This window comes from Chelonia mydas, chromosome 3 (genome assembly GCF_015237465.2).
Source record: "Chelonia mydas isolate rCheMyd1 chromosome 3, rCheMyd1.pri.v2, whole genome shotgun sequence".
Lineage (NCBI taxonomy): Eukaryota > Metazoa > Chordata > Testudines > Cheloniidae > Chelonia > Chelonia mydas.
In genome coordinates this window covers 51,405,965-51,478,053 of record NC_057851.1, presented here as the reverse complement: position 1 = coordinate 51,478,053, position 72,089 = coordinate 51,405,965, and the positions used below count along the sequence as shown (strand labels likewise).

The window sequence follows — 72,089 nt, the reverse complement described above, 5'->3', positions numbered from 1 at the left end:
CAGCCTACATGTGTAAAGCTAGGTCTACACTAGTGACTATACATGCTGACACGTGCATTATTGTGCCATCAGCCTTCTATTGTCCACATCTGAACCCCTGAAGCTTCAGTGTGGAGGACAGTGTGTGACAAAAAAGCTAGCATGCATCAGGGGTGTAGGTATGTACACGCCTCTACTGTGGTATGGTCCTGTGTCCTTGCTGCAGTGCAGCGTGGATAGTGGCAAAGGGCATATACCAGGTCCAGATAGTCTAAAGGCCTATTATCACAATGCACTTAATCATTTCCTGCCTGAGTCTTACCCAATGTATAAAATTTCTCACCTTCCCCGCCCCATTGTCAGTGTCAGTAACGAGTTGCACCGACTACTTCAGAACAGTTTTCTGCTACACTCTGATCAGTACAGTTAACAGGGATCATGTTCCCAGAGCTGCTGCCTGGTCCACCAAACACACCCAAGTGCTCATCAGTGTGTGATTGGAGTACACTGTCCTCCAAAACTTTGTCCAATGCATCAGGAATATTCCCATGTACCAGAAGATTTCACAGAGGCTGGAAGAGATAGGCATTTATTGAACTCTATACAAGTTCCAGGAAGTCATGAAGAACCTGAGGCTCCTGTACCTGAAGATGAAGGACTCCAGGAGGGATCTTCTTATACACCCATGATACAATGAGCTGAACCAGGTACTCTCTAGGACTCCCAATACAGAGCTTGAAGTGGCATATGACCTTCTCCGCAACCCCACCAGCCAGAAAGGACCTCAGAGGAAGTCCCAGGAAATCTGGAAGAAGAGGAGTATGTGATTCTACATCTCTACCTTGTGGAGCTGATTGAGCAGCCCTTCCCCTCCTTCCAGGAGCCCAAGGAGACCCCTGAGCCACTGCAGGAACTAGAATCTGAGGCTGGTAAGTTTTACAATAGAGCCCCACTCTCCCTGCCAATATCACTTCTTGCTCTGATGCTGTATTCATGAAGTGCAGCCGCCCCCTCTTCATTCACAAAATGATTCCTGAGCAAGACTCTGCTATAAATCAATTATTTTGTAGAAATCCCATGAACCACTCTTGTGCATTTAGTGGAAACTATAACAGATATTATTGATGAACAGTCATTTTTCCCCTGTGTCTGTGCATTTCTTGGCCTGAATGCAGGTAGCAATGGTCCTGGGGCTGTGTGGGCCAAGGAAAAGGGAGGGAGGAGGTCAGTTTGGAAAAGCTCTGGTTGTAGGACAGTTGTAGAAAACTTGTGGTTGTTGAAAAATTGACTCTCCCCTCACCTCTGTCTTCCTGTCCCTTATGAGCAGGAGCTGCATGGAAGTTGTGGGGTAGGGGCTGAGTGGGTTAGGTGTGAGCTCACTTAGGTCAGGGAAGGGAAAGGGAACCCTTTGGTTGTCCGATGAACATCACAGCAGTCTTTTCTTCCTGTGAACATTAGAAATGTGTGTGTTTTATGGTTCCCAGTGCCTGATGTCTGGCTGCTCCCTTCTCTGAGTCAGACTGTAGAAACACAATGCTGTTTCCCTTTGCAGTGAAGAGACAAATGGCTTCCAGTGTTCATTGGAAAATTCAGGGAACACAATACAATTGTGGTGGGACTTTTTCCTGTCCCTTTTACCATTGTTCTCTGGACAGAGGGGCTGGATTTTCTGGTGATGTGGGGGGGAGGTTAGGCAGTGGGTTGGGGGATGTTCTTAATGGTTTGCTTTTCCTTGTCCGTGGGAACTCTGTTTACTAGTTCAGAAAACCGTTATCTTATTCTAATTGCCTCCCAGTCCTGTAACCGTATCTCAGCTAATTTTTGATGGAACAGAAATTCAACTGGTTCTTCAGGTTAAATGGCAGTTCAAATGTGCTTGGTCCAACTTCATAGGTGACCATACCGCTCCATTCAGCTTTATGTAGAGGTTGTGACCATTAGCAGAAACATCTCTCTGACATAGATTTCCAAATCTCCCCCCGCAGGGCTGGAAAGCACCTCTTTTCCATTCTGGTACCATGAAAACTGCTATGTTTTCCAAATGATGGCAAGCTTTAAAGAAGAAATCATAACTGGTAATGTAACTTTTAGAAATAATTGAACCCCACTCCAGCCACAGTCTTGATACAGTGCAAGCAATATATATATATATATATATATATTACTATAGTATCTTACCATTATTACTCTCTGCTCCTTCCTTGCAGGCTGCAAAAGTTGTTTGAGAATGAAGGAGAGTGTAACAGTTGCATTCCTGAAATACTAAAAAAAGTATTAATATTGTGGGCTTTGGCAGGATAGCTATGGAACTGTGTCAAAACTAGCCACAGCCCAAACCCATAACCAAAGCTGATACTCTAGTGGAGGCACCCTCACACAATTGTCTGCAGTGAATATATGTAAACATCAGTTGCGGAGGCTCAAAATACAAAGGTATGTGGGCACACAATATGCCAGTGTAATCTTCCACTTTCCCCACTGCAGCATAGGGTGACATGTCCCTCAGCACACTCATAGAAGTTGCCTTCTTGTTCCTTGCTGAGCATATAGCTTCCCATATTTCCCTTGCCTGCTGGGAAGCAGGATCATTGTGCATGTGGGTGGAATCTTGTTCTTTGTACAAGCTCTGCAAACCCATTTGGTCATGTGCCCACTCTATTCAGAAGTATTCCCCTTTTCCTTCACATATATTAAGATGGGCACAGCACACCACAATTATGCAAACCACATTGGCCACATTGGTGCTCAGGCATCACCAACAAGCTTTCAGCCACCCAAAAGCACACTCAACAACCATTCTGCAGGTATGCTGTAGCTGAATTCCATTTTGGCTGGTCATTGATGCCAGGGTATGGCTCCATAAGCCAAATTAGGAGCAGGTATTCAGGGTACCCCAAAATAACTAGCACACTGTACATAACCATGCTTTTTTTTTCCCTGGGGATTAAACTACAACTACAATACTGATCTCCTGAGCACCCTGGTGTCATATGGAATTTTTGTGGGTGTCCAACATTGATGTTCCTGCACTGACACCTGTGGTCCACAAAGCCTTGCAGAATGAGTGAATAGTAACTTTTTTGGTTCACATATTTACTTTTTTTATTTAGGTGGGCAAAGTATGGGGCTATTCATGCCATCCATAGCTCCTACACACTTTGGAAACCCCATTCACTGCAACAGAGCTATAATTTCTGGTACTTGTGTTATAGCAATCACCTGTAGGCTGATGAGTACTGATAGCTTGGCAAACTTGTACAACCATCATGCTGATAGTGAGTTTCCTGACCCCAAACTGCTTTGCGACTGACATATTTCCCAAATGATGTGATCACATCACACCAGTTCTCCTGAACCGGAAGCAATGATCCACCTATGGGCACACCATGGCAATTTTGGCAGTGACAACATTGGCTCCATGGGACCACAGTGTATTATCACTCACCCTTCTGGTCAGCCATTTGAGGCATGTCAAAGTTCTGACATGATTCCATCACGTATCTAGTGTATAAAGTACAAGACCTCACGAACATTTTCCCTATGACAAATAGCAGAAGCAGAATCACATCATCCAGTACTGGATCCACATCTTCTGCCAGAAGAGAAAGGTGAGTGGGAGTTGTCAACACCAAATGTGTGAAGGCAGCAGATAATTCAGTGACATGCAGCAAGGTGGTTCCTAGAGTGTCTCCTGTGATACACAGAAGTCTGGGATATTGCCCCTGAAATGGTAACACTAACATCACTTACCAACTATCAGCAGTGTGAACATGGGTATATGCATGTATGTAGTTTGCACACATGCCCAGCACAGCATATGCGGTCACTTGGCACAGCTTCGGGTTAAGTGCACTATCAGTATATGGACGACTACCCATATATGCTCAAAAGTGTAAATGTCATCCAAATGTTTACAAAATCAAGCCCTATATTATGAGTTGTGGTAGCTTGTTTAGCCTTAAGAAAAGAATTTAGCAAATGGAAGAAAAGAAGGGATAAACAGATGAGGGGAAAATGACTGTTTTGTGTTGGAAAGAGAACACTGAGTTTATCCAAGGTCAATTTGGAAGGGAAATCTTTGCTGTAATTCAGTGAATATGCAAGCATGAATTTTGGTGGTATTTCCACCCTCTGTTCAAATTCTGTAAGCAAGAATGATATATTTGTAAATAAAAGTAGATTAGGATAATAAAATTTCATGTGCACTCATTATATTTTCTAATTGAAACAACCCAGTTTTCAAGTCCTAACATACAAACTGTTTGATGCTCTGACTTAAAGTTAAATTTGAGACCTTACAGACAGGCAGCCTGATCTACTAGATAAAGCACGGCAGGACCAGACCCTCTGCTTCTGTAAAGTGACATCACTTTATTGAACTCAACCAGCTGAAAATGAGGCCATAGAAGTTCCAATCCCACCACTACTACTGACTTGCTTGCTGTCTTTCGGTTAAGTCACTTTAAAATTTCTGGACTAAATTTAGCCTTGGTGTAAATTGGCATATTTCCAGCAAATTCACCTGCTTACTCACAGGCATGAGTAAACATGTTCTTCCGCATTCTGTCTTTTCCCCAGCCTGTAAAATGGGGCCATTAATTTCCAATTTGCAAGGCTATTGAGAAGATTGATTAATCATTGTTAGATGAGTGCTATGAAGATGCAAAGTGCTAGATAAAGGATAACTATTACACAACTATTCTTACTGAAAGTGAAAGCTATGTTTTGTTGGATGGACATAGAATTTTTTAACTTGATTCAGTTTGGTGTGTTTGTTTTTTTCCTTTTCCTGGCCATATAAAATCTTCACACAACTCATTTTTTCATCAGCTGGAACATAAATGCTCCCATGTAAGTACAAAGAGATGCTCAGATATATTTTATTTTTAAAGGCATATTGAATACATTATGGGAATCTGTTTTTCACAATGGATATATTCTATATTAGGTAAGGTAAATCATTTTCTCACTGTTGTCCACTATTAGGCCAAAATAGTTTGAGCCCCCCGGTGAGACTCATCTGTATGCAGAAACTGAATTCTTGATGCTTTATGGAGCACATTTCCAAACAAGCATCATTCTTACTAGATAAATGAGATTTTATGAAATTGCAAAATGTGCCTTAAAAAGCGTAATGGTTTTAAAACATTTTAATTAGCTATTTAGTCTACAGCTGTTGATTTGCCATCATCAAGCATGCATAATTTCTCTACTAACAATAGTGTCTGGACATTTTAAGAGCTCATAACAGTGCCTTGTACTAGTGTGTTAATACACCATTGATTGTAATTGTAACGCAATTTGTAACAGTTCTAAACAGTAAACTTTCAAACAGTGAAGTTCAAAGTAAAAAAACCCCTATGCTTTCCCCTTAATCTACGCCACTGAGCCCTACAGTGAGATTCAATATTAACAATTATCCCTCAGAAACATCATAAGAATTATACCATTAGGATCAAATTTGTTTGTACTGTTGAATTTAGATTTGCATAAACTATTCATATATCTGAATAACATTACTACCATTGACAGGTTTCAGAGTAGCAGCCATGTCAGTCTGTATCCGCAAAAAGAAAAGGGATACTTGTGGCACCTTAGAGACTAACAAATTTATTTGAGCATAAGCATCCGATGAAGTGAGCTATAGTTCACGGCAGCTTATGCTCAAATAAATTTTAGTCTATAAGGTGCCGCAAGTACTCCTTTTCTTTTTACTACCATTTTTTCATTAGAACAGAAAACACAGCAGGAATGCCACAAATTCTCAAAACCAGAGAATTTACAGTTGAGGGTACCTGGCCCAGTGCTTCCCGAACTTCCCAAGCATTGGGAACTTTTACCTTTTCACAGTTTCCCACTTTTATTATTGGCCAGCAAAATTATGTAGCACCCCCCTCCTTTTCCAGTCTTATTGGTGCAGATGTAAGGCCTCAGCTACAGCAGTGCTTTAAAAAAAAAAAAAAAAAAGAGAAGGGGTCGTTTTGGGCATCTGCAAAGTGGCCTGGTCTTTTGAACAATTTATGAGAGTTCAGAGAATTTTGGGCATCTGCTATTTGGTCCAATGTGGTTCATTCCAAAGGCAGCACAAAAATAAGTAAACAAATAAATAAATAAATAAATACATAATATTTTAAACTACTATTTAGAAATGGCTAGCTACTGTGCAGGAAGGGATTAGTAGGATCTGGAAAATATGAAATCTTCCCTTTTCTTTCTCAAACAAAAGGACCAGAGAGGATGTGCAGGAAAACTCCTGGGAAGTTCTTACAGCTCCTTGGGAGCTGTGGACCCTGGTTTGAGACTACTGGCTTAGCTGAACAGCTCTCCAGCTCTTGACTGTGAATCTCAGGTGATCTACAGAGAGCTGACTGATCCTGTGGTGCTGGCTCTCCTCTTTATTTCCAGCAGATAAATTACATTAAAGGAAACCAAAACTATGTCCATCACTTTTTCATGCAATCAATTGCTGTAGTTTCCACAGGAAAGTGATATGATCATAAATGGGAAGAGCCAGGGCCACAGGACTGTGAACATAAGGTGCCACTTATCAGGCAATCTCTCTGTAGAAATACATATCACAGTTCCCAAGCTAACTGCACTCTGACCTCTTCATTCTCTCCTTGAGAGTTCCCTTCCTCAGATCTCAGGCCTCTACCCAGGGGTGGCTCTACCAATTTTGCTGCCCCAAGCAGTCGCCGCAGAATTGCCGCTGCTGCAACAGCGCCGGGGCTGCTGCCGAATTGCCGCGGCAGGACACGGACTGCCGCCCCATTCTGAATGCCACCCCAAGAACCTGCTTGGAAAGCTGGTGCCTGGAGCTGACCCTGCCTCTACCCATCACACCTCTGGGGTCAGGAACTCACATCCCTCTTCCTCTGGGCTGGAGATTTAGATTGCAATTCTTCCTGTGATAAATTTGGTAAATCTAAAGTTACTTCAGGACTTGTGGTCCCCTTATTTGTCAGGAACAATAACAAGGTTTACCAGTTAACAGCCAGCTTTCACAAAGCACAATGCATTTATTTAGGACAAAAGTGTTTACAAGGTAAAAGTATCATAAAGCAGTAAATAGTCTACACACTTGCTAAGCTTACCAGGCGTTACCCATCATCAGCATGAGATCCTGATAAGTCTGTACACAAACTAGTCAGTTCTTTGTTCCACAACGAGTCTCCCCTGAGTCAGCTCTGGCAGACCCTATGTAGAGTTTGGGGCCTTAGTCTCCTGAAACAGGTAAAACAAGTTAAGACCCCATTTCCCAAAGGGATGAACCTTCAAAGGTCTGGTTATCTGCATGTCTTGCACTGAGAATTCACATTAAATACTGCCCCATTCTGGCTTCCACAGAAAACCCATTCAGTGAACTAGGAACACAAAGATATATGTATTTATTGATACAATAGTCATGAATATGCAATGTGCCAATGGCATCTGGCACCTCTAGGTACAATAGTCTCTGAAGTTTTTATGCTTCTAAGGTCTCAAAACTGTCACAATGTGAATCACACTGTGAAAACTTTGAGAATCCCTGGTCCAATGAATATCCTTGTCAGTTCATGGTCATTTCTGCCATATGTAAAAGAGGGATCCTCTCTGATCTTTTCTTATTGAGTAGGGTGCCAGTGTAGAATTCACTGGAGTGCTGGCACCTCCCCAGTTTTATATTCAGACATCGTTTGTCTTTTATACTTCATCCTCGCTTCCCCATAACTAGCCATTACACATGTGGCTACATTTCTTCCAGAAAAGAGCTGTATGCATGATTGGTATAGAGATTTTTTTTTAAAGGATGAATCAGATTTACTTTTGTGTAGAAAATGATTATATCTACACACATTCAACTAAATGATATGGGATAGAACTTCCAGCATGGTGTGGCTGATTTACACTGAATCCACCCACCGAATCTGCCTCTTTAGCTAACTTAATTGATCCAAAGAACCTGAATGTAAGGAGAACCTTCAGGGATATAGAGCCAGCACAAGGGTTACTGTAGTATTTGCCTTCCTTGCTGTTGGAGAGCAGGTAAAAATAGATGGAGGCAATAGATATGGCAGGGATGCCCCTGAACCATGTTGATCCTCTACTGTTGTTTCAGCCAGTTGGGATGATTAAGACACCAGACAGCTCTAACATGGCATAGGGAGACTGTTCCTGTACAGAGGCTGCACCAGAATCAGAAGGCAAAAGTGGGATTCCCCTACCAACCCCAACCCTTGATTTGCAGTCCACTGATCTTCAGTCACAGTCCCAGATTGGTCTGTGATCTACAGATTGTAAGTGAGTGGAAGAGGATGGCTTGTTGGTAGAGATGTGAAGAGGAAACGCTTTTTAAAAACTAAAAATACCTCTGCTCGATATAATAATTTTAAAAGCACTGAGCTACCTTTCAGAACATTGTACATCTTTTTTTAAAAAAACAAACAAAGTCTTGAAGGAATGAGGGTTTACCCATCTTCTATGGGTAAAATATGGTTATACATATTTGAAATTCTATTGAGCAGGGGGTTGGACTAGATGACCTCCTGAGGTCTCTTCCAACTCTAATCTTCTATGATTCTATATTTGGTGACCTGTTCACTGTGGGTCTGCTTTGGGGGTCAAAGCTTTAAGTGTGTACATGCAAAACATTCAATGACTACATGGAAATCAGTGATTTAAGCATACCTTCACACATTCACAAGCTCACCTTATTGGTGTATGCATTTAATAATGTGATTAGGAACCTCTGCACAGAAACTTTTTGAAAAAGTACACCTGATTGTATTAAATGGGAGCAAGATTTGGCCCTTTAAAAAAAGAGATGCTCTACAATGGTCAAAACAATGAAAAGCCTGAGTAATGAATCCTATTATATAGTACATCTTAAGCCATTATGAATGCATTTAATTATTTATTGAACATAGATAGGGATATGTGCACTTGGCTAGCATTCTGTGTAGGTCTTTTGTATCTATATGTTACATTTTCAAAAGTTCATCTTTTATGAATTCCGATTTCTATATCTTGTTAATAAAATATTTAAGCACACATTCTTTTAGTCACTGCATCACCACGGGAATGAGATCACATGTTTCCGACTTACCCTGCAGTAAAACAGAGTATAATAAAAATTAAAAATATATGATTTGCTCAAAAGTATCTTCTGCTGTCATGTGGTTAAGGACATGATGTATTTTTTTCTGGAAGTTTTAAAATTTCTATTGTAAAAAAAAAGGCAGACAAAGAAAAGGTTTCCAATAATCTACATTCTAACTGCTTCATTCTTTGTGAAGTTACACTGAGGGAAAGAGCTTTAGACCTGACACTACTCACAGCACATAAAGTTAGTCTCCACTAAGAGCTCCATAGGAGCTCTGCCAATGGAGGCTAGAGCAGAGGTGTCCTAGAGGCACATCTACCATACCTCCTCTCCTCCTTCAGTGGCTGTGCTTGAGAGGAGGTGGAGACTACTTTCTGGCTGCTCCATCTTCACCCAGATTCATAGATTATAAAGCCAGAAGGGACCAGTATGATCATCTAGTCTGACTTCCTGTATAACAAAAGTCATAGGGATTCTCTGCTGGAGCATTAGCATACCATAAACCTGGCATGAGTTTATTCTTCTGAGTATGGAATTTTGGGAAGGGTTTTGCTCTTTAAAGATGATTGCTAAGTGCACTCTTTGAATTTATAAGATGGTCCTTAAAACATATTAAATTATGGAAGTGGTAGATGAACCAACTTGGAGCCATCTTTTTGTCCATTTTTTTTCCACAGAAAGGGTCTGTGAACAAAAAAGAAATTAACTTACCACCAAACTTGGGGGAAACATTTTTTTTGAAAATTTGAAATTCTATTAGGGAAAATGAAGCTGAAGAAAATCTGAAGAAATTATGTGCTAGGCACTATTTCAATGGAGCAAGCTGATTTGTGGATTAGCAGTAATGAAACAAAACTGTGTAATCCAGGCTGGGGTTATTTGGTACTGGAACAGTCCAGGAAGAGAGGTAGATAAAGAAAAAAGGACACTATTAAAGGATGCATCACTGACCACTTACACTAATGGGGATTGGGACTATCTGGTAATTAGTATGCAATCCCTGCAGGTAGATAGACTGAACAACCACAATGCATTTTGTAAAGAATACATTGCTCCAACCCAGTCTGTGGACCTGAGCTAGAGCTGAGAATCCCATTTTGCTCAATGGTCTTTGGATCAGGCCCTATGTACAGTAGGACTTGTGGCAAAGAGGCTCTCTTGATCTTTGCATGTACATTGTTGTGTTTTTTTTCCAAATGGAATGTACATTCTAATCAAATTCATGCAATGAGGTGAGGGTTGATTGTGTTTCTATACGCATTTACATTACTGTTAAATTGGAAAATTATCTTTGGCCCACTGATCATTTGTTTATTAGTTTAAAGTAATTTATTGTTATTCTTAACTTGCTCCTGCAGAAGACAGTCTGGCAACCAAGAAGGATGTTCTGTCCCCTTTGAATCTTAAAGCCAGAAAGGGTGTGTAACATGGATAGTGGACAGTAAGTGGGGTTACAAGTTCAATAATCATACTTCACATTTAAAGAGTTCTTTTAATATTGAATTAAAATACATAATTTCTATTCATATAATCATTTTTGGTGGGAGTGAGGGATTCATCTGGAGCTGGATCTGTGTGGGGTGACTCCAGTGCCCACACAAAGCACTGCTGAATTAAATGGGCATCTGCAATGCCACAAGCATTTGCCCACATGGATCCAATTGCAGTATCAAGGCCTCAGTATTTTCCTCTGGTTTCTTACATCTTGATTTAAAAAAATAAAAGAAAAGTCTTTAAAAAATTCAAATAAGAAGAGACAAAGGATGAAATTAGTTTTAAATTAATTTCATCCATATTGCAAACATAAGTACGGCATCTTTTCTTTTTTGAACATATTTACATCCCATCCAGGGTAATACACAGTTACATTTTCACTTGTAGCTTTCAATTTAGCTTGATTCTAACATTCATTGCATTATGTTTAAGGGACATTTGCTATATGATATCATTAATTGACAGGTTAGATTGTGTGAACATTTTTAATTTTACAGGTTACAAACAATAAATAACTTTGTCAGTCTTTTTCCTTTCTGATCTATAGTTGTGTCTCCTATTCTTCTTCTACTATGTCATGGTTAAGAGAGCCACTCTAGTTTAGTTATCCTGCTAACTCATACTCCCAGGGCTTGCTCTATCTAAAAATAGGTGAAGGAACTGAAACTCCACAGGCTACTCTGTGCCTTGTTTCAAGGCTTGATCTTGCACTCACTGTAATCAATGGTACAGCTCCCACTGATTTCAACAAGGCAGGATCAGCCAGCTAAGAAAGAAGCCCCCTTCCCTAGGCACAGCCCCAGTGAGCCTCTTGACAGAAAAAGGCACTTTTTTCTTAGCTGATTGAGAGCAAAATTTTAAAGAAGCTGGCAGCCTTTTTTCCTTGAGGGAGGCCAGCAAGAGGAAAAAAGTGGTTTGAGGATTAATTTCCTCCTAAAAACCTCAGCGATGAGGGAGACCAGTGATGTGGTCCTTTTCAGCCACAAGAGTTGAGAGGTGATGAGTGTAGCAAAATGTTTTACTCTTCATATTTCAATAATAATACTAGTCACTTAGAAAATGGATTCCCTCTGTCTGGGGTAATAATACTCTTATGTGCTGTGATGGATTGCTCTGAGAATTTGAAGGTACAGGATGAAATCCTGGATACATTGATAACAACAGGAATTTTGCCATTGATTTCAATGGGCAAAGTACTTCTCCCAGGAAGTGTGAGATGGAGACTTGTTGACCCTTCATGTCTTTCTCCCGTTCTCATCACTTTCTTCTACTCTAAACCAGCTAAGGATTGCTTCACCTGTGACAAGCAAATATTCAATTAGTGCATGAAGGCAGCTTTAAGCAGCAGCTCAAATGGAACCCAACAGGAGTTAGGGATCTGGACAAGGATTTCCACCCATTCACACCGATTCAAGGAAAAGAGATCTGGGACTGCTCTTCCCTCCAGGAACCAGGTAAAAATCAAACTAACAAAATTATCTCCCAAAAAGAGAGGAAAATAAAGTTGTAGAGAAAGGAGAGAGAGAAGTAATACTTGTACTGGATAAAGTCACAGACCCACACTAATCCTGGTGTGGTGTCCTCTGACGATTTACATGAAGTTGCATCAATACGTGAGGAGTCTGAGTCAAGGCAAAGAAGAAACTTAGCATAAAGACATTGCACAGTGTAATAATACCAATTTGTTGAAACAGTGTGAAAACATTACACTGAGATTATATTGTAAGTCTGTGTACCTCCATTTGACAGTGAAATGGCTTTTCAGCTGTTCAGTGCTGAGTGCATCTGATGTAAAGAATGTATGTGCAGAGATAGACATATAGATAATCAATAAAGCTGCAATATTTTCAACTGAGTTTGTCTAGAAGCTGTCACTTCAACACATTCAGCCTATTATCCTTGAGTCTTTCACAGTCCCTGAGTTTGGATGGGGTAGAATGATGAATCCTGTTGTGATTTAATAGTAACAAACATAAGTAATGGTAATGCCAATATTTATTATGCTATATTTTGGAAAAAATAATTTAATAACTTCAGCAATTTACTAACTCCAATGCTAGTACATTTTTAATTTCCCAGACTATTGAAAATAAATGGCTTGGCTGTCAATCGTCATACTCATAATAAACAAGTCTTATCTTGCTTCTTGGTTCTCCTCCTGTTACACTGTAGTCTTGGTATCTATATGCAATTGAATAACCTTCAAAACTCAAACTCTAAATCTTTTTTAAACTCTCAGACATTATTGGACTTGTATAGATGCCTGTGAATGAATTTATTTAAAACATAAGGCAATCACAAGCCTTATTTTATTAACCTAGCTTTTGCAGACTCTTCCGAGCTTTTTCTTTTCATTCACAGGAATGTGATTAATTTGGGACTTTTTTCTATTCAGACTGCATGAAAACTACTTATTATTTAACTGTAACTTTTTTTAAAAAATGTTCCTCCCATGAGCTTTCCACATTATCCTGAATAAATATATCATCAAATCTATATTTTTCACTATATACTTTTTAATTGAAAATTGATTTTATTGGTCATCACTGTCATAAATGCAGTCACAGGCCCTGATTCAGCAAAGCACTAAAACATGTGATTTGACCCTCATGCTTAAAGTTAAGCATTTGCTTAAGTGGTTTGCTGCATCAGAGCCACAATTATTTGTTATAAAATAAGATACATTCCTCTAACATCTTTATTACAGGAGATAAATGTTTAAGCAGTCCATTTTAGTATTTCTTTGCATGTATATTTGCATAAATATGCATACTTTTCATAGGCAAACAATTATGTTTACTTTCATTTTTTATGTTACTGGTGACAATCCATGGAAAAATATTGGTAAAAAAATCAAATCCCATTCACTTTATTTACAGAAGTTGTTCCATTTGGATCAAACATTTTAAAATGTTGGCTATTGTGACAGGCACACCTATTAAACTGACAATATTATTAAGTAGTTCAATCCAGGTTAGGGCCAAATCCAACCCCCACTGAAGTCAGTAGAATCTTTCCATTGACTTCAATGGACATTAGATCAGGTCCTTAGTAATGGTACGTTGCATGTCCAGCTTATTGCTGCCCATGCTACCATGGTTAAAGTATTATTCTAGCACACTAGCTAAATGAGAACTAGCATGAGTGTGTGTGTGTGTGTGTGTGTATATATAATATGAATATGATCTGGAAATCATACACCCCAGGTCCAACTATAGACATAGCCTTTGTACAATTTTTGCCCCACATGCTTAGTTATTATCCTTTGAATGAAACAATACCAAAAAAAGCAAGAGTATTCTATATCCTGTGAATAAAATACCATAGACAAAAACAATCCTTGTTTATTCAAATAGACATTACTTATGATAAATACTATCAAAAAAGAAAAGGAGTACTTGTGGCACCTTAGAGACTAACCAATTTATTTGAGCATAAGCTTTCGTGAGCTACAGCTCACTTCATCGGATGCATACTGTGGAAAGTGTAGAAGATCTTTTTATATACACACAAAGCATGAAAAAATACCTCCTCCCACCCCACTCTCCTGCTGGTAATAGCTTATCTAAAGTGATCACTCTCCTTACAATGTGTATGATAATCAAGTTGGGCCATTTCCAGCACAAATCCAGGTTTGGGTGGGGGGTGAGAAAACCTGGATTTGTGCTGGAAATGGCCCAACTTGATTATCATACACATTGTAAGGAGAGTGATCACTTTAGATAAGTTATTACCAGCAGGAGAGTGGGGTGGGAGGAGGTATTTTTTCATGCTTTGTGTGTGTATAAAAAGATCTTCTACACTTTCCACAGTATGCATCCGATGAAGTGAGCTGTAGCTCACAAAAGCTTATGCTCAAATAAATTGGTTAGTCTCTAAGGTGCCACAAGTACTCCTTTTCTTTTTGCGAATACAGACTAACACGGCTGTTACTCTGAAACCGATAAATACTATGGTGTTTGCAAGATCTGCATAATAATGGTATCAGATTGTCGAGAGGGATTGCATGGAGTCTACATCAACAGAGAATTTAGTTTATGTTCCTAAACAATGGAAAAAAAATCCAGTTCCCTTAATATGAAAGTGTTTAAGTGTAGAATCCTTTCATTGCTGTAAAATATTTAAGAAAGGCACAACCATAGTCTCTGCATATCTGGAGTAGAGAACAGCCTCTTAAAGGATGAAAAGTTCTTTAAAGACTCGCTTACATGAAGAGGCAAGAATTTCCTGCCTGCCGGCATGAGCCTTTTATGTTATGTCAAAAAAGTTATTTTTAAGGAAAGAGCTTCATTTAATTAGAACTCATCTAATGCAAAGAACAAGGGTTTGACAATACTGTCCAGATACCTCTGATTTTCTTGTTGCAAATCTTGATGATAACCTGAGAATCTATTTGGTAAAATGGATAGTTATATAGTGTTTGAAGTACTTTGGCTATTATAAGCTCGGTTAGTAAAAAAAGAAAAATCCTTATCCCTGTGGAATATTTCCTTCCTGACCCTTGAGAAATATTACCCTCTTTTATAACGTCGATACAATTTTTGAATGGAAACAGTAGTTAATGAGTATTAGAATCACATACAGTGGTTAATACAGCCATTCAAAAAACTGACATTTTTCACTGCTTTTTTTTCATTTTGGTCACAATTTTCTAGTTTTCAGAAACTGAAAACTGAAATACTTTCTGTAAATATTTTTAGCTTTAAGTTTTCTGATAATTTTTTAAAAAAACTATTTTTCCCCCTGAAAATGGTTTTCAAAACTGATTATTTGTTTGTTTGTTTGTTTTTCAGTCTTGTTTTTCCATTGACTATCTGAAACAAATTTCCCAGGAATTTTTTTTTGGGGGGGATATGAATTTTTAAAAATCCTGTGGAAGAACTGGCATTTTACAACAAGCTCTGGTAACAGCCCTTAAGAGGATGTCATAATATATGATATTTTGCTTCTCTAAGAGAAAGAGGTGGATGTCTCTGTAGTTAATTCCTTTTGATTCATATTGAACTACTAAAACCAGCCATCCCAAGGCTTTCTGTCTCCAAGTCATGGGTATAGATGGGCTATATAATGTGCCATCAAGCATGCATGTTACAAATCATGGTTGTGTATGGGTTATGTGGTTTTTTGGGGAAAAAAAGAGGATTCCATAGGAATGAATTGAGGGTAGGGTAGCAGAACCCTTCACACAATGTCCTGTACAGAACTTGCGTTTTTTCTCCCTGGGGCTTGGTCCTTAAATAGGCTCCAGGATAATATCAGTTACTTTATTACCTTTTCTGGGGTTGATACTGCCATAGAAGACACCTTGTCTCATTTTTAGATAACAGGTTTTGGGATCCGGCACCAGCAGCCAGCCAAGAACCTGATTGGATTCTACTAGCTACATGGAACCTTGGGATAGGATGGTTATTAGTGTAGTATGGAGGGAGAGCCACTGCCTCCATTCACATGGCATAGCTATGGGACAAGTTTGAATGAATTTATGCAATTACAGGAGTGGGAAAGCCAGTCACCAAATGGCCCATTACAGAGGAGCAAGTGCTGCGGTACATGGTGTCACTGGCAACCTGTCAACTGGTATCCTCAATAATCTTGGAATCACCTCCCAGCAGTTACAGTTGTCAGTGGGCTAAATGGTTATCCGTGTCCACAGGGCAGTTTTAACTCAAAGGTTTCTGGTGGGATGGTTATATTTCAGTGGCCCCATGGAGCAGTTATAGAATTGTAGAATCATATCAGGGTTGGAAGGGACCTCAGGCACATCGCAGTTCACATTCTCAGGAATCTAGGGGTGTTGCTGGGTGGGGTGCGGGCTTGGAACTGTGTGATGTACACTAGCAGGGGCAAGCATGGATATTAAACTTGCGATGGTCAACGACTGATCAAGGAGGCTGGGGAGAATCTGTTATCCTCCGGGAAGGCAGTGAGCTTGGTTCTGCCCCATGGAATTTGGTTCCCAGTCATTCAGACTTAGGACCACAATAGCAGCAGTACAGCTGGGTATGGGAGCAGTGACAATTCTGACAATTGGGCGTTGGCATTTGGAAGCATACAATATGTGTGTGCATCCTTGGGTGGTGAATCAACACTAATTTGTTGTGATTTCATTCCAGATGTTGGAAGACCAGCCATGAAGATGGTGATGTGAATCTGAGGGCACAAGATTGTTTTTTATACACAAAGGGGTGCATCCTAGTGGCCGTGAGGAGTGGCAACCAAGGTCCAGTGACAGGGCGAGCTTTAGTTGGCATGAAAGAAGGAGCATGTTATTGGACCAGCTGGTGACACTTCTGTGGCCATAGGGGCCTGTCAGCAGTCTCCAACATAATGTGGCACACCTTGGAAAACACTGTTTGGGATGTGTAAAGGGGTTGAATTACTTCCCAGAACAAAGAGGGAATTAAGGCAGATCCTTCAATTTTCCAGGAGAAAATAAAAATGGTATGGTCAGATATGCATTGATGCGGGGTCTGGCAGCGTCTGGCACCCAGGGGGCACCACCTGGGTGGACAAGGCCAGGCAGATGTGAACGGGGTATGGCTGAATTCTTTGGGGTCACAAGAGGCTGGACAATTTGGGCATCCTGGAACATCAAAATTATTCAGGAAGAATGAGGTTTCCCTGTCAGGATTTCGTGCCAATCTGTTGGCTGATGTAAAAGGGGACAGTAAGACATGTCTGGGAACCTGACTGGGTTTGGGGAAGAGGCAGCCACACTAATTGTTGGTGCCTCTTTGTGGCAGATGTCCAGTGCAGGTACTCCATAGGGAAGGTATACAGTGACCAGATAAATGGATTGGAAAAGGACTTAAAAAGGAGGTGTTCATTAAAGGAACGGAAGGAGATGGGGGAATTGGGGACTCCTATAATTGGTACGGAAGGGAGCCAACCCCCTTTCTTATAGTCCACCTTAACCCTTTTACAGGGGGGGGCGGTGGATGATAAGGTCCCAGCAATGATTTGGCTGGGGGGGACCTGGATGGAAAAACAAGGGGAGCTGGCGGAAGCCCCCCGGGTAATTATGGAATAAACATGGAGTTAGCTGCACTGTACACTTTTATCTGCTGGGTAGTGCCAGGCATCTAATAGTAAAGTTGTGACCTGATTAAACACATATCAAATGTTTCCTGTCCTTCTTTCAGTATAGCTGGACAAAGAGAAGTAGGTATCTATTTATTTAATTCCTTTTGATCCATATTGAACTACTAAAATCAGCCATCCCAAAGCTCTCTGTGTCCCTGACAATTTGTAAATAGACAATTATCCTATTAAGTTAACAGACTTCCTTGTTAAGTTTCAGTTAGCAACTGATTAGCATTTGTATTTGTAATAGATGTAATGCTTTGGACATAAGTAGTATTCAAAGACTATTGTAGCAACTTCATAAATGTTATATGTATCTTTATGAACTGGCTAGTGATTGTATTTCTGGCTCAATGAGTGAGCTAAAGCAGTGGTTCTCATCCTGTGGTATGTTGGGGGGAAAAAAGATATCATCTTTATAAACTGAAGCCAAAAAACTTTGGTGTCTTTAATTTGGTGTTAGATTAGAGGCTTGCGATTTAAGCGGGATGCCCTCGAGTTCTTGAAAGAGTCAGGGGTACAGTTATCAGAGTGACACCATTATACATGGATTAAGCCTTTCCCCCTTCCACCAGAGTCTCCTTTAAATCTTTCAAATCTTCCTCTCCGTAAAGCCTGAAGAAATGCCCTCTATTTGCCTCAATTGGTGGGGAAATTGAGGGGGCCAGAAGTGAAGAGGGACAGTCCCAGCATGGAGGAATGGGACACTCATTAAGGAACACCAGCTAGCTTCTCCCTCCATGGGTCTCAAGCATCCATTTGCTGGCTGGGGGGTGAGGAGGAGATGAGTGCTGACTGGACAACATTCCTCAGTCCTAGGATTTAGCTTGGAGAGGGAGCCATGTGGAGCCTCTTTTGGCTCTGTTCCAGCAGTCCCACCCAAACTAGGAGTGGGAACCCAGTGTGACTGATGATGCAGGTCTAGACAATCACCTGTTTGGGGGTCAGAAAGGATGTTTTTCTCCCCTAGGCCTATTGGAAGATGACCAGGGAATTTTTTCACCTTCCTTGCAGCACCTTCAAGCCACAGTGGGTTAAGTAGAAATTTGCTTAGTACCTGAGACTTGGGTTGAATTATTAATTTGTCACAACTTGCAGCCAGTTTCCAGTGCAATTCAAAGGATAAAATGAACAGTCCGCAGGTGTGAAAGACCTGGCATTTGGTGATGGGCCTGAGTAGCACTGTATGTAAGGGAGCAGTATGACTGCTCAGAGCTCCGGTACGAAACTGTGGAAAAACCTGAGTGTCTCTGGATTAAGTTTAGAAGTGTGTGCAACAAGAGTGATGTAGTGGTGGGAGTCTGCTATAGACCACCGGACCAGGGGGATGAGGTGGATGAGGCTTTCTTCCGGCAACTCACGGAAGCTACTAGATCGCATGCCCTGATTCTCATGGGTGACTTTAATTTTCCTGATATCTGCTGGTAGAGCAATACAGCGGTGCATAGACAATCCAGGAAGTTTTTGGAAAGCGTAGGGGACAATTTCCTGGCGCAAGTGCTAGGGGAGCCAACTAGGGGGGGCGCTTTTCTTGACCTGCTGCTCACAAACCGGGTAGAATTAGTGGGGGAAGCAAAAGTGGATGGGAATCTGGGAGGCAGTGACCATGAGTTGGTTGAGTTCAGGATCCTGACGCAGGGAAGAAAGGTAAGCAGCAGGATACGGACCCTGGACTTCAGGAAAGCAGATTTCGACTCCCTCAGGGAACAGATGGCCAGGATCCCCTGGGGGACTAACATGAAGGGGAAGGGAGTCCAGGAGAGCTGGCTGTATTTCAAGGAATCCCTGTTGAGGTTACAGGGACAAACCATCCCGATGAGTCGAAAGAATAGTAAATATGGCAGGCGACCAGCTTGGCTTAATGGTGAAATCCTAGCGGATCTTAAACATAAAAAAGAAGCTTACAAGAAGTGGAAGGTTGGACATATGACCAGGGAAGAGTATAAAAATATTGCTCGGGCATGTAGGAAAGATATCAGGAGGGCCAAATCGCACCTGGAGCTGCAGCTAGCAAGAGATGTCAAGAGTAACAAGAAGGGTTTCTTCAGGTATGTTGGCAACAAGAAGAAAGCCAAGGAAAGTGTGGGCCCCTTACTGAATGAGGGAGGCAACCTAGTGACAGAGGATGTGGAAAAAGCTAATGTACTCAATGCTTTTTTTGCCTCTGTTTTCACTAACAAGGTCAGCTCCCAGACTGCTGTGCTGGGCATCACAAAATGGGGAAGAGATGGCCAGCCCTCTGTGGAGATAGAGGTGGTTAGGGACTATTTAGAAAAGCTGGACGTGCACAAGTCCATGGGGCCGGACGAGTTGCATCCGAGAGTGCTGAAGGAATTGGTGGCTGTGATTGCAGAGCCCTTGGCCATTATCTTTGAAAACTCATGGCGAACGGGGGAAGTCCCGGATGACTGGAAAAAGGCTAATGTAGTGCCAATCTTTAAAAAAGGGAAGAAGGAGGATCCTGGGAACTACAGGCCAGTCAGCCTCACCTCAGTCCCTGGAAAAATCATGGAGCAGGTCCTCAAAGAATCAATCCTGAAGCACTTGCATGAGAGGAAAGTGATCAGGAACAGTCAGCATGGATTCACCAAGGGAAGGTCATGCCTGACTAATCTAATCGCCTTTTATGATGAGATTACTGGTTCTGTGGATGAAGGGAAAGCAGTGGATGTATTGTTTCTTGACTTTAGCAAAGCTTTTGACACGGTCTCCCACAGTATTCTTGTCAGCAAGTTAAGGAAGTATGGGCTGGATGAATGCACTATAAGGTGGGTAGAAAGCTGGCTAGATTGTCGGGCTCAACGGGTAGTGATCAATGGCTCCATGTCTAGTTGGCAGCCGGTGTCAAGTGGAGTGCCCCAGGGGTCGGTCCTGGGGCCGGTTTTGTTCAATATCTTCATAAATGATCTGGAGGATGGTGTGGATTGCACTCTCAGCAAATTTGCGGATGATACTAAACTGGGAGGAGTGGTAGATACGCTGGAGGGGAGGGATAGGATACAGAAGGACCTAGACAAATTGGAGGATTGGGCCAAAAGAAATCTGATGAGGTTCAATAAGGATAAGTGCAGGGTCCTGCACTTAGGATGGAAGAATCCAATGCACCGCTACAGACTAGGGACCGAATGGCTAGGCAGCAGTTCTGCGGAAAAGGATCTAGGGGTGACAGTGGACGAGAAGCTGGATATGAGTCAGCAGTGTGCCCTTGTTGCCAAGAAGGCCAATGGCATTTTGGGATGTATAAGTAGGGGCATAGCGAGCAGATAGAGGGACGTGATCGTTCCCCTCTATTCGACACTGGTGAGGCCTCATCTGGAGTACTGTGTCCAGTTTTGGGCCCCACACTACAAGAAGGATGTGGATAAATTGGAGAGAGTCCAGCGAAGGGCAACAAAAATGATTAGGGGTCTAGAGCACATGACTTATGAGGAGAGGCTGAGGGAGCTGGGATTGTTTAGTCTGCAGAAGAGAAGAATGAGGGGGGATTTGATAGCTGCTTTCAACTACCTGAAAGGGGGTTCCAAAGAGGATGGCTCTAGACTGTTCTCAATGGTAGCAGATGACAGAACGAGGAGTAATGGTCTCAAGTTGCAATGGGGGAGGTTTAGATTGGATATTAGGAAAAACTTTTTCACTAAGAGGGTGGTGAAACACTGGAATGCGTTACCTAGGGAGGTGGTAGAATCTCCTTCCTTAGAGGTTTTTAAGGTCAGGCTTGACAAAGCCCTGGCTGGGATGATTTAACTGGGAATTGGTCCTGCTTCGAGCAGGGGGTTGGACTAGATGACCTTCTGGGGTCCCTTCCAACCCTGATATTCTATGATTCTATGATTCTATGATTCATAGGATAGGGTAAGACCTTGTGGTCTTCCTGGGCCAAGGTCAGACCTTGTGGCCCTTATGGGCTGAGTTCCCCACCTTTTTGCACCCTCTGTCCCCCTTATGGGGGGAGGCTGCTAGTGTAACCCACACACCTTCTGGGTGTAGTGTTCTGTCCCCTATAGTGGCACCAGGACCACTTAAAGAGAGAGATAAAATGAGTCTGCTCTACAGCCTTAGCTAACAGCCAGCCAGCTTTTAGCTCATGCTGTAGAGGCTCATGCACTGAGGTCCCCAGTTTGATCCTGCCCACTGATGACCGGGGTCTGTCAGCATTACAGTAGGACTTAGAGAAAGCCTAGTCCTGTGGGGCCAGTGCTGAGGAGAGCCTACCCTGAGCTATGGGTGATACGGTAAGGAGTCCTGTAACCTCCAAACTGGAACAGATTAAATGCCCGCTATAGAGGAATATGGCTGATGTGTGGGTAGCAACCTCCTCCTCTGTGCTAAAGATTAATAAAACCTGTGGCCTCCTGGTTAATTCCATGCCTGTGTCTATTCTCATTTTTCCACCATGTCCATATCAAAAGATAGGCTTCATATCATACACTGAAGGTCAGCAAACTTCCGTTATACTGCGCTGAGCAGTTGGTTAAGATGAGTGAATCCATCAAATATTCATTTTTATCTTTACTTTTACTATCTTATGCACTTTTTTATAATACGTCTAGGTTAACTCAGTAGATGACAGAAGTTTTAAAATTGAAGTTTTCTACACAGACTCTATTTTTAGATCTGTGAACCCAGTCATGACTTATCACCATCATGTTCTGCCATTTCTTCACCTGTAACAACTGCAAAATGTGTAGTGTTTTCACTTAGTTATGACAGTCACCAGTTTTGAAGGCCACCTCTACCTTCTGGGTGTCTAATTTCTCAATCAGATAGAGAATGTCTGAGCTGGCTAACAAAACTAGTACTTAACACAAGGGAAGCAAGCATAGAAAATGATGAAAAAGTGGTAATCTTTCAAAACAAGCTTGGAACTTTCCCCCCATGCTATGAAATTATATGAAGGTCCATTTCCCCTTCAGGAATGTACACATAATTCCAAGGGAGACCCCTGTAGACAAGAGAAGTGTATCTACTTCTAAAGGGACACAAATTGGTAGGTATGATTTTTACTATGGTGCTGGCATTAAGATGAGATGGTGTATTTGAACCAAACTGCATGCAGTGCAATAAATACATTGTAAAGACCAGAAGGATGGTTTGGGTTACTGACTGTTTCCCATATCACTGGTGGTGCTGGAGACAGTCAGAGAGGACTAGATGTTCTAAAGAAGGCTGACAGAGTTCTGAGAAAATTCAGAACAAAATAAGAGTACTAACAAGTTCAGCACATTGTTTTCTATGACAAACAGTTGTGGACTCAAGCTTTTATTTCAGGGAGAGCACAGACAATAAAAGACAATTTAAGATCAGTCATTTCTATTACATCTAAAGCCAATTGATCACATTACAATAAAAAAAAATCACTGTTCTCCTTCTAGCGCCTCTCTGGTTTTCATCTTCATGAACCTTCATGCTAGCCTGTCAGTTGTGCTGATTTAGATGAACAAATACTTCAGGCAACCATTCTACAGTAAGAGAGAGTAATATATTGGGGTACTGAGCACCTGCCATTTTTTCTTCCATCTGCTTCCTGCATTCTTTAGTCTGGTTTGTATTGGGAGATCATAAATGCTACATTGGAATATGATAACGTCTTGAAAATTAAGTGACTTAAATTGATAATTAGAAATGCAGTTTAGGACTCCTTTTATAGCAAATAAAGTACATTCATAAGTGAAATAAAGAATCGGGGGAAATAATATTTCAGGATGATGAGATACAGTCACTTCTTTCATAATATAGATAATGATCCAGATTCTGAACACAGTTATGCTCGTGTAAATTCAGAATAATTCCACTATAGTCAATGGAACAATTCAGTATTTGCACTAGCTAAAAGTAGAATTGGTCCAATGTTTTTTTCTTCCCCTTTGAAATTGCAGGCAGTGGTATTCAAACAGTGAACAAATACAAGCACACTGTCCACAAATGACACGTCAATGATGATGTCACTGCACTTAAACAAGAAGTGATTCATTTCTTAATGGAAAAAAGGTATCATCTTTATAAACTGAAGTCAAAAAACTTTGGTGTCTAAAGTTAGGTGCCAAAATCCACATTTTGGTGTCTAAATATAGATCTAGGTTCCTAATGCTAGGAAACCAAATCTGAAAATTTTGGCCTGACCATTTAAGGGAATCTAGGGTCACAGTTTTCCATATCTAGTTTAAGCACTAGTTTACATTTCCATGGGCTAAACACATTTCATATGTGTTAAAAGTTAGAAAAATGCTGAAACTTTAAAAAAATGTATGCAAGTTAAAGGATGACCAGGAATGGGAGTCAGGCACAAAGTAAATCATTTAAGACCAGATTTTTCAACTTTTCTGAATTTTGATAAATATTTTACTCTGTGGGTAGCCCCATTGGTTGTAGTGGAGTTATAGTGTTTGTACAGTGCCTAGAATAATAGGGCCTTACTTAGTTGTGGCCTTTAGCCACTACCACAAAATACATGTTAAATATTAATATAATAACAATAGTAAGATACTACAAACAAATAAGAGTGGTAGAATAAGTCCCTTACTGAATGTTACCTTTTCTGACATGTAAGAACTAAATTATAACTTGGACTACATAATTGTATAGAGGAATAAGGGGAGTTAAAACTTGATTGGATATCTGGATCTTGAATCAAGTGAGTGTGTATTTAGGGATTGGAAATGAGCACAGCCTAGTCCAGGGGCTAATATATACACCAGATGATTAATGGTATAGATTAACAGGAAACTTACTACCCTCCTCAGACCAAGAGGAAAACAGGGAAGGAATTATTCCTCATGTTTGAGGAATGTTTGAGGAACAGTGCTTCCCAGAGATACTTCTGGGGTTGAGTCTAACCGTCGCTTTGGTTAGACCTGTGTCTAAAAGCATAATCTAGCGTGCAGGTAATATTATCCCACTGATGTGGTAGTTACAAATAGAATTAATTTGAGTGCAAAATATGTTTTCATATTTGGAACTGCATTCAAATAATACCTTCTCTAATGTTTAATAAAGCCTAAATTACAATGTTTGAGAGTTTCAAAAGTTTCTCATTAGATTTGGTTTTAAGCACTGTAGATAATTTTCCGCCAGGTTAGAAATTTTCCCAAGACACACCATGTGATGATCAAGTCAACCATGTCCCTACCGGATTGGTTGTAGCCCGAGTTAATAATGACCACACCAACTGTCTCCCACCAGGGCAGGTGCAACTTGTATGCTCGTGGTGTAACCTCAACAAAGAGGATCCATGGAAGAGATAAGAATAGCACTAAGGGAGCTGATAAATACAGAGAGATTGGCAGAAAGATCAAAAAAGGAATGAAGGTAGCCAAGGAGATATGGATTGAAAAACAATGCTCTAAAAATTGAAGAGTTTATCAATAATAAAAATAGCAAATGAGCCTTCCAGATTGTAAAAGATCTGACAAAGGAAAGATGGACCAAAGCTAATGCAATTCAAGACAAAGAAGGGAACAGTCTTATAGAAAATAAGGACATCATCAATAAGTGGACAAATTACTGCTCTGATTTATACAATCATCAGAAAAATGGAGATCCTAGTGTCCTAGACTGTCCGGATTCAATAGAGGAGGATGACTTTCCAGTACTGCATGAAGAAGTGGAGACAGCTGTGAAATCACTCAAGAATGGAAAGGCTACAGGTATAGACAACATCCCAGCCAAACTGATGAAATTCAGAGGAGAAATAGTAATAGATGTACTCACCAAGCTCTGCAACAAGATCTGGCAGACCAGTGAGTGGCCCTCCACGTGGACACAGTCACTAATCATCACTCTGCCAAAGAAAGGCAACCTGCAACTGTGTCAAAATTTCTGGACCATAAGCTTAATTAGCCATCCCAGCAAAGTGATGTTGAAAGTCATTTGGAACAGATTGAAGCCACAAACAGAGAATATCATCACTGAAGAACAGACTGGCTTTAATGCTGGAAAAAATATCACAGAACAGATTTTCAATCTTTGTGTTCTATGTGAGAAGTACTTACAACACCAGCAGAACATCTACTATGTCTTTGTTGACTTCAAGGAGGCATTTGACAGAGCAGGGCACGAAGCTCTCTGGGCAACCATAAAGAAGTAAAGTGTTGTAAAGTAAGTAAAGTGAAGTAAAGTAAGCTTATTCTTACCATTCAACAACTGTATGCCAAGGCCAGCAGTGCAGTTCTCGTCAATGGCACAATAGGAGAGTTCCTTCTTTCGCCCACACAGTTCAACATCTACTTGGAGCACATAATGACTGATGCCCTGCAAAATCACATATACACAGTCAGCATTGGGGGGCAAACAATCTCAAATCTTCGGTTTGTTGATGACAATGATGGCCTGGCAGGTAGCAAAGATGAACTTGCCAACCTTGTGAAACAATTGGATGAAACCTCCACAAATATGGTATGGAAATCAGTGCAGAGAAAACCAAGGTGATGACAAACAAATGTGATGGGATCAGCTCACATATCACTGTCAGTGGACAAGAGCTGGAGATAGTGAAACAGTTCAAGTATTTGGGGCAATCATCACTGATGAAGGGTCAAAGGCAGAAATTCTGGGAAGAACTGCACAAAAACCAGCAACAGTGGCAAAGCTAAAGCCAATTTAGAGGAACAAGAAAAGCTCCCTGGAATCTAAACAGAAACTGCTGCACGCATTGGTCATTTCCATTTTTCTGTATGTGTGTGAGACATGGACCCTTATGGCAGAACTTGAACGAAAAATACAGGTAGTAGAGATGAGACACTTCTGTAAAATCCTGGGCATCTCCTACTTTGACCACGTCACTAATGAAGAGGTCTGCAACATCATCACCCTACGTGCTGGGTCATATGAAGGCCTCCTGACGACCATGAAGAAGCACAAGCTTAAGGGGTACGGCCATGTAACAAGATCAGCTAGCTTATCCAAGATCATCCTCCAAGGGACAGTACAGGGGAAGAAAAGAAGAGGTAGAAAGAAGAAGAGATGAATTGACAACATAAAAAAATGGACAGGAATGGACTTCATGGATACTCAAGCACTGACACATAATCGTCAGGGGTGGAGACAATTGTTTGATTTCTTATCAATGATGGTGCACCAACAGCCAATGCAGTTGTTGGAGTGATGATGATGAGGGGGAGGATGACTGTAGATAATCATAGTACAACTCCTGCTCTAATTTATCTAGTAACTTCTAGAATAAATCTAAATAGGAATATAGAGCTCTTAGGAATATTTGCACTGATGTAAAATGGTCTTTGAGAGGAAGCAATAATTCTACTAACACAGTATTCTCCTTTCTAAAAGAAGCCCAATTTCTGATGATGGAAAGTACTTTATCTCATCAGACTGCCAGGATGATAGCTACTTAGTTGATTGTTAATTGCTTTTTTTTATTATCCTTACACTAATTTTATCAGATCTTTGTAATTAAATGTAGGTTTAGAATATATTTTATATTACACTGCAGAGTTCTTTCAATATGTAATCAGAAAGCATGAAGGAAATCTTCACGTTTTTTCTCCCACAAGTCACTCTCTGAAATATCCATCTTATTTGAAATTAGGTCTTTCTTTCAATTCCTTTCAGTCTGATCCTGCAAAGTTGTACAATTTGTCTCATTTAATGCTATGTGAAGGAGTTCTGTGAATAAGGATTGGGCCCTTGCTGTCTGAGAGCCTCCATAGATTCCTGTGAAACTCCCAGATGCCACTTCAGCTTTCTAAAGAAAGTTAGGTTCACTTCTTGCCATAAGAACATAAGAACCACCATACTGGGTCAAACCAAAGGTCCATATAGCTCTGTCTTCTGACAGTGGCCAATGCCAGATGCCCCAGAGGGCATGAACAGAACAGAGAATCACAAAGTGATCCATCCTATGTCACCCATTCTCAGGTTCGGCAAACTGAGGCTAGGGACACCATCCCTGCCCACCCTGGATAATAGCCATTGATGGACCTATCCTCCATGAATTTATCTAGTTCTTTTTTGAGCCCTGTTATAGTGTTGGCCTTCACAAAATTCTCTAGCAACGAGTTTCACGGGTTGGCTGTGCATTGTGTGAAGAAATAAGTAATTTTACCAATACATTATCACAACATAGTGGCTATATACAGGGGTCATATTTAAAAATTTGCTAATATTTCCTTTAAAAAAATAGTTACCTCAGAGTTTGGAGGTATTGCCTTGTTGCTATCTATAGTTACTACAGGGAATACTACAATATTCAGGTAACATTTAATACAGTAATCAAATTCAGAGGCAATTGGGAACCTTTTAATTGTGGCAACTGTACAAATGTCTACGTTGATATAGAGTGGTTGACATTAAAGTCAACCACACATATTTGTATTTGAGGTACCAAGGCTTTTCCTGATTTAGGGTTCAATCCTGCAAGGTGCTGAGCGTTCTGGTTCTGATCTAGTGAACCAGATGTTTGACTTTAATCACTTGAGCAGTGGAGATGATTCCTGGGTTCAATCTTAAACCCATTTAACTCAATCGAAGTTTTGTTATTGATTTCAATGGAGACAGGCTCAGACCTCATGTCCTTAAAATTAAGCATGTGCTTTAGTGATTTTCTGGATTGGGGCCAGAATGTGGAGTAGCTTTTAAAGGTGTATTGAATTCTGCTCCATTGAAGTCAATGTTAGTTTTAATGTATTGAGTTAAATGAAAGCAGGATCAGGCCCATAAGGATAGGAAATAATTGTTGAATATCAGCACTGCAGAGTCACTTTAGAACCCTGTTTGTGATGGGGCATCTTCCCTACACTAGCCCATAAAAGGATTAATAGGACCCTAGGGAGGCTGCACAATGGGCAGCCAATTGGAGAAGACCCTTGGGAGGCTGTGAAGGAGACAGCCAATTGGAGAGGGCTATGAGAAGCAGCCAATCAGGGCTGGGCAGGCCCTTATAAGAAGAGCGGCAGGACAGAGCAGGTCAGTCACTCCCTGGAGCTTGGGAAGGAGGAGGACTGGCTGCCTTGCAGGCAGAGGGCAGCTAGCACCTTGGATAGAGCAGTGCTGGGCAGGATGAGGGGAGCAAGGGTGAGACAACGGCGGAGAAGGTGCTGGGGCTATGGGGAAGTGGTCCAAGGAAGTAGACTGGGGTTGGAGGGGATGCAGAACATGGCTGCCATCTACAGGGTCCCTGGGCCAGGACACAGAGTAGTGGGCGAGCCCAGATCCCCTCCCCTAGTCCCCACTTACCACCGACAAAGTGGCTGGACAGTGGACTACGGTTCCCCTGGAAGGGGGGAGAACAGACTGTTACACAACCGGAGGGCTCTGTCCTGAAGAGGACACTGTGTTCTTTGCAGACAATATGCTTCCTGGAGCAGATGTGATGGCAGCGAGATGTCACAAGATGAGGGTGCACTGGAGAACTAAGCTAATTCCCAGGATAGCCAGCAGGAAGCACCAAAGTGGTGAATCGTGCCTTGTCACAATGTTATATATACTTTTATATCTACAGCTATCTATACCACATGTGAAAGTGATGCTCATGTGTTACATTTTGTATCTATGATATAAATTGTGTTTACAATGAACTTGTAATTTCCATGCTACCACTCTGCGCACTAATCTCTCTCTCACTGGACTAACATTCCAAATAAGAGAGCCTTCAAATAGTTATGATTAAAATAGAATAGTAGTAATAATTAATTAATTTTAAAAAAACCACACAAAACAGCAACCAAAGTATTTTTTTTTCTCTCAGCTGTGGCATTTCCTTCCATAATTTAACTGATCTTACATGGAAGATGGGCAATATTGAGTTCTGGATAATTATGAAGTCCAAAATCTTATGATCCATTAAGGATAGAAATTGGAAGCTGTACAAGAATACTTGAAAATTGTAACATTCTCATTGCAGGTTGCAGATACAATAGCTTTCTTATTGTGGCCTTGCAATTCTGGTTTGTTTAGACCCAAACAAAAAACCTTCGTTTTTAAAGGAAAGATGTCATTTGACCCCTTGCTCAGAAAAAATAAATTACAGTTTCTTGTTAAATACTTAGAATTGTACCGAGCAGATAATAAATGATCCATGAATTAAAATTCATGAGTAATTCACACTATCCACACTATTCACCTGCCAAAACATTTGGATCAAATGTTGGTAATCTATTGTCATAGAAGGTATTCAAAATATGTTTTATGTAAAGCGCCTGAAACACATTATTATACCATGTAATATTCTCTTAGTTAAGCAGAGGTTATAATATGCCATGATGTGAAAAATCGGTTTTCAAATCAGATACCTCCCATCAGCTGGACAGTGACTTTCCATCCTTAAATACGAGTAGTAGGCTCAAGTGAAGGGTAAAAACAAGTGTCTACTATGCTTATGAGCTTTAATTGTATGGCTGCCTTTCCTTCTGTTGTTAATTAATACAAACTTACTGTGCAAATTAGAATTCAGTAAATTACCCTATATTGGCTTATGCTGTCAATGACATGGTGGAGCCAGATAACCAAGGAGTGACATTTAACAGATTATCAAATTTGGAACTCCATCAGCTCTGTTGAAAAATGAATACAAAGCCCAACTGAAGGTTCTTGTCATCTTCAAAAAATAAGTTGGCAGAAACAGTGGTCAGAGGAGACACTCTGATGTCTCTGTGTTAGTTGGGGGTAGGTTTGTCTGGCTGGTTTAACAGATTGTAATCAAGTTGTTACATAAAAGTCACAGTTACCTTGAATGCAATATCACTTCTGGCACTGTAGCATCAATGAATGTAGCATTACTGTTTCCTGTGTGTGTTTTGTAGTACAGTACATTATTAAGATGTTCTAACTCTAATACATTGTACTGATATTACCATTATTGAAAGGCATACAATGTATTTGTAAAAGTGGCAAAGAGTCCTGTGGCACCTTATAGACTAACAGACGTACTGGAGCATGAACTTTCGTGGGTGAATACCCACTTTGTCGGATGTATGTAGTGGAAATTTCCAGAGGCAGGTATAAATATGCAAGCAAGAATCAGGCTAGGGATAACGAGGTTAGTTCAGCCAGGGAGGATGAGGCCCTCTTCTAGCAGTTGAGTTGTGAACACCAAGGGAGGGGAAACTGCTTTTGTAGTTGGCTAGCCATTCACAGTCTTTGTTTAATCCTGAGCCGATGGTGTCAAATTTGCAAATGAACTGAAGCTCAGCAGTTTCTCTTTGATGTCTGGTCCTCAAGTTTTTTTGCTGCAGGATGGCTACCTTTAAATCTGCTATTGTGTATCTAGCGAGATTGAAGTGTTCTCCTACAGGTTTTTGTATATTGCCATTCCTAATATCAGATTTGTGTCCATTTATCCTTTTATGTAGGGTCTGTCCCATTTGGCCGACGTTCATAGAGAGGGGCATTGCTGGCACATGATGGCGTATATTACATTGGCGGACGTGCAGGTGAATGAACCGGTGATGGTGTGGCTGATCTGGTTAGGTCCTGTGATGGTGTCGCTGGTGTAGATATGTGGGCAGAGTTGGCATCGAGGTTTGTTGCATGGATTGGTTCCTGAGTTAGAGTTACTATGGTGCAGTGTGTAGTTGCTGGTGAGAATATGCTTCAGGCTGGCAGGTTGTCTGTGAGCGAGGACTGGCCTGCCTCCCAAGGCCTGTGAAAGTGAGGGATTTTTGTCCAGGATGGGTTGTTGATCAGTGATGTGTTGGAGTGGTTTTAGCTGAGGACTGTATGTGATGGCCAGTGGAGTTCTGTTGGTTTCTTTCTTGGGCTTGTCTTGCAGCAGGAGGCTTCTGGGTACACGTCTGTCTCTGTTGATCTGTTTCCTTATTTCCTCATGTGGGTATCGTAGTTTTGAGAATGCTTGGTGAAGATCTTGTAGGTGTTGGTCTCTGTCTGAGGGGTTGGAGAAGTTGCGGTTGTACCTCAGCACTTGGCTGTAGACAATGGATCGTGTGGTGTCTCCAGGGTGGAAGCTGGAGGCATGAAGGTAGGCATAGCAGTTGGTGGGTTTTCGGTATACGGTGGAGTTAACGTGACCATCACTTATTTGCACCGTGGTGTCTAGGAAGTGGACCTCCCATGTAGATTAGTCCAGGCTGGGGTTGATGGTGGGGTGGAAGCTGTTGAAATCATGGTGGAATTCTTCCAGGGTTTCCTTCCCATGAGTCCAGATGATGAAGATGTCATCAATGTAATGTAGCTAGAGAAGGGGTGTGAGTGGACGAGAGCTGAGGAAGCATTGTTCCAGGTCAGCCATAAAAATGTTGGCATATTGTGGGGCCATGTGGGTGCCCATAGCAGTGCCACTGGTCTGGAGGTATATATTGTCACCAAATTTGAAATAAATTGTGCGTGAGGATAAAGTTACAGAGCTTAGCAACCAGTTGTGCTGTAGCATCATCAGGGATACTGTTCCTGATAGCTTGTATTCCATCTGTGTGTGGGATGTTTGTGTAGAGAGTCTCTACATCCATGGTGGTTAGGATGGTGTTTTCTGGAAGATCACCAATGCATTGTAGTTTTCTCAGGAAATCAGTGGTGTCACAGAGATAGCTGGGAGTGCTGGTGGCGTAGGGTCTGAGTAGAGAGTCCAAATATCCAGACAGTCCTTCAGTGAGAGTACCAATGCCCGAGATGATGGGGCATCCAGGGTTTCCGGGTTTGTGGATCTTGGGTAGTAGATAGAATAACCCCAGTCAGGGCTCTAAGGGTATGTTGATTTGTTCCTGTGTTAGTGTAGGGAGTGTCCTGAGTAGATGGTGCAGTTTCTTAGTGTATTCCTCAGTGGGATCTGAGGAAAGTGGCCTGTAGAATTTGGTATTGGAGAGTTGTCTGGCAGCCTCCTTTTGGTAGTCAGGCCTGTTCATTATGACAACAGCACCTTCTTTATCAGCCTCTTTGATTATAATGTCAGGGTTGTTTCTGAGGCTGTGGATGGCATTGCGTTCTGCACAACTTAAGTTATGAGGCAAACGATGTTTTTCCACAATTTCTGCCTGTGCACATTGGCGGAAGCATTCTATGTATAGGTCCAGACTGTCATTTCGACCCTCAGGAGGAGTCCATGTGGAGTTTGTAAATCATATTCATTTATTTATAGAAGAATTAAAGCAGGTTCTTCAATTCACCTCTTAATATGGTTATCCGCCGTCCTACTTTCCTAATACAGTGGATTGGCATTTATGATTATAAATGCTATGTGAAGTCCATAACTTGAAGGAATCACAATCTAATCAATGCCCAAAACTTTAAAAAATGAGTGCTGAAAGTTAGGCTCCTAAGCCAATGATTAAGTACTCTGATAATTCACAAGTATTGAGTACCCTGCAGCTCCCATTGGCTTTTGGCACCTACTTTGAAAATCTCAGCCAAAATATTTACTGTACTTCACTTTTGTACCTACTGACACTATGACACATTTACTGAAGTGTTTATTAGACAAACCCAACCCAGCTCACTACCAAAGAAGAAAATAAACTACAACTATGGTAGAGATTTCTCATTTTTAGTGAAGATATATTTTGCGCCTAAAAACTGCAATTGCCCCCCAAAATACATTATCTTTGAGTTTTTATAAAACATTCATTCATTCATTCATTCATTCATTCATTCATTCATTCCTTCGTTCATTCATTCATTCTCCTGCTTGTGGAACATTTCAGATCACCCATTTCCAGGTAGCCCCATCTCCAACCAATGTTGAGACTTGGTTCATTAAAGCTGAGGTGGGCAAGGTTGGAAACTGCAACATCCCTCCAGCGAATGTGAGGCTATCTTCAGGGTCTTCTCCATCTAGCTTTCGTTGGATTGAACATATAAAACTTGCAGGCTGGTATAGATTCTGGCATATGGAACAGATAGCCAAATGCTCTGAGCTGATATTGAGTCAACTGGGAAGACATTGGAAGCTCGTTAGTCCAAAGCCCAATATCTTCATTTGTAATGTGATGAGACTACTATAATGCCTTTAATACATCATTTCTGTTTCATGGTGAAAGTGTACTTCTGGAGTATTTACATCTCTGTGATGGCCCAGGTTTCAGAGCCATACAAAAGGACAGAATCCACTGCTGCTTGAGAGATAGACATCTTAGTTCAGATTGATATGTGGCTTTGATGCCATAGAGACTTCCAAAGAACATGCATGACACCTGTAGCCTTGCTGATTCGATGTTTCAGGTCAGCAAGGCAACCTCCTTCCTTGGGGATAAATTCAAGTTGTTGTCCGTTGACTATGATGGGAAAATGTAGAGGTCCATCAGCCACTTTCATCAGTTTGGTGTTCTTTCAATTGACTTGAAGAGCAAGTTTATTTATTCAGGGCATTGATGAGATTAGTTTGTAAGGATGTGAATATAACCTTGTCATCTGCATATTCCACTTCTGTTATGCAGAATTCATGCAGCACCACCTTCAGTATGTGGCTACTGATGGATTCCCATCATTTGGTCAATAACAGTGTTGAACAAATCAGGTCATCCATGAACCTTTAATGAACACTGCTGTTGTACTCAAACCAATTGGACATCCTAAGCAGACATGGCTCTCATTTGGGCAACAGTTCTATCAGAAGGTTGAGGAGCTTGCTAGGCAAACCAGCACTTGCAGGCTGAGCCAGAGGAGCAACAATCGACAGAGTGAAAGACAGCTTTTAATCAATAAGATTACATACATCTCATTGTTGCTTCACTGAAATTCTTGGGCTTTTTCAGTAATTTAATGGTAAAAATTTGCTGTGTGTTGATCAGGCAAGCATAAACCCAGGTTGCCGTAGACAGTGTAGATTCCTTGTGGCAGGGTTAATGTGCTCAAGAAGAACCAGCATGGAATGGAAAGCCAAATGATAACACAGTGACTGGAATATGCCATCTTTCCAAAACGGGAGAATAATCCCATGACTCCAGTCACTGGGTATTTTCTCATGAATCCATACTTTGTTGCTGATGTGGGTCAGCAACTCCAAGATGAAATCCCTGCTGTGCTTGATCAGCTCAACAGCTCATCAGCTAGATCACAAATATTGGCAGCATGGCGATTCTTGAACTTTGAAACTCCTTGACATGACATTCTCTACATTACACTGAACTCTTCACATCCTTCTAGAGCTGCAGATCTGCAGGTCTGATGGATAGTTACAAAGCTTCTGAAAGTGTTCCTTCCATCTACTCAGACATTCTGCCTTGGTGGTCAGTATGTTACTGCATCCATCTACACTATCACTTATGGCGGCAAAGCGTATGTCACTCAGGGGTGTGAAAAAACACACCCCCGAGCAACATACATTTCACTAGCATAAGTGGTAGTGTGCACAATGCTATGTCAATGGGTGAGCTGATACCACCACACATTGGGGATAGTTTAATTATGTCGATGTGAGAACTCTCTTCTGTTGGCATAGAGCAGCTACATGATAAATCTTACAGCAGAGCAGCTGCATTGGTACAACTGTGCCACTAAAAGGTCTCTAGAGTAGACATAGCCTTAGTCTAAACAACTAATGAAAGATTTGGTTTGAGTTGCCTTCTGCTTCAGTTTCACCATGGCCATGAGCAACCTGAGGTCAATATAGCAATCAGTATAGCCTCTCCACCAACTGGACATAAGAATGTGATCTAGTGCTTTGTGGGTTCACGCATCATTTGAAGACCAAGTCCATGAATGTATGTGTTCCACTGGAAATCGATATCAGAAACATGGAATCTAGTTGCAATACAGAGCTTGAGCATTCGCTCACTGTTATCATTAGTGGTCACATCTATAAAGAAATGCCCGATGCTTTCCAGCCAAGCTGTTCTAGCACTGGTTTCTAGAATGGCACTGGCATCTCATACCATAATAAGAAAAGGAGTATTTGTGGCACCTTAGAGACTAACCAATTTATTTGAGCATGAGCTTTCGTGAGCTACAGCTCACTTCATCGGATGCATCACGAAAGCTCATGCTCAAATAAATTGGTTAGTCTCTAAGGTGCCACAAGTACTCCTTTTCTTTTTGCGAATACAGACTAACACGGCTGTTACTCTGAAACCTATCATACCATAATGATAATGTTGTGAGTGGATACTCTACTGATGATATCATATGTGGCTCATGCATATTATTCCTTGTTCTTCTCATCGGACAGGACTAAGTATTATCTAGACCAATCCTGACTGGTGTTTGTCAAGCCTGTTCTTAAAAATCCCCAATGCCACAACCTTCCTAGGCAATTTATTCCAGTGCTTAACCACTCTGACTGGAAGTTTTTCCTAATCTCCAACCTAAACTGCCCTTGGTGCAATTTAAGACCATGGCTTCTTGTTCTATCCTCAGAGGTTAACAAGAACAATTTTTCCTCCTTCCTTGTGACAACTTTTTATGTACTTGAAAATTGTTATGTCCCTTCTCAATCCTCTCTTCTCCAGACTAAATAAACTCAGTTTTTTTCAATCTTCCCTCATAGGTTATGTTTCCTAGACTTTTAATCATTTTTGTTGCTCTTGTGTGGACTTTCTCCTATTTGTTCACATCTCTCCTGAATTGTGGGGCCCAGAACTGGACATAATATTGCAGTTGAGAATTACGTCTCATGTCATGCTTACAACACCTCTGTTAATGCATCCCAGAATGATGTTTGCTTTTTTTGTACCCAAGTATTACACTGTTGGCTGACATGTAGCTTGTGATCCACTATAACCCCCAGATCCCTTTCCACAGTACTCCTTCCTAGGCAGTCATTTCCCATTTGGTATGCTGCAACTGGTTGTTCCTTCCAAGTGTAATACTTTGCATTTGTCCTTACTGAATTGCATCCTCTTTACTTCAGACCATTTATCCAGTTTGTCCGGATCATTTTGAATTTTAATCCTATCTCCAAAGCACGTGCAACCCAACTCAGCAATTGTCCACAAACTTTATAAGTGTACTCTCTATGCCATTATCTAAATCATTGATGAAGTTATTGAACAGAACCAGACAGAGAATTGATCCCTGTGGGACCCCACTTGATATGCCCTTCCAGCTTGACTGTGAACCACTGAAAAATACTCTCTGTAATGGTTTTCCAACCATTTATGCAGCCACCTTATAGTAGCTCCATCTAGGTTATATTTCTCTAGTTTGTTTATGAGAAGGTCATGAGAGATAATATTAAAAGTCTTACTACAGTTAAGATATACCACATCTCCTGCTTCCCCCGCCATCCACAAGGCTTATTACCCTGTCCAAGAAAGCTATTACGTTGGTTTGACACAATTTGTTCTTGACAAATCCATGCTGACTGTTACTAATCACCTTATTATCTTGTAGGTGTCTGCAAATTGATTGCTTAATTATTTGCTCCATTATCTTTCCAGATACTGAAGTTAAGCAGTCAGGTCTGTAATTCCATGGGTTGTCCTTATTTTTCTTTTTATAGATGGGCACTACATTTGCCCTTTTCCAGTCCTCTGGACTCTCTCCAATCTTCCATGTCTTTTCAAAGATATTCACTAATGGCTCATATCTCCTCAGTCAGCTCTTTGAGTAGTCTAGTATGTATTTCATCAGGACCTGGTGTCTTGGAAATATCTAAGTTGTCTAAGTAATTGTTAACTTGTTCTTTCCGTATTTTAGCATCTGATCCTACCTCATTTTCAAGAAGGATGTCTGCCACTCCTCTAAGATGAATTTGATTAATTTTAAACTTTGTCAGAGCGTGTACTAGCCAGGTACACTGTAGTAGGCAGAGACTAGCAATGAATCTCTGCAGGATGTTTTCTGGTGAGGAAAAGACTCTATTATCTTGCTGTCTCAAAAGTGGCATATGACTGATTAATACAAGAAGAGAATTAGAACACATGGTGTTATATTTATCACATCTGCATTAGCTAAAAGGGACGGAATTGTACCTACACTACACTAGGATAATGAAAACCTTACAGAATTTAGTTCTGAGAATGAACTCTTTCACATTTCCGATTGAAAGGATACTTGTTTCAAAGTCTGATGAAAATGTATGTCAAAGAGTTTATTACCATTAAGATTTTAGAAAAATAACTACATCTTAAATGAATGCCTGTTTAAATGTAACTATATATGAACTTTGTACAAACTTCCTGATGACTATTTCTGGGAAAAATCAATCCTTTTTTATCATGTACTGTTTTATTGTTGTTTTTAGTCTTATTTTATTGGTCTTCAGTTTAAATACCAGAGCATCTCTAGCTTACCACTGCTATTAGGTGATCCCTTTAGTCATTCACAAATCAAACTGTGATATACAGCTTTGGCTTTTTTATGTCTGAATCAGAATATAAACACCACTTTATAAGGCATATTGTGAAAATCATATCTGACTCATGTTTCTCTAGACTCTTATAAAGAGCCTTACAATTTAATGTTTATGTATAATTTGACCATTATTCACTCAAATAATGACTTTTCTAATGTTTAAATACAACCTAACTCTCTAGTGTTAAACCTAATATTATGCTAGGAAAACCATTATAACTCAGTCATGTGAAAGGTGAATGTAAATTGTCAGTCTCTCATAAAAACAAAGACCTCAAAAACAAAGTGGTGTGGAAGAATTGCTCTCATCTATCTTTTGGCTCTGATGAAGGGTAGTATGAAAGGGAGGAAAACTCCCTTTATCATTTAGCACTTGGTATAAGAAATGTGGAGAGCATCCTCAGAAAATTAAATACTGTGTGAATAACACAGGACTGAAAACAAAAAGCAGTTTGTAGTGCGTGATCTTTTTCTCCCCTTGTAATTCTTGAAAAACAGCTAAACTTTTTAGGAAGGTTGGTCTAGCCAGAAAGGATGGTTGTGTAGTTAAGACACTGGTTTAGGACTAAAATGATCTGGGTTCAATTCCAGGCTTTACATCGTGCTCTCTGTATGACCTTATGCAAGTCATATAGGCACATACTCTAGAAAAGTATTTAGACCCCTAGCTTCTATTGATTATAATGGAAGTTAGGAACCTAAACACTTGTGAGAATACGGGCCTTGATCTCTCTGTGCTTTCGTTCTGTAAATGGGGGGAGATGCTTTCTCCCACCATTTTTCTATCTTACCTATTCAGATTTCAAATTCTTTCGGCAGGGATGGTTGTTTCTTCAGATTGCTTAGCATAGTAGTCTCATTTGGGACCTCTAGATGCCATTGTAATGCAAATTAGTAATAATTAATCCTTAAAAGTTCTGGTAATTTTGAGAAAAGAAAATAATACATTATTGTGATTTAAGTTTCAGAATACTTTGTTTTTACTTGACTAGATAAGAGGTTTTTTGTTTTTTTTAAATGGAAGACAATATTCCTACCCCAGCATCCACTTCTTAAAAGTGGCAGAGTAAAAAAGCATTTTGTGACCATTGGGCCTCTAATTTTTGCTTGCTTGGAAAGTAACTATGGAAAGTAGGTCAAGATGTTTTCAATAATGAATGTTATAAACAGGTGCAAGAGAATCAGAAAAAGAGACTGAATTAAGTCAAACAAAAAGATATTGATATGGCTCAAAGACTGTGTAGAGGTCAGACTTAATAAATAAGAAAATGTGGGAACAAAGTTACCTATGCCAAGTTTGGCTTTATGGGAATGGGATTAATTGTGGAACAAAATAATGACGGGCTATTCTACCTACCATTGTCTTTGTGGGTCCCTAAAGAAAGAGACTTTGGAGGGAAACTATGAAAGAACAGAAAGGTTACTCGAGCAAGCTTAATCATGATGGCTGCCATCCCGATCACCTGAATCTTCTTTGTCTTAATCGGTCCTCAGCAGAGTGGGCCTCTACGCGCCCAATCACCACCTGAGATGAAATGTGATTAGACTTTAACAACAACAGTACCAACAACAGCTCCAGCCCATCTCAACTCACTTCTTCTTTTGGCCCCAAAGGACAGTTGTTACCATCTTTGATACCATCTAAGAGACTGTCAAACAAGGGTGGAGGTTCCTTCTAAACTCTCTCCAGCTAAAGGGAGAGGGAACAAGGGATGTTGTTAAAATGAAAGCTTTATATAATACTTTGCACTTCAAAAGCTTTAACAGTTTTTTTTCCTTCTTTTCTTTGTCTTTAATGAAAGGTTTTAAAGATTTTAATGGTGTGTTTGGTGTGGTATTAAGCAGGCTGATGAATACAAAACTGTTTAATGTTGGACAGTAACAGGGTTATATTAACCTCTTTGGGTTTCTCTATTTCATGTAAATTAATAAAATTGCATTTTTGTTAAAGAGTTTTCTGATTCAATATTTCTATATTCACTATTTCCTGTGCAGGGAGAACAAAATCATACTCATTTGAAATCTGAAATTAATTATTTTCATTGTGATACAGGTCATTTTGTGGCCCACTCTCACAATGGGTCATTTGAACGTGTACCATTTTGGAGAACAACTCTCACTGACACAGTTGTATCCTTAACACAGAACAATAATAGCAGGATCATGTTTCACACAGGCTTGTAAATAAAAATATATTGCACTGAAAATTTGGGGCCAAATTCTTAGCCTTTGTACAGTCATATTGGGTTACAAAAGCAGCACAAAACTCATGGAAAACTGCCCTCCAGAGGCAGATGAAGATTCTGCCAGACACCGAGGAACCTTCAGGTGGCGTCGAGACACCATAAGTGGCTCTATGGGACTGGCTTTCCCACACATGTAGGCAGCAGGAGGATTGGAGTGGAGTACATGGTGCTCCACCTGATCTTGAACAGTATAGTGGTCTCTATGGTACTTTTGCACCAACTTAACTTAGACCAGCCCTCTGACTCCTCTACATTATGCCAGGAACCTAGCTGGTGTCAGCCAGTCCAAGACCTAGGGAATAAAAAGATGGCATTAGGGGACCTTTCCTTCTTGCAATTTAGAATGATAGAACTCTTGTCTAGTTCAAACACATCATATATAAAACTTAAATATATGACGTGTAGATAATAGATTTAATAGATAAGCCATAAAAATATATATTCTAACACTTGCGTAGTATCCTCCAATCAGAGGATCTCAAAGCAATTTATAAACACTAATGAATTAAGCCTGGTTGCTATTATTGACTGTGTTAAAAACTGATGTGCAAGTTTCTTGAATACTGTTGCCTCCCATTTTTTGTTGTACAGCTAGGGTCAAGCAGTCCCACCAGAGACTCTCTATCAGAAAGCAACCAGATCCCCATCCCAGCTCAGGGCAGCCACAGCCCTTCACCGAATCCAGGGCAATGAGCTTCTGAAGGCAGAGCCTAACCCAAGAAGAGACCAGGGCTAACCAGAGACGCATCCATTCCTGTGGTTCTAAAGCCCATTCCGTGCTGCAGCCTTGTCACGTTCAAGTTCTGGGCATTAGGACATTTGCATAAATAAGGTAAGGCATACGCATCCAATATGCAAAATACAACACTTAGCTATTTGCATATAATTTCCAGTTTTCTGAATTTTTGGCCTTGACGAGTATGAAATTTGGGAGAGGGTTCATTTCCATTTTGTTTGTGAAATTTTGCTAAAAGTGGAATTTAACCAACATCTCCAGTGTGAATTCTGTGAGAATTAATGAATTAGGGAAAATCCTTTTCTGTGTTCCACAGAGACTGAGATGGATTCTCATTAGTGCACTCAATGGGGAGTAGGACAGAACTCTAAAACTACTGGAGAAATATAATTTTACTCAGTGAATCTGCTCCTTGTATTAATTCACAGCGACAGAAAAGTTTTACTGCTTTTCATCCTCTTATTGCTGGAGAGCCAACACAGCTAAAGCTGAGCTTTCTAGAGTCTATTCCATTGAATACTTCATCAACAGATCATTTACTACATTTCAGTCAGTTTCACCTGTGCAATCCCATTAAAGACAATTGCATAGGAATCACTGTGGAAATAATATGGCCTACTGAAACTTTGATAATGATGATAATATGTGAGATGGAAAGAACTCAGTTTGATTCATGGAGGACAGATTGAGTCTGCAGGGCTGGCAGATAGAAGATGGGGGGGGGCATTTTCTATCTGTAAAATGAGGATAATAAACATAGAAGCCCACAAAAAACATGGAAGTCCACTCTGAAAAGTGATTGGGCTTGACTAACACAGCTGCTAGTGCTACATACACCTAAATGTGTGTGGTTTATGCCTGCCAGCTGGCTGACAAACCACCAGCCTCCTAATTGCATGTTGCAGTTAGCAGATTAGAGATACATACTTTTGGAGTAGGAAGTACGGTGTTGGAGTGCACAGGGCTCAGGAGTTGGAGTGCCCTAGAGCCACACCATCCCATTCCATGAGGATGTTTTTAGATGCTAACCCAACTACTAATATTATACTCACCTAATGCAACATATTTTTAATAAAATGTTGTACCCCATCATTATTCCCATTACAGACATTCCTACCATCATCCCTCGCTCAGGTGTTTGCTCTATGCATTTGGGAATGGTCTACTTTACTAATTCAATGAGAACAAGTCTCATTGTTAAGACACTCAAGTGGGATTCAGAAGATCTTGTTTAATTCCTGGCTCTTCCACAGACTTTGAACTTGGACAAATCATTTTATTTCTGTTACTCAGTTTCCCTATTGGGATAATACAGGGATATTGTAAGCTTAAATTAATGTTTACAAGCGGTTCAGGTACAGTGGTGATGTGGCCCATAGGGCAAACCCAGATAAAAGTTGGCATGTTATGGGATTCAGGCTTTCTTTGAATACGTTTGCAAATATGTAATCTAATATTTTCACACATGCTTTTTATCATGTGCAATAGCCTGTTAGCATAAATGACAATACAATAAGTTATTGAGCTGAACATGAAGAACTAGGTGGTCAGTTTGTACTAGCAACTTGCCTGTGTCTCTGTGAGATAGGTGAATAACTATCTGCTGAAAAAATAGTATGACCCTATGCAGTCTTCCAGGCTGAACATAATGACTGCACAACTAGCAAATCTAGGCTGGAGAAAGATTAGTCTGCTGTATAAGACTAAAGTTATGTCTTCACTAGAGCTAGAAGGTGTAATTTCCAGCTCCAATATACATATCCTTGCTAGCTTCTCACCAACTAGTCATGGTGACGTAAGCTGTGGGATTGGCTAGTTTCCCTGAGTACGAACCTGTCCAAGATGCTAGGTACTTAAGTGGGAGGCTTACACTGTTATTTTTAGTGCACTGGCTCCAACAGAGCTGGGATGGGTATGTCTGCTCAAGCAGGAAATTACATCTTCCAGCTCCAGTGAAGAAATACCCTAACAAGTGGGGGTGGCGGCCACAAGAAAGAGCTTCTAATCACAACAACACTCTAGCATTAGCTCATGTCTCACACACCTCACATGAACTATAGTATTATGTCAAGAATAGTGTATCTCCTATGAATCACATGGCTGGAGGAATGGGTGGGGAAAAGGATGAGTTTTAGCATGTTTTCAAACAAACGATAAAATATAGGGGACTCCCTCTTTTCTGATTACTATAAAGCATCCCTAACATTCAAAAAAAGCATTCTGCAGAAGTCAATGGGCAAAAGTGTCTGACAACCTGGCTTCATCTTTTTTCGTATCTACAGAAAAAATGCTGGTATATGTCCTTTCAAAACAATTAGATAGGCAGTGTTGCCAAGTAGCTAGTATTCAGGAAACCCAGGTTCTGTTCCTGACTCTGCAATGGCATGTTGGGCAACCTTAGGAAAATCACTTCACCCCTCTGTGTCTCAGTTTACCCCTCTTAAAATGGGGATAATGATACTGGCCTCCTTTGTAAAACAGTTTGAGATTTACTAATGAAACTCTATATAAGATCTAGCTATTATTATTTACCTGACATTGTTACATTTTGTGGGGAAACTTCAGTGTAAACACAAGAAAATCACCCAACTGCCACAGCAATTCATTAATCATCTCAGAAGAATGATGGAGTAAATACACCTTGACATTAACAGCTAATGAAAGTACTGACATTGATCACCGTACAAACAGAGCACAGCCCTGTCTTGGTAGTGGTGTAGTTATGGTATGTATTTGTCCATTGAAGAACATTTTGGAATGAACAGCCAGAATGTACTAGGCCCAAAAGCACGTAAGGAGATAGGGAGGGTTTAAACATGGACTATATTTACAAGAAATTCCAAGAGGGTCCATAGCCTGGCTCCTAATGTGCTGAAAACCAAATCCTTCATGCTGACTGATATTGTTTCATGGTGTCTTTATTCCATATGTTTGTATTAATCTTCTGTTGCTTGTCTTATTTGTAAGCTCCGTGGGGAAGGGACTGTCTTTTTGTTCTGTGTTTGTACAGTGCCTACCACAGTCGGGTCCTGGTCCATGAGCAGGGATTATAGGTGCTATGATAATACAAATTATAAACAAACACAGACCTACAAAACTTAAAAAGGACAATCCTATACAGTATTGATTTTGCAACCCTTTTAGCATCCAGAGGTCCTATATCATTTTCTTAATTGCTTTTTCATCTTCAAAGAAGCAGAATTTTGCTTATAACTAACACTTCCATGAAAAAAATATTTTGAATGCAAGCCAAGACCCTGTCATCTGAGACTGGAATTATCATTAAGAAGAGAACTGCTACCTGAATTTTCTGTGGGATCTACAGGTGCTTCAAGAGTGAGAGACTTTATAAAAAGTACTGCTGATTGCTGCTGATTGGTTTGTGAACCAAGTAAGACCCTGCCAAGATTAAATTGCTGTGCATAAGGCCTGCAAGGGAAACTGTTACTGTAGGATTGTTGTCTAGTCTGTGCAAATGGAAGTACAGCATTTCAGTTGTGATAGACTTGCCTCTTTTCTGATAAGGGATGATTTTTAAAGGAAAGAGTTATAGAAATAAGTTCCCAACAAATAAATGTACACCTTAAAGCCCTGATCCTGTAAACATGTGCACACCTGAGTAATTTTATGCACATGAGCATTCCCATTCAGTTCACTGGGACTACTCACATGCTAGGCTCTAGAGTTCTGTGGAGGTGGAGGGTGGTTCAGAAAGAGTGAAGAGATCCAGATCCAGAGATCCCCATCTCCGAGTCACAGGAAGGAAAGAAAAGGAGTATTTGTGGCACCTTAGAGACTAACCAAATTATTTGAGCAGCTCACTTAATCGGATGCATGCAGTGGAAAATACAGTGGGGAGATTTTATATACATAGAGAACATGAAACAATGGGTGTTACCATACACACTGTAATGACAGTGATCAGGTAAGCTGAGCTAATACCAGCAGAAGAGTGGGGGGGACCTTTTGTAGTGATAATCAAGGTGGGCCATTTCCAGCAGTTTACAAGAACATGTCAGGAACAGTGGCGGGGGGGGGGGGGGGAATAAACAAGGGGAAATAGTTTTCCTTTGTGCAATGACCCATCCACTCCCAGTCTTTATTCAAGCCTAATTTAATGGTGTCCAGTTTGCAAATTAATTCCAATTCAGCAGTCTCTTGTTGGAGTCTGTTTCTGAAGTTTTTTTGTTGAAGAATTGCCACTTTTAGGTCTGTAATCGAGTGATCAAAGAGATTGAAGTGATCTCCGACTGGTTTTTGAATGTTATAATTCTTGACGTCTGATTTGTATCCATTTATACTTTTATGTAGAGACTGTCCAGTTTGGCCAATGTACATGGCAGAGGGGCATTGCTTGCACATGATGGCATATATCACATTGGTAGATGTGCAGGTGAACGAGCCTCTGATAGTGTGGCTGAGGTGATTAGGCCCTATGATTATAACATTAAAAAACCAGTCGGAGAACACTTCAATCTCTTTGGTCACTCGATTACAGACCTAAAAGTGGCAATTCTTCAACAAAAAAACTTCAAAAACAGACTCCAACGAGAGACTGCTGAATTGAAATTAATTTGCAAACTGGATACAATTAACTTAGGCTTGAATAAAGACTGGGAGTGGATGGGTCATTGCACAAAATAAAAAGAAAAGGAGTTGTCATAAATATAAAGGGAAGGGTAAACACCTTTAAATCCCTCCTGGCCAGAGGAAAAATCCTTTCACCTGTAAATGGTTAAGAAGCTAAGATAACCTCGCTGGCACCTGACCAAAATGACCAATGAGGAGATAAGATACTTTCAAAGCTGCGGGGGGGGGGCAAAGAGTTCTCTCTGTCTGTGTGTTGCTTTTGCCGGGACCAGAGCAGAAATGCAGGTCAGAACTCCTGTAAAGAGTTAATAAGCATTCTAGTTAAATATGTGTTAGATTCTGTTTGTTTAAATGGCTGAGAAAATAAGATCTGCTGAATGGAATGGATATTCCTGTCTTTGTGTCTTTTTGTAACTTAAGGTTTTGCCTAGAGGGATTCCCTATGTTTTGAATCTGATTACCCTGTAAGGTATTTACCATCCTGATTTTACAGAGGTGATTCTTTTTACTTTTCCTTCAATTAAAATTCTTCTCTTAAGGAACTGAATGCTTTTTCATTGTTCTTAAGATCCAAGGATTTGGGTCTGTGTTCACCTATGCAGATTGGTGAGAATTTTTATCAAACCTTCCCCAGGAAGGGGGATGCAAGGTTTTGGTGAGGATTTTGGGGGGAAAGACATTTCCAAACGGGCTCTTTCCTAATAAAATAAAACTGGTTAGACGTTTGGTGGTGGCAGCGAAAGTCCAAGGGCAAAAGGTAAAATAGTTTGTACCTTGGGGAAGTTTTAACCTCAGCTGGTAAAAATAAGCTTAGGGGGGTTTTCATGCAGGTCCCCACATCTGTACCCTAGAGTTCAGAGTGGGGAAGGAACCTTGACAGGAGTACTTGTGGCACCTTAGAGACTAACAAATTTATGTGAGCATAAGCTTTCGTGAGCTACAGCTCACTTCATTGGATGCATGCTGTAGCTCTCGAAAGCTTATGCTCAAATAAATTTGTTAGTCTCTAAGGTGCCACAAGTACTCCTTTTCTTTTCGCGGATACAGACTAACATGGCTGCTACTCTGAAACCTGTCATTAGGAAGGAAAGAGGGATCTCATTGTGCTATAAAGTTTTAAACCTAAGTAGGAAGTTTAAAGTTGATTTGCATCCTGTACATCTTTGTGGTGCACCCTTCCTGTTGGCTCACACAGAGACAAGAATCAGTAGTAGAGAATGAGAGAGACAGTATAACCAGACTAGATTACGGCAGAATCAGTACTGGACTCTTTGTGTGAGTGTGTGTGTGTGTGTGGTTAGTTTAAGTAAATAGATGAAATAAGCTAAAATCTGTTTCAATCATCACTAGAGGCAGAAAATAGAGACCTCTCACCTGTGAATTTCATCCCATTGGAAGAAGGTGCAAGTGGGTGGGGATAGAAGAAAACGCAAATGGAAGACAGGGATGAGAAAATTTCTTAATTCATCTCTGGAGATTCGGGTGGGCTATGGTCTAAAAGGGCTGGGAAGTGGAGAATTGGGAGATATCATGCAGCAAGGGCTTTATTTCTGTAAATAGAGCTCCCTGAAGAAAAGATTTGGGGTCATGAGGAAGGAAGAGACTTAGGACCATATGGATGCTGTGCCATGGTGTCTGGAGTTTGAGGCAACAGCAGCTGAGGTGTTGTGAATCTGGGTCTAGTTGAATATAAGTTTTGAGAGCAAGGGTGTTGGGAGCACTGTGGCCTGGCAGCAAGATAGAGTATCCAGTATTTGGAAACAAGCTGGGTTAAGAAAGGGTCTCAGGCACATGGAAGAGCAGGAATTGAAGACATTGTGGAATCACTGTTGAGGAGAGAAAGGAATGTGTAATTAAATATGTTGGAAGACTGAGTGGAAGGTAGGGGAGAGGGCAGGGCCAGTGTTGCTGTAAGTATTGATAAAAAGGACTTAAGTTTTAGTGCCAAGTACATCATTACAGAAGTACTTATAAGTACAAATGCAAGACTACTGCAGAAATAGTATTTATATATAAAAGTGCAAATACTTTAAATTCCTGTATTTTCTACAATTCTGTGGTCAATATATAATAAATAAATAAATAAAATAGATAATAAACATAATGGAAGAGAAAGAAAAAGATCAACAATTATTTTTTTCCATATACACAGGTAAGAATGGAATAACAATGAAAAAAACTCTTACAAAAGTGAATAGATTTATAAATTTCATTTCTACTATATACTAGTGGCTGGTTGGAGTTTCCTACCCCACCTTGCAGGGGATGCAGCTACTGGGCTTGTTCTCTCCATGTGGGACACTGGGAGGTACATATCTGCTTCCTCTGTCTCAACCCTCCTGCACTGACTCACCCTTTCACAGGGCTGGGTCTGGCCACACAGTGAATTTCCTCACTGCAGCTGGGCTGGGGAGTGAGTCTCTCTAAGGCTGGTTGCAATGACCAGTGTGGGGCCACCACATCCTTGCCAGTGCAACAACAGAGCCAACAGGAGGAAAAAAAAAAGCCATGGCAGCAGGAACTCATGGCCTGAAGCTCCCAAGCTGCACGTAGTGGGTAGTGAGGGCCAACCCGAATTCGGGACAGTTGGAAGGGATGTGATTTAAAAAAAAAAACATTTTGAAAAAGAAGTTGTAGATAAAAAAAGTTACTTCTGTTTGAAGTATTTTAAAAATGTACTTATGTGCAAATGCTAAGTGCAGATTATTTAAAGTACAAGTCATGTAGAGTGTTTCGAAATACTTAAGTGTGTACTTAATGTACAAATGTATTTAAGTACATGGGAACACAGGGTGGGCCTCATGAAGAGGGTGGAGCACTCACCAGAAACTTCATTTCCTGGTATTTGGGATTTCAAATGGATTTGGAAACCTGTTCCCCGAAATCTGACCTAGTTCCAAGATAATGCTGCGGTACCAACAGGGCTACAACTAAACTTCATAGAGAACCAATACGTTCATTAAGAGCATGTGGAGAGCACTTTGTTGCGAAACTGGTGTGGGATTACCTTGCGCAAAAGAGTTAAAATATTTCTTAATCTTGACATAACTATCAATATACTGTAATTTATTAAGTGCATCTAATAATGCTAACATGTACACGAATTCTGCAAAAAAAATCCTCTTGAGTGTGGTCTGATTCTGCAGTCCTTATTCAGACCGAACTCCTACTACGCCAGTGGACTGGAAAACTGCATCCTTAATAGATAAGTTTACATAAGAATCTCAGTCATGGGTGGAATCTGATACTGAGCAAATTCCAAATAAAATCTCCCAGACATTTCACAATGCTGAAAGAATTTTAATTTGAGAATAAAGGTGTGTAACTTATCATAAATCACAGTTCAACTCCACGATATAACTTTCCCTGCAACACTGAACACAGTTTTGCATGTATCATGGTCAAAAGAGCAGACTAAACTACTTTTAAAGCAATTCTATCAACTTTTGGTGAACAAATTCATTCAACATATTTGACATTCAGAACTAAAATAAAGGTCAAGCCATACCCTGAGGTACCTGAATTCATTCAAATATGGTACTTGAGAAATATGTTTCCATAGCTGCAGCTTCATATGTGTATTTTTATTTCTAGAGCTTGATACACAATCTGCACTGTTCTCTTGGTACTCTCAAGCAAGCAAAGTGTTTAAGAATATGCCTAACTTTAAGCATATGAGTAATGGAATTTAAGTAATTTCCTGAACTGAGACTTGACTGTGCTTTCTTTCACCTGAGTTGGTCCACAAACTCTTTTGAATTCCTTCTGAAGATGTATAGCCTGGTCTACACTTAAAATTTAGGATGATCTAACTATGTAGCTCAAAGGTCTGGAAAATTCCTTGAAAAATGTAGGTAGGTTGACCTAAGCCCTTGTGTAGCTAGATCGATGGAAGAATTCTTTCACTGACATATTTACCTTTTCTTGAAGAGGGGGATTTACTATGATAATGGAAACCCCTTCTGTTGCAAGTGTCCACTCGACAGCATGACAGCAGTGTAAATGCAATGCTGCAGCAGTGTTGTTGCAGCACTTGTAGTGTAGACATAACCTGCTTCTTATGCAGTGTCCACAAAGAACTAGCTGACTGAGTTGTCTACCAATCTAGTTTCTTCACTTATCTTATGATTCGACCATTCATTCAGATGGAAGTAGACGAAGGGGTATATGATAGTGGAAATGAAGTAGGAAGTTGGAGGGGGGAAGGAAGAGGGCAGAGCAGAATTTAGTAAAACTCTTCAAAAACTTGAACAATGAACCCCACTTGAAAGCTAAATATATAACTGTGGCATCTCTGTATAGAACACTTGGCAGAAAAATATGAAAACAAGGGTTGCAAAGTTGGGTTACTTTGAAAGGTTTTAATTGTTGAGAATAGTTGATGGGGTTGGTAGTTTAACAGAAGATTAGAAAGAGGAAGTAATGTTGTTTAGAAAGAAATGGGGGGTATATATGGGAAGAGAACGTGAACCTAAAGTGTAGGAAATCTGCATAGCTTCCAGATTTCCTCAGTGGTCCAAGAATAGGAATGGAGGCAGCAAATCACAGAATCATAGAATATCAGGGTTGGAAGGGACCTCAGGAGGTCACATCTAGTCCAATCCCCTTCTCAAAGCAGGACCAATCCCCAACTAAATCATCCCAGCCAGGGCTTTGTCAAGCCTGACCTTAAAAATATGTAAGGAAGGAGATTCCACCACCTCCCTAGGTAACACATTCCAGTGTTTCACCACCCTCCTAGTGAAAAAGTTTTTCCTAATATCCAACCTAAACCTCCCCCACTGCAACTTGAGACCATTACTCCTTGTTCTGTCATCAGCTACCCCTGAGAACAGTCTAGATCCATCCTCTTTGGAACCCCCTTTCAGGTAGTTGAAAGAAGCTATCAAATCCCCCCTCATTCTTCTCTTCTGCAGACTAAACAATCCCAGTTCCCTCAGCCTCTCCTATTGAGTGATGTGGTCCAGTCCCCTAATCATTTTTGTTGCCCTCTGCTGGACTCTTTCCAATTTTTCCACATCCTTCTTGTAGTGTGGGGCCCAAAACTGGACACAGTACTCCAGATGAGGCCTCACCAGAGTCAAATAGAGGGGAACGATCACGTACCTCGATCTGCTGGCAATGCCCCTACCTGTACATCCCAAAATGCCATTGGCCTTCTTGGCAACAACGGCACACTGTTGACTCATGTCCAGCTTCTCGTCCACTGTAACTCTAGGTCCTTTTATACAGAATTGCTGCCGAGCCATTCGGTCCCTAGTCTGTAGCGGTGCACGGAATTCTTCCGTCCTAAGTGCAGCACTCTGCACTTGTCCTTGTTGAACCTCATCAGATTTCTTTTGGCCCAATCCTCTAATTTGTCTAGGGCCCTCTGTATCCTATCCCTACCCTCCAGCGTATCTACCTCTCCTCCCAGTTTAGTGTCATCTGCAAACTTGCTGAGGGTGCAATCCACACCATCCTCCAGATCATTTATGAAGGTATTGAACAAAACCGGCCTGAGGACCGATCCTTGGGGCACTCCACTTGATACCGGCTGCCAAATGAGGTGGAAGAACCTAGATTAGGAATTGGGTGTGGGGGGCAGCATGATATGAGTAAAAAACAAAGAGTCAAGATTTAAGAGAAGGATAGGAGTCAAAGGAGACAACATGGATTTATCAGAAAGAAGTGAGTTCTGGGACAAAAGAAGGTTGAGAGCAACAGAGCAATCAGAGATGTTAGGTAACTCGAGAGTATTAAAGCAGTGAGTGACTGAATGAGGCAATGGTGGTCAGAAAGTGGGAATTCAGAAAGATCAGGAAGACTTTCTTGTGCGTTTGCACGTTTGTTTTGCAGGAAACACTTTCATCGTGTGCGATAGTTGAGTTTCCATTTATTGAATACAGTATTGCTTGTAACACAAAAAATCAGTTTTTTAGAGTTATACATCATACTGTGACAGGAGGATGGACTACTGGATGCTTTAGTGAACCTTATGCATCTTTACGGTCTATATAATTCTGTATAAAATATTTATGGCTCTAACCAAAGCTCTAATTATAACACACAGAAGTTCATTTTAGAAGTAGATCCTTGCTAGTCTTCAGTTGTCATAACATCTTTCGTATTGAGGGACTGGAGGATGGGAAAAGGAAAGAAGTTCAGAAAGTGCTAAAATCAACTAGAGAAGCTAGCGATAATTAATTTTCTTTAAAATAATGGTTCACAAGTAGAGATGGACCCAACTGTAGTATGTAGATCAGAGATTTAAAACCTCAGATTTTAGGATAAAGGTTTGAGATCCCATCTTTACCAAATGTAAAGTCTTTGCTTAACAAATATTTTAGAAGTCAAAACTGTTCTATTTTCAGCAAAACACTGATAATAACTTACCCGTATTCTTTCTACTATGCAGAGGTTCGTCAAATATCCATCAGATTTATGTTTTCTCCATTATCTTCAGTATTACATTTTCCTGGTAAATTCCCATATTTGTAGGCTGCAAATTGAATTTAAACCAACATAACTAAGAAACTGATGCCTGAGGCATTTCTGAGGAGTTTCTAATTCCTTCAGTACATTTGTATCCACTCCATACCCCTCCTCACAAATATACCCTTTTATCACTTCCAGTAGATAAAAGTTAAGCACATAGCTTCAGAGCTGACATAAATAAAATTGAATTTAGAGATTAGTCTAAATGATATCAGTTGTCCCCAGGAATTATGAAATACAATGTGATGTGTAGAGATGGTTAAATTTGAGAAAAAAATATCTTTGTCAATTTTTAGCATTTTTAATTTTTTTTTTAACAAAAGTGATGTTCCAAGAAAATACTGAATTGACAACCACAGTGCCTATTTGTTTTTAGTGGTCTTATTTGAGGACAACATAATGAGGCTAAGCACTAATCAAGATATTGAAGGCAAGATTTTAAAAAGTATTTAGGCGCCTAACTCCCATTGATTTTAATGGTGTTCAGCCACTTACATAACTTTAGAAATCTGATTGTCAATGTCTTAAGCCTACACAAATCTGCTATAGTCAAAGAACTCTCTATTTTAATGTTAAAAACAATATTCTATCCATTAATCCAGAGTGAAAAAGATAATATTTTAACCACTTCTTATAGAAAACACCCCCCCAAAAATCCTTCTCTGGAAAAGCCATGTGCCCCATAATACAATGCAAGAAAAATAGATTTTTCATTCAATTCTAGATAGGTTTTTATATTGTGCTCACCACTGTAGTTTCTGAGTATCTTCCATTAGTGCATTAAGCAATGTGACTACATATCCAGAACTTCTGGAAGGCAGATTGGACTCCTTTACAGAGTATTTAGAACAGAGCGTTGTAACCATCCCACTAAACATTATCGCCGTGGAAGATACATACTGTCATTTCTGTTGTGTCATTTTTAAAGCTGCAAGTGAAACAACTCCACGCAGCTTCCGACCACTATACATTCCATTTTTGAATGAGATTATGCAGACTCACTGAGGCAATATGAATTGTCAGGTGATCTGGAGATTGCAGATCATGGTTTAGACTCAGGGGATGCCACTCTCTGGGCTCGATGGAAGGAAGTAGTAATGGTGCTTGACTTTACACAGTCAAGACAGAGAAGCGGGAGTTTAATTCATCAACTACGTGCGGCTCAACCTCCTTGTGCACAAAGTAGGCTGGCAGTTAATCCAAATCAGACTGCTAGACATCTGTTAAAGTTTGCCAAAGCTCCTGTTAAGAGAGGTGTCAAATGACCTGTACATGATGAGTGGTCGAGTTCCCTAAGAAGTAATCCAGCCGAAAGTAAGATGGAGCCATTCACTAGTCTGCAGTTGGATAAAGTGCTGAATGATTTGAAAACAGGTGTAACCCCCAGATATGATAGAATTGCACCTGAATTCATGAAACATCTGGGTCCTGGCACTTGGGAATGGCTTGCTCATTTTTTCAACAGAGTTTTGCTGGAATCAAAACTGCCTTGAACTGCTGTCAAGTAAAGGCCATTGCCTTGCTGAAACCTGGGAAAGATCCACACTTGCCTTTAAGCTACAGACCAATTTCACTGAGTGTCTGTGAAAAGATGCTTGAGTGTCTGATTTCACAAAGAATTTCACCATGTGCGGAAGGCGTGCTGGCACAGAGCAAGCTGGCTTTTGCTGTGGTCTTATTATATGTGATCAAGTGCTGGCACTTACAGCTTTCATCAGAAATGGATTCCAACATAAGCTGAAGACTGGTTCAGTTTTTCTTGACCTGACCGCAGCATACGATACAGTGTGGCACACAAGCCTTTTGGTGAAATAGTCTAGAACAATGCCAAGTTGGTTTGGATGTGCAATGACTCTATTTTTGAGAAATTGCCATTTCCATGTGAATATTGATGATAGAACAAATGCTTGGAGGCACCAGAAGAACAGCCTCCCACAAGGATCAATATTATCTCCAATGTTATTCAACTTATATTCAAATGACCTACCATATACCTGGTCTCACAAGTTTGTTTATGTAGACGACATATATCTCGGCACTCAGTCACATTCCTATGACATACTTGAGAGTGTTTTGAATGCAGATATGGGGCTATGGGCAATTATTGTTGTTAACGGCTCCTGATACCAAGTGGAAGTAAGACTGTGTCGAGTGTCTTCTACTTACATCCTGCACAAGAAGGCAAAGAGCTGAATATAATTCTCAATGGTCAGAGAATAAAGGATGATTCACTCCCGGTCTATCTAGGTGTCACTTTAGATACAACTCTCACATATCATGACCATCTTCAGTCTAAAGCAGACTGTGATGAGCTACAAAGGGATCTCACAAACTTGGGTGACTGCGCAACTATATAGCAGATGAAATTGAATGTTGATAAATGCAAAGTAATGTAATGCAAAGTAATGCATAATCCCAACTATAGATATAAAATGATGGGTCTAAATTAGCTGCTAAGAGACAGAACTTGCAGAGAGGAAATTGCATGATATGCCACATCTACCATTAACTAAAGACTTGTTTAATCCACCATATGGTCGTCTGCTCTCATGGCACCCATTATGGATAACTTTACCTGGTGAGGGATTTACGATAGAGGACGTGTGGCGAGCTTCATGGTCCACAGAGAAAGTGACAAATAATTATCTTGTATCAGATCTCACTCAATGTCAACACTGGTTTGATTTACCATGAAGGCAACAGAGTCTTCTCAACCAGTTTCATACCGGACATAGAATTTGTGCAGCATCAGAATTTTTGGTGTTTTAGAGACAGTCCACTAGGTCAATGTGAGCAGCCACAAACCAGTACATACATTGTTGAGGACTGCAAAAAGACACAACTTCCCGGAGATCTTCATGCCTTAAACGTTGGTAAGATGTTTGATTAGCTTGCATATGCCAAATAATAATAAATAATATAACTACATATCTGTGATATGTTTGTTCTCTAATCCTCTCCCTAGAGGGAATTGCATGTGCAGCAGAGTGGTTTGTGCTGATAGTGTATTTATTTATAATATACCGGTTGCTCTCTGTTTGTGTTAGATAAGACAAGGTCAAAGAAATGTGCTTTGCACTTGGAGTAGGAAGCAGTGGGAGTTGTGATGGTCCTTAGCTCTTGGAGAAGTTTGTTTCACAGTCTCTGACAACACTTTGAGAATATTGTAGCTCCATCACAGATGAGATTTACTTATTGTTGAGAATTCTATTTGCCAAAGGAGCAGAGTTGTCAATCATAATCTGTGTCCAGAGCTTTAGACAATCTTTTAGATATCCTGAGCCCACATCATGGACCATTTTGAAGATAAGAACTGAGACACGCCAAACTTTGTCATAAGAGTAAGGGGTGTGAGAAAGATCCTCAATGCCCTATTCAAGACCTTTCACTCTCCCTGCATTTATCCTTTCTTCTAGCTATTGTGGAGGCAGAATTTCAAGTGAGAAGGAGAAAATACTCCATAATTTTATTCGTGTATGTCTTGAATTCCAAACCATAACCACCTATGGCATTGGATTTGCAAACATCACTCCTCTTTTTGATCATCTTTCCTTAAAATGAGCTTCTTAGAAAGATTTTTATGGCTAGGTTGGAAAACATTCTCCATTGTCTACTTCAATTATTTTGTTTTTGTGTTTGCTTGATCTTAGAGAAAAAGGCTCAAAGATCAGAAACATATTTTAAATGACAAACAGAAAGCGAACAGAAGATCCTTTTCTAGCTGGCCTTATTGATCATTCTACTTTGGCATATATTATTTGATAGAGCTACTGGTAATATAATTAGCAGTTTTGCTTCTGCTTTTTGCTGTATTCCTTGGCTTGAATTCCACAAAATAATATCTTAAGAGCAGAAAACTGTTGGCTGATAACACAGGAAAAAAATATCAGATGCAAACAACCTCTTTCCTGCCTCTCCTGAAAAATCGTAATGAAAATACCAAATATAAGACTATATGTAGTGCTACACAGTGGTCAACAGGCAGAGTGACAGTACCAACGTAAGTAAGTGATAGTCCTGCACTTAGAAATGATAGACTGAACAGACACTATACTTTGGAACTCTTGACACCTTCAGAAAGTGAGAGAACATTATCAACAGACACTGAATCTGTTTCTATCATGTCGTTACATTTCCAGGGTGATGAAAAAATTATAGGAGCAAGGGAAGATGAGAAAATGGCCATGAGCTACTATAAGTGTGGCTGTCTTGCACATGATTTGCTGTTTATTGTTTAGCTTTAGTATATATTCAAGGCTGCATTTGTCACTGATAGTATCTGAAAAACACTAGTTAGAGGTGCAATGTTTGGGTTGAGCCACATTTTTCTTGACAATCATTTCAAGTTTCTCAAAACTACATTTATTCCTACAAATTTACTGTTTAGAGAATTGAAGTACTGACCAAGATAAACAATATAAATATGGCCTTTGTATAGCAACTTTGATGGATCCCAAAGCTTGCTGTAAAGAACATATGAAAATGTTACACCCATATCTTAAATACGTGTGTGGTGATGCAGCTTCAGCATATGTGAAATTATTTGAAGTATAAATCGTTGTAGAGTCTTATTATATTTAGGAAAAGCCATCACAAAAGAAATGTTGTTTTTTTCTTCTTTCCCCTAAAATTACTCCATTCTTCCACCTAACCCTTCAGAGCATAGGAGCAGCCTGGAAGAATAAAAGCATGTTGCTCAACTTTTCTTTCCGTTTTCTACATTTTTATTGTTATTTTTCAACCATTCTTCCCAAATCATAAAGTAATGGATACTAAAACAATACCACTTAAGCTTTTGAAGGTAAATTTAGAAAAAAAGTCTAGATCCAAGGACTTTTAAGTAGCTTTCTCAGAATTATATCTAGTTTCACATATAGAACCATCTAAAGAGGGAGAAATTCAGAGTTTCAGCACATGGATGGGAAGATGATGCATCTTCAGGATTAGTTCCAGGTAGAGCATGTTAAAATAGCCTAGACCAGAAGTAATAAAGACATATATATTTTCATGTATATACATTTATAAAAAGCTGTATTGGTGCTCATTACATTCTCCTACAGCATAGCCTTTTAAATAAAACACACAATATTAAAGGACTATGCACCCTATTTTTGACTATAAATAAATATCTACCACTTATAAAGAGTATAAAATAAACCCCAACCTCTGTCACCTGAATTCTACCTCCCCCACAAAAGCCTGAAACAAATTATTGAAATGACAAGGCCTAAATCGGAAAAGAGAAAGAACAAATTTAACTGACACTGGCTTGGAATAAAATCTCTGTGTAGGGAATAGTAGAGGAAAAAGCAAGTGAGGTAAGTGAAGGGTCTTTCCTCTTTTAAACTGTCCCCAGTAGTTTTCTTCAGGGAATTTGTGTCTCACTGAAAGCAGCCAGGAGCAAGAACCCGATTCTCTGCTTCTTCTTTCATATTTCATCAAATATCTTCAATAATGACCAAATGTCTTCAATAATGACGTACGTGCTGTTTGACTTCTGCCCCTGCTTTGTCTCTCCAAAGATCCTCCCTCCACCCGTGGTGCCCCATAGGCCATCTCCTGGTAGGATTCTTATGCGGGTCATAGCGGCTGCAATGCTCAGCACTGATGCAAATCAGGAATTTGAACTTGGCTCTCCAGTCTCCCAGGAGATTGCCCTAACCACAGGGCTAAACATTACAGTATGTGCGGTGTATGACACTCCCTCCTCCTTTGGTGTCTTTGTACAAGCTTAGGTATGCTCAGAATACACTTACAGGATCATAGAATCATAGAATCATAGAATATCAGGGTTGGAAGGGACCCCAGAAGGTCATCTAGTCCAACCCCCTGCTCGAAGCAGGACCAATTCCCAGTTAAATCATCCCAGTTAAATCATCAGGCCCTGCAGGCAAAATAGATGTGGGGAGAATGCCTCGTATGATGATCCCATTGGGGCAGATGTGAGATAGGCATCTGCCAGTCTAGAACTGAGGACACTGTGTGTTTGGTCACTGGCAGAACATAGGCACCTAAGGGATATTAGTGGTGGCATGGATGTTAGGGTTAGGCAGCAGATGAGCAGCAGCTTTATGAATGGCAATGTCCAACTTAGGCATGCAAAATGGCAGTTATATGTCTAGGTCCTTTTGTGGATGTAGCCCCTAGGAACTTTAGGCACCTAAAGTGGTTGGGTAGCTGCTGAGCAGAGGTTCTGTGAATGCCAGTGGTGCCTAAATGTTGTTTAGAACTAAATGTTGAGGCATCCATTTTGATAGTTTTCCTTCACACAGGGAATAAAATATACCAGGTGTGTGTTTGTGTGCGCACACACATGCACGTGTGGGTGGGAGAGGAGAGGGGAAATCAAAGAAAATATAGGTAGTTTGTAAAGTCAGAATGTGAGTCTGACCCACTGACATAGCAGTAGCATCCCTCAAAGCACTTATAAATATAATGTTACAACCTAGCGGAACCCAGGTAGCCCCCATGTCCACAGGTAGATAAAGGTTCTATTTACTACAAATATTTCTTTACTTTAAAATCTTAGCGATTCATATAAAGAAAATTTTTATGGCAAGCCAGGTTCTTTACTAGAAGAGATAAAGGAATCAAATTTAAACTACTATTAATTATCTTTATTCTAGAGCAGTGGTTCCCAAACTTGTTCGCCACTTGTATAGGGAAAGCCCCTGGCGGGCTGGGCCAGTTTGTTTACCTGCCGCGTCCACAGGTTCGGCCGATCACAGCTCCCAGTGGCCATGGTTCGCTGCTCCAAGCCAATGGGAACTGCTGGAAGTTGCGCGGGCCGAGGGACGTACTGGACAAAAAACGGTGTGGGCTGAGGGACAAAAAAGCGGCACGGGCCGAGGGACGTACTGGACAAAAAGTGGCGCGGGCCGAGGGACAAAAAACAGTTGTGTTTTAGGACACTTTGTGGAGATGGATCTATTCTGCTTTACTTACCGTGCTGCTCAGCCCTACTGAAAACTAACTCAGCAAGTGAAAGAGATGAATAGTTGTTTGAGGGGAAAGAACCATAGGAGAGACAGGTAGTCTTCCAGGGAAAGTTTGCAGAATAAAGGCAAACCCTTAAAATGGGGCAAGACCATATTGCCTGTGTGCATTATGTGGGACAATGTTGCGGTAAGTTAGCAAGAAATTGATTAGAGTTCTTTGAGAGGGTCACCAAGCATGTGCATAAGAGTGATCCAGCTGAAACAGTGTACTTGGATTTTCAGAAAAAAATGATAATGTCCCTCACCAGAAGCTCTTAATGACACTAAGTAGTCATGGGATGAGAGGGAAGGTCCCATGGATTAGTAACTAGTTAAAAGACAGGAAACAAAGCGTAGGAATAGATAGTTTTCACAACAGAGAGAGGTAAACAATGGGGTGACCCAAAGATCTGTATTGGGACTTGAGCTATTCAACATATTCATAAATAATAAGGAAAAGGGAGTGAACAGTGAACTGGCAAAGTTTGCAGATGATACAAAATTATTCAAAATAGTTAAATCCAAAGCTGATGAGAAGAGGTAGAGGGAGAAACTTACAAAACTGGGTGACTGAGCAACAAAACAGTAGATGAAATTCAACATCGATAGGTGCAAAGTAATGCATATTGGAAAAAAATAATCCCCAATACACCTATGCAATGATGGATCCTAATTACCACCCAAGAAGGAGACCTTGGGTCACCATGCATAGTTCTCTGAAAACTTCAGCTCAGTGTGCTGCAGTGGTCAAAAATGCCAGCAGCATGTTCGGAACTGTTAGGAAACAGATATAAATTAAGTCAGATAATATCATAATACCATGATATAAATCCGTGGTTCTCCTACACCTGGGGTACTGTGTCCAGTTTGCCTTGACCCATCTAAAAAAGGATAGAGTGGAACTGTTAAAGGTTCAAAGAAGGGCAACAAAGATGATCAAAAGATGTAACAGCTTCCATATGCAGAAAGACTAAAAATAGTAGGGTTTTTCAGCTTAAAAAAAGAGACAACTAAGGGGGGATATGAGAGCAGTCTATAACATAATGTGTAGTGTATAAAAAATGAATAGAGTAGCATTATTTTCCCTTTCCCATAATAAAAAATCCAGGTGTCATCCAATGAAATTAATAGGCAGCAGATTTAATACAAACAAGGAAAGTGCTGTTTCACACAAGACAATTAACCATGGAACTCATTGCTATGGGAAGTTGTGATGGCCAAAAGTATAACTGGGTTCAAAAAAGGAATAGATAAGTTCATGGAGGATAGGCCCATCAATGGCTAATAGCCAAGATGGTCAGATATGCAATCCCATGCTCAGGGCAACCCTAAACCTCTGACTTCCAGAATTCAGCAGCAGAAGACGGGGTGCATCACTCCATCTGCCCTCTTCTGTACACTCCACCTGAAGGTCTGGTATTGGGGTAGATGGAACATTGGTCTGACACAGTATGACAGTTCTTATTTTCTTATGTATGTTGTTGGTTTTAGCCTACAGAGAAGAAAAGGGCCTTTCGTTGGAAACAACTGACAAAGATCTTCCTTTAAACTCAACTGGTAAAATTTTGAAGCTGCGGGATCACATTCTAATCCAAATGTGGAGATTTACGCATCTGGTTTTGCTGTTCTTCTTACTTTTTCAGTTTGAAGAAAACAGGTCAAATGCTTGCTGAGTACAGGCCATTGAAATTAACCTGACAACAAAGATGCCTGAAGGAGATATATTGTAGTTAAACTATGAAATGGTATTCCAATATAAGCCTTGTCTTCACACTTCCTACACCGCTGTATGGGGAACAAAGCACTTGTAGCTACTTTTAACCATTTGTGATGATTAACTTTACTAAATAAAATAAAACTGTAGTGTACACTGAATGTAAAGTTAGTTCATTAAATAACTGAACCATTATGGATGCTTTAAAATGACACTAATTCAATTTGACTTAGTATGCTACTTCTTGGGAGGTACCCTCTCCCGATTGAAAAAATCACCTGATTTTTAATATTTCAAATCTTACTAACAATTAGATCTACTGAAACAGGATATTTAAAAATATTTAAAACCACTTATTTATTAAACATTGTTCTGGTGAGTGATGCAACTTTTAAGTATCTCCATAGCCCCACATGCACTGTTGTATTAATTTAGATTAAATATATGGGCTAAAGGTGTTAACATAATACAGGCACTGTCCAACACTAAACAGTGTTAAACAAGGTTCAGGATTTGCTATACAGAGACCTCAGCCTATTCTGCACCATTAAAAATATTTTTAACCTTGATTAAAGATAAAGTAAAGAAGGAAAAACAGTTAAAGATTTTGAAATGTGAAGTTTTAAATATGGCTTTCATTTGAACAATGTCCCTTGTTTTCTTTCCCTTTAGCAGGAGAGAGTTTTTAGAAGGAAACCCCCCAGTTACAGTCTCATAGATGATATCTAAGATGGTAATAACTATTCATTAGGGGAAAAGAAGAAGTTAGCTGAGATGGGCTGGAACTGTTGTTGTTGAAGTCAGAGATAGTGATGTCACTGAGTCCTTCTCTCTGGCCTATCTGGTCAGGATATCTCTCAGGGTCAGGATGAAGATGGTTGGGGGGTTCCAGGAGATGGGAGTGGGAGATAGGCTGCACGCAGCCAATATGCTCAAGTTCACAGCAGTAGCCAATTTTTCTCCTTAAAGTTTTTCTTTAAGGATCCCAAAAGGGAATGGGGAGTGGGATATCCCATTCCCCTCATTATTCTGTCTACCAGTTGGGCCTAGTTTCTGATACAGCAGATTCACTGATTTCTGGTTCCACCCTTCTATTTATCAAGCATGATCTTAACAGTCCTTGAGTTATACCTTTGTTTGGACTAATTTATTGCTATAGGCTTTTGTGTCATCTTATGGTCTTTCATATACTTTTTAGAGTTGAGCTCACAGTTAAAGTAAATTTGTAAGCCCAATTATTACAACAGCATTTTCCAAGTCTATGCAGATAAGGAGTTGGAAAAGAGAATAGGATTCCCATGGAACTTTAGAGTTCCCCACAACAATAGACACTAGGAAGGGACACTAAGCTGGGCTGCCAGTCTCTTGCAAACCATGGCTCTAAAAGTAAGGACCAGTTAGAGGTAGACAAGGAATGTACAGAATGCTTGAGTTTGAATATTAGAGTTGGTTCAAAATTTTTGTTTGAAAAACTTTCAGTGAAAAATGTTTTCAGTTACAAAAACAAAGCCACTAAAAATATTAAAATAACTTTTCCACTGAAAGTTTTCACCCAGCATTTTTGGGTTTTTTTTGAAAGCCTGAAGACTTTTAAAGACAATATAAACTTTTCTCTTTTTGTCACAACTCTCCTTGGAAACAAACAAACAAACAAAAAGATGGCTGCATCAGAAAATATATCTATGTGTGGCTAACTGATTTTCAACATCACAGCAGTTGTATAAGCTGAAATGCATAAACAACAAAAATATTAAAATTGGGGGCAATTTTACTGTAAGTGGCAAATCTGTCATTTAGCCAAATGATTAAAGCATCCATAGAAGATACAGTGAACATAATATTTACGTACAGAGAGATGGTGTGGCTGATGATGATGGTAGTGTGAAAGCAGTGGGCCATCAGTTTCCATTTGTTTTGCTTTTCCCAAGCATTTGTCAAATTCATTTTAATTTGATGTGATTCTTCAAAGATCCATTTTAGCCACCTCAGTATAGCTGTTTACCACTACCAAGTTAGTTGCAGTGCATTGAACTCCAATATTGATAAATTTGTCTCTCACTAAGTCTGTTCAGTTAGATGACTAGAATACTTGGATCTCTTATTGTGTTACTACTTTTAATGTCCTCAACTATCCAACATGTATATAGAATATGTAATATCCCCCCAAAATAAAACCAAAAAAAATCCAATTACTCTAAAAGAACATTAAGGCAGGCAAAGTCAATCATTCAAATGTTAGGAAATGCCAAAATTAAGGTTGTCCATAAAACCGTATTTTTTCCCTCTTGTGCCTATGGATTACGATACAGTCTTTAATTACATAATCACATGCTACTATTTATACAGGACCCCTCCCTCATCCAGTGAATGAGGGACAATGATTATGAGTCTGACTAAGATTTGGGGGTGGGCCTCAGGCCTACTCTAAGCCACTTCTATATAAATTATTTACTTACCCTTGCATATGTGTCATTTGGTTCCCTTGTTCAGTTAGCCTTGAGCTTAGAAGACTTTGCATTTCCCAGGTAAGCATCTTAGAGGACCTACCTTTAAATCTTTTTCCTAATAATTTACATTTAGCTTCCAGGACTCCTCCTACAATTCTCTTAAAGATTGGTACTGACATACCAGAGCCACAAAGTTCTGAAAAGTTGTTTGTTTTTTTAATTACTTGCAAGCTGTAATTTTCTGTGAATGTATATTTCAATGATTCTTTTAGGAATGATGAAATTCAGATACAAAGATATTGTATTGCTTACATATTTAAGAAAATGCTTTCTTTCTTTCTTTCTTTCTTTCTTTCTTTCTTTCTTTCTTTCTTTCTTTCTTTCTTTCTTTCAGAATTATTTAGAGGGTTTTTTTTTAGGAAGAAGCAGCCCATTGTAAATCTAAATCAATCTTTTATCAGAGTTAAATTAAAATAGGATTTTCAATGTTATTTTTCCTCCTGACTTGAGATGAACTGTTGATTAACAACCTGTTTATTTAATATAGTACAAGCAAATACATTCTCTTCACCACTTTTGTCCAGAATGTTTGTCCTAAACTTCTGACCATCCAAAACCACAAGAATGTCACACAATAATGTTTGAATCTTGGTTCCTTTGTCTTGGACATGTAGTGAGACAGACAAGATGTAAGGGATATGGTTAAATAGTCTGCAACTTAATTAACTTAACTCATACGGAAACTAACCAGCAACGTTTTGTACCGTTCAGGTCATGAGTTCTTCTTTAATCATTTCTACCTGTTTGGCGGCTGCCATCATTCCCCTCGCCCCACCACAGCTAGTTTCAGACCATTGCTGGCTCCCTCAGCCCTCCTCTTGTAAAAGGAATAAGGGGCTGAAGAACCAGACATTAGAAGCCCCAATACCATTTTTCAGCTTCTTTGGAGGATGCCTTCCCCTATTCCAATAAGAGTAGTTGGGTCAAAAAAAAATAGGTTTCCAGAGGGAGCTTGATATATTTATGAATGCCAAGGTTCTCTGCAATAGCCAGGTACTGGATTCAGTGACACAGGAGATTCCTTCCAGTTCTATGTTCTTACATCTACTTCCAATTATGGTTTATAGGGAATTGGACTCAGGATGGAATGAGTACCTGCCCTGGACACCTGCCCAAGGAAATGCCAGTGTTTAGCTTTGACCACTTTCTCCACATCCCAAGCCTCGTTCACAGACAGTTAACAATTCCCTCCCCAGTACTGGCCAAAAATTATCTATGCTCCTCAGATATCAAATACGATATTTTTCATGGATAATTACCAATTTTCTGCTTCTAATCCGAATGTGAGGGGGGTCAGGCACAAGGGACAGAGTTTATACACTTTCTCCCAGGTGCAGAGTGACCAGTGGCTTATCTAAGCCCCACAGGTCCTCTCACTTGCTCAGCTGATGCCTTGCTTAGCTGATGCCTTGCCTCTCTCCCAGTGTCTGAGGACCCTTTTTTCCCCACCAGTCCAGACTAAGACCTTTGCAGTAATTACTTTCTCTCAGAGATATACCTGTTAATATGTGAAAGAGAAATAGCTAATCTAATGCTTACTCAGAGCCCAAATGAAAGGCTCCTTATAACTATTATCACTAATTGACATTTTGAGTGACCAGCGGAGACAGAGCCCCATTAGTCACCAGTGAAATGCTGTCAGAATTATCTTATTTTCTGTCCTTTAAAGCAGAGCTTTGCTCTTGTGTTTCACTGGACTTTTGTTAGTAAAATACTGCATGTAAATTTCATTGCATTGTCACTGATTTATCTATTTCAATTTTAAGATGGGTTAGAATAAGAAACAAGTTGCAGTCACTGAAAAAGTAAGTATTGATCCAGACATGATGGCCACAAAGGCAGACAGAGGAATGGATTTTAAGTGCAGGCCACAACTGTTTTAAACTTAACACAATGGAGGGGCACTACCCACCCTGTCACCCACACTCTCATATACCAAGCAGTTTAAGTGGCTCCTATCCAAAGGTCACAAATCTCCTACCATATAACCATTTTAGATTCCATAAATGCAGAAATACTGCTCTGGGTGGCAACTGTGCACCTGTTAATTCCAGTGTCTGCCTGAACATGTCCGTTGTTGCCTGAGGCATGAGCTCACTTACCTTGAAAGCACCAAAGAAGGCCACACTGAATGCTGCCTTAAATAAAATGGCCTCCATGCCCAAACTGCATAACCTGGGCAGAGTATTCAATAATCTTGTAAGAATTTCTATGGTTATGGCGTGCCTGACATCCATCCTGTTCCCATCACCTCTTGACCTGCCCTACAAGGGCTTCTGCACTATGAAATCTCTTCAACATCTGGGAAACTTGCTAGCTTATGCCAAAAGACTAGCCAGCTAGTCAACCTGATATAGTGAAGGCAAATAACACATGATGCACCATTTTTCTTACCACCAGATGGGCCACAGATGCTGGACCCAATTTCCCCATTTCCATGAACTCAGTAAGGCAGGCTCTATAGTTTGTACATCCTGAAGACAATTGTGTTCTTGACTAGTTATATGGCTGTGAGAAGTCAGGATTCCCCAGCTAGGTGGGGAATCACGTGTGGGTGGCAAATGGGGCAAGCTCCTGGAATCAGCCGTCCTGAAATCAAGACAGAGAGTTGGCCATTCCATTGCCTATAGCTGCAACATGCACTGCACAGAAAAGAATGTTAAACGACAGACAGTGCAATATGAAAGTCCTCCCTAGCCTCATTACCTGAACAGACTTAGCCACCTGTCTAATCACTATATGAACAATAGCCTTGTTGTCATACCAGAAACCAACCTTTTTAGTCCTGAATGTCTCTCCCCACATAGTCACTGCCACCAATATTGAAAAAAAACAATGTAATGTCTCTTGTGTAAGCGGGGGAATAGTCCCGCTATTGTGGGGAACTTTCCTGGCTTCTGCACTACCCCGGTGAAGTGGGCTAGCGAAAGAATCTGAGTCCTCGCTCCCACTTCCTTTACCCAGTGGCCTCCCTGTCCTTGAGGACTCCCCTTCCACTCTCCTGTCTGGCAGAGTCCTCGTAACCCCAACAAGGCTGGGCCCAGGATTCCTGGGGGGCTCGATCCCCAACCCTGCTGTGGTCACCTAGGACAGGGGCTAGGGTGTCCCCACTCCGGGGTACTCTCTCTGCACTGGGCACTTCTCTGACCCACTGACCATTACATACAATTTAAAGCAAATGCAAGTTATTTAATCAACAATTAATTTTAAAAAGAATAAGGAAAAATGGGAACGGTTAAAGGAAACACATCACCCCGCTCTGTGGCAGGGAACATCACAAACAGTGTCTCTGGAATGTCAGGCCAGTTCACAGTCTGTTCCTTGTAAGTCCCAGGCCTTCTTCTCAGGCCCTGGCTGTGCTGCAGGGATGCTCTGGGTTGGACACTTGCTCAGGCTCAAAGTGGTAGGACCCTTCTTCCCAGTGTCGCCCCCACCCTGTCGGGGTTACGATCCAAGCCTGGCCTGCAGAGCCTCTTGGCTGCGGTGTCTCCCTTGCTGGGCCTGCTGCCCAGGGTCCCCCTCGCTCTCCCCAGCTGCTCACCACACCCAGCTCCGGACTGCTCCAGCCCCAGCTCCACCACTCTGTCTCAGCACTGCTGCTGCTGCTCTGCCTCCAGCTCCTTGGGCTGCTTCTTTGGCCCCTCTGCCTCCTGTTGCTACAGCTCTGCTCCTAGAACAGGTCTGCTCTGCAGGCTGCTTCTGTGACTCTGCTCCCAGCACTGACCTGCTTTGTGGGCTGCTTTTCTGGCCCCTCTGGCTCTGGTTGCTGCAGCTCTGCTCCCAGGGGCAAGTCTGCTCTCTCTGGGCTGTGCCTCTAGCTTTGGGGCTGCAGCTCTGCTCCCAGGACAGGGTCTGCTCTCTCTGGGCTGTGCCTCTAGCTTTGGGGCTGCAGCTCTGCTCCCAGGACAGGGTCTGCTCTCTGGGCTGCTTTTCTGGTCCCTCTGGATCTGGCACAGCTCTGCTCCCACGCTTAGCTTGGGCCCCTGCTTTCTCCTTAGCTCGGCCCCACTCTGTCTGACCTAAGCAATTCCAGCTCACACGGAGGACGGGACCTCGCTGGCATCCTGACTCCGTGATTAGCCTGCCCGCCCCGTAATTCAGGCTGACTTGGAGCATTGGCCTCTCCCCATTGTTCCTGGGGCTGTCAGCCTCAGGGTCCTGATTCCCCATCGACCCTTCCCCCTTTTTAGTACTGGGAGCTAGCAACTAAAACACCCCCACTGAATGTTAGTAAGGGGGCAAGCGTCCCCTTACATTGGAATACCCTGAACCACCCAGTCCTCTTGCTGCCTCTGAGCAAACCACTCTCCTTGATAGTACATCCAAAGACCTACTCACCATGATGGATTGAATTGCACTTGAAACTTTCTCTGCAGCATCCACTCCGATCACCAAATTGAAATCTCATTAAATTGCTCAAGAAATGTTTCCAATGCCTCAAAATCTTCCTTAATTTCCCTGGCCACTGTAATGATGCGGTTTTTGCACTCCAAAGGTGGCTGCCACCAGATGGTCTTCATCTGTTCCAAAGTTCTGTTCCCATCTAGAATCTCTCTCCCCATGGTGTGACACTCCTAGGCCCACAGTGGCCTGGCAAAGCTGTGTAAAGGAATCCTTGCCTATCTCAGAGTTGGCCATTCCTAATGTGGCCGGCCTGAGGCTCTCCAGGGCATGAGAGGGGACACTGCCTCTACAGCTCCTGGCTGCTGCTGTACCCCTCCTTCCTCCAGCAGTGCCAACACCCCTGTAGCTGCAGAAGTAAGGGCTGCTGCAAAGCTAGCAGTCACAGCTGCCCGCTTCCCCAAGATCCCTTGTGCCTCTCTCTGGTAGGTTGAGACACGCCCCCCCCCCAGACACACACACAACATAGCAAAGAATTTGTTTGATGAAGAATTTGTTTTTCTATACTTTGCATTTAAAGGATCTAGAAAGGGAGAGGATTGTGCTGAAAGATATGTTTACATAGAATATTTTTTTAAAATCCTTTTCTGCATTTAAAACAAAACAAAAAAAAAAACCTAACTTTTTTTCCACTATGGGATTTGGTTTCTCTCCACTGTTCAGGATCTGATGCAAGCTCAGATCCTGGAAACTGAAATTATTCTTCCATTTGACATATATGATGAGATTTAGCTGGACCCTCAAAAATAGCACCTGTACTTTTGTGCCCACCCAATGAACTGTGGAAAGAAATAGGAGTATCTGTGTTTCTACCTACCAAATCTGAACCTTTAATTAGGTACTTATAGAAGCACAAAATCTCAAATTTGTGTCTGAATTTCCTCCTACACAGGGGAAATGGAATTAATAAGGGAATTATGTACCTTGAAGAAGTCAAACCTCAGACTCTTCAAAGGCTTGAGGAGCTGGAAAGGTAGAAGACAGTACTGAAAAAGATTGGTGTAAGCTTCTGTTTTCAGCATCTATAGGATTACTGTAGTTTATATGATTACTTCCCTACCCTTCATGAGACTTATTTCCTCCCCTTTCCAATACTGAAAGTTTTAAAAAACATCACTGCAAACTAGTAACAGATCATCTCCTCATGCTCACCTACACAATTTTATTTTCACACCCTTGAATCACCTTCAGTGATTTCTTTTCCCTTTGTCTTGACTGCTTAATAACATCTTCATCTGCATGAGATTGTGATTTAAGTAACAATTCTATTCAAGTGAAATGGGGACCAGTGTTCTTATTAAAGAGTTCTGAAGGGGCACTGGGTGTCTTATACATTTTATAATGTGATACAGAGATAGCCCTCTAACTCTTAGTTGCCACTTCAAATCCTTCTTATTTTGGTACTAATTTATTTTACTGTGATTTTTAAATTACTTATCCAGTGCTCTGAATGAGAATATATTAAAACAAATCTTATAAATAAACCAGTAGTAAATCATGAACTATCCTCATGCCAACACTTGACAAGGAGTACTAAATATAATTCCCCTTCAACACACCTATACTCCCCTAAACAACACCCTTCTCAACTAGCCTTGGACTTCTGCAGCTTGGCAAAAGGTCACCAGATTTAGGCTTTTTCAGACCAAGAGAAGACTCAAGTTCTAAAGTAGAGTGCCTTTCTTGAAAAAATGTTTTGCCTGATAGTCCTTCATGGTAAAACTAAGAATCTATTAGCTCATATCACTTCTCTGAACTCAGCCACATAGAATCAAATGAGGAGAGGAGGAATTTCACCATTTTATTAACATATGGCTATTTGATTGTGTGATAGTATCAGTCAGTTTCCTGTGAACAGATGATCTCTTCACAAAAGCCACATATGCTTATACGCTCTATGCTTCTTCCAAGAATTTACAAACATGAATTAACCCTCTGAGTTAGGTCAACACGCATGATTGTCTCCCCTTTTTTCTCCAGGGAAACAGAAAAGTTAAGGCCCACATTTTCAAAAGTGAGTTCTAATTTTGGGTGAGGCTATGGTTGTATGTCCAACTTGAGACAGGAGCAAGACAGATGCACATTGCAGGGCAATGTGGATGTCAAGAGTGTCCCAAGAGTTGAAAGTAAAAGGGCAGAGAGATAAGGACCTGGATGAGGGTTTCTCTGTCTGGACAGATCTTAGAAATGTTGAGAAATGAACACTATTTTTACTTTAAATAGATTTACAGATGCATTTTCATCTTTCACGCCAAGTTTCCTCCAACTCAGATTAGAAATGGCCAAGATATTAATCACAAGATAAATATTTATAAAATAATAGACAACTCAACTTCAACTATAGCAGTGCTAACACGGCCTCTAAACGTCAACTATTATTCTCACTTGGTATTAAATAACATACTTTTCATTTTGTGTATGGGCTTACAGATCATGATAAGCATATTTTTTCAAAAAAAAGGAAAAGTAGAAGAAATAGGAAATACATTGAGGGCTAAAGTGTGGTAGTGAAGTTTTAGGACCTGATCTTGCAAGTTGTTCCACAAGACCAGACTACTGCACCTGTGCAGAAGTCAGGTGCTCTGCCTGGGTGTAAGAGACCCTCAGTGCAGAACAACTTGCAGAATGAAGGCCAGAATTATCAGATGAAACCAGTTGTAGTATTTATAAAATTAAAATCCAGCTAACCACAGAAAAACAAGGTCAAGGACACAATAGAAATTCATTTGATAAAGTTAGGGTAATGGAAACCCTGGATAGTTAAGAAGGGAGTTTGAGATCATGAGTGAACTAAACTGGAGGAGGAAAGGGAGAAAAATCTTAACGCATTACATTGCAAGAAGATGAATGCTGCCAGTTATGAAGTCAAGTGGGATAAGTACTAGTTGCAGCACCAAATAACTAGACCAAAGAAACTATTTATTTATTTTATTTTATAAGAAAATATCTGAGCCAGATACCTTCCACCAAACTCTTAACATCTTATGTGATATAACTGATTGAATTATTTGTTGCAAATATATTATCAGATAGATTTACACTTTTCATCTGTTAGAACCATGCATGAACCATTTCTGATTTCTTGATTTGTTTATTTATATATATTCAGTGAATACTTTGAGAATAAATTTCAGCCCATTGGTTGTTTGTGAACCAATTGCTTTCACTGTTCATTATTTGCTGTGTGTGACTAATCGCCTAACTCTCACAGTATTGTTTCTGCTCCGTGACTGGATGATGGAAGTTTTAAACAGAAGAGTAACAGGAGTGGACTTTAGGGAAAGAAATTATGTGGAGCCAGAAAGGGAGGACATTACTATCCCTTCTTAGTATGAAGAACATGTAAGAAGGGGTAGAGTGGGATAAAATGCAAACCTAGAATAATAAGTGTACCCACCATCACTTCAGTCTCTGTGTTTTATCCCTTTCTTCCCATATGGATTATAAAACCCATTGTTTCAGGGACTTTCTTCCTATGTGTTTGTATAGCACCTAGAACAACAGGACTCCAAAACAATTTGGAATATTTTGGCATTATGTAATATAAATATTAAATAACAACAATAATAAATGTTTAACTTATCTGCAATCACTACAACTTTGAATACAATTTATCACAGCAGTTTTAAGAAAAAATGTTCAAAAAGTGTAATTAGAGTCCCTGCAATTAGAACATTTATTCACACGTACAATCCTATTGACTGATATCCAGACTGCATTTTCCCTTTCTTAGTTCACAGTTTCCTAAACTCTTTCCTTGGTGATAACGCTTGTATTCTTATAGACTGTTATGGCATTTGCTCATTGGTTGGAACACAGGAAATTCCATACCAGATTAATGAAAGATACATCTTGCCCAGTTTCTTTTTCCTGTCAGTAGCCAATTGTCAAGGTTCCTTCCCCACTCTGAACTCTAGGGTACAGATGTGGGGACCTGCATGAAAGACCCCCTAAGCTTATTCTTACCAGCTTAGGTTAAAAACTTCCCCAAGGTACAAACTTTGCCTTGTCCTTGAACCGTATGCTGCCACCACCAAGCGTGTTAAACAAAGAACAGGGAAAGAGCCCACTTGGAGATGTCTTCATAGAATCATAGAATATCAGGGTTGGAAGGGACCTCAGGAGGTCATCTAGTCCAACCCCTTGCTCAAATCAGGACCAATCCCCAACTAAATCATCCCAGCCAGGGCTTTGTCAAGCCTGACCTTAAAAATATCTAAGGAAGGAGATTCCACCACTTCCCTAGGTAAGGCATTCTAGTGTTTCACCACCCTCCTAGTGAAAAAGTTTTTTCCTAATATCCAACCTAAACCTCCCCCACTGCAACTTGAGAACATTACTCCTTGTTCTGTCATCAGTTACCACTGAGAACAGTCTAGATCCATCCTCTTTGGAACCCCCTTTCAGGTAGTTGAAAGCAGATATCAAATCCCCCCTCATTCTTCTCTTCTGCAGACTAAACAATCCCAGTTCCCTCAGCCTCTCCTCATAAGTCATGTGTTCCAGTCCCCTAATCATTTTTGTTGCCCTCTGCTGGCCTCTTTCCAATTTTTCCACATCCTTCTTGTAGTGTGGGGCCCAAAACTGGACACAGTACTCCAGATGAGGCCTCA

The 72,089-nt window shown here is 40.5% G+C and overlaps 1 long non-coding RNA gene across 1 annotated transcript; it reads right to left on the bottom strand.

Moving 5' to 3' along the window:
• Positions 1 to 36,916: 36,916 nt before the first annotated feature.
• Positions 36,917 to 67,469, bottom strand: LOC122465333. Its single transcript, XR_006290082.1, has 4 exons — positions 67,459 to 67,469; positions 65,485 to 65,489; positions 56,093 to 56,100; positions 36,917 to 37,213 (listed from the first exon to the last, which is right to left on the bottom strand). It is a non-coding gene; the product is annotated as an uncharacterized LOC122465333 (long non-coding RNA).
• Between the last annotated feature and the right edge of the window lie 4,620 nt (positions 67,470 to 72,089).